Here is a 72089-nt window from a genome sequence, read left to right as displayed (position 1 = left end):
AGATTATGGGTATGTCCACACGCCCCATTACCCCCCAGGTCATTTTTGAGCAGTCCACCATTGGGCTGGCTAAGAAGATTGTGTCAGACAGTATAGGTTACTGCCGTCAGGTAGGAGGTACGGGACTCATGCGTTCAACTACAATAGGTACAAGTACTCCTTTGTCCCTATGTCAATTACACTCCTCAATGATGTCCTTGCGGTGGGCAGATGGCGGGGCAGAAGGTTTTGACTTTGAGGTGTGCTAAGGTGTTGGTCTTATTGCACTATATGCTGAATGAGGTGTGTTACGACCCCCTGTCTAGGGTAGGGGAGGTGACATAATAATGGAGGACAAAGTCGCTTTCAAAAATGAATTGATTTTATTCTCCTTTTTTTGTGCAGAGATTTCAAACTCTTTTTGTCTTTTTTGTATAGGTGCAGAAACTTCAGGGTGCCGGTTTACATTTGCAAAGACTTCTACCTAATAAATAAAATTACCCCCTAACCTAAACCTAACAAAAGAAAAATATACAATACTAAACTTACTTTCCTAACTAAAGAATCAACAGAAACAAGGAAGTGGTTAAACCAAATAAAAAGACCAAACACCCCTACAAGGCAAGTGAACAGATTAATACAATAATGAATGAAATAGGCAAATATATACAAAGTAACTAACTCAATAATACGGGTCAGAAAACAAGGTCAAACAAAGTAACTGAAGGACAAAGGAACGAACAAACAAACAGGCTACATGGGTTCGGGGAGACAGAGGGATTGAATCTCTGCTTGCTCTTTCAAATGAGAGCGACCAGTCCCCATGACAGTCAGGGCAGAATGAGCTTTTGTAGGTGAGCTTCAGAGAACAGCCAACCCTGGCTTGGGCGGAGACAAAGGGACGACGAATGGGAGCAGGGGAACAGGGCCAGAGGCTGGACCTGTCAATCTGGACAGCTGGAAGTCAATCACTCACTCATACCAGCACCACACCCAGACTCAGACTCACAGCTTCCACCACCACTCATGACCTTATATGGAACATAGAAAAACAATATAAAACAAGCCACAAATAATCCCACAATATTCCAAAGCATCATAATTACCTAAATAAACCAAATACAAATATATAATAATAAATACAAATACGGCTGGCCGTAACACCCCCCTCCCTAAAGAAAACTTCCCCCCCCAAAAGTTATCTCCAGAAGGGGCTAAACGAAAGACACATAATGCACAGCCGAACTCCCCATCCTAAGTTTCAAAATGAGGTCCCTCAACCTCCAAAGTGTGAATATGCTCAAATCAGTGATTGGAATTTACTGCAAAACACATGAGGTACACCTCGCTGTTTTCTGTAACGTGGAGGGTGTATTACACAGCCCGAGTGGCACAAACGCATAAAACACCATCAGAATAATAAAAACAGGACTACAAATGTATGCGAGTTATTCTGTCCTCACACTTGCGTGTCTGTGCAAAGGCTAGACAGATAGCGTACAAACTCCCAAGGCAATTTCTTTAGAAGAGTCTTTACTGTAGTTTTGCATTGGGTTCACATTGATTTTGTAAGACTGTAAAACATAAAAATAAACAAAGACATGGGTTTCAGAAAAGCATTCAAATCACAAACAAATACACTGTTATTATTTGCAACTGAAATACACATACACATAATATTCGAATTTACTTACAGACATATCTACTCCAAGACACACAAAAGTTGGAGAGCTGTGGAGAACACACTGCTGCATGCATGCTTCTCAAAAGACCATGTAGGAATGAACTACTTGCTTTGGACTGTACCATGTCAAGGAAATAATTAACACAAAGTAACCACAGGGTGGCGAAACTGGAATGTACCATTTAAGAGGGGTTGACATAACATAAAGCAACCACAGGGTGGCGTGTCACAATAACAATTAAAGAGGTCAGGGGACAGCACACTCCCTGCCTGGTATAATAACTTGTATACCACTAATACTCTGTCTACAATAAAGCATAGAATATTACTTTTCACCTGAAAAGAGAACAATCACTTCCGACACAGGCCTAAGGTATACTTTGGCAGTCCCTTGTTTAACAATTTTTACTTCAACCTTGCGAATTCTCTTGTCATTGCTGGGGATAGCCTTGACGATAAGCCCAACTGGCCACTCGTTGCGCTTCACCTGACAGTCTTTGAGAAGGACAACATCTCCTTCCTGAATGTTGGGTTTGTCATCCTTCCATTTCCTGCGTGTTTGGAGTGTTGACAGATACTCCTGCTTCCAGCGCTTCCAAAAAGTGTCTGCGAGACTCTGAACCTGCCTCCACTGACATTTGTAAAGGTCCTTCAGGTCAAAGTCTCCAGGCGGTGCTGAAGTTGGGATAGCTTTCTGAGTCAGGAGCATCGCTGGTGTGAGAATTTCTGGCATGTCAGGATCAGTTGAAACAGAAACCAATGGCCTGGCATTCATGATGCCCATGACTTCAGCCATTAGTGTGGTAAGTACCTCATGTGATAAGCGAGTGTTTCCGTTTTTGAGCAGCATTGCATCAAGAATGCGTCTCGCTACTCCAATTAGTCTCTCCCACGCTCCTCCCATGTGGGATGAATGAGGTGCATTGAAAATCCATTTACAGCCCTGGTCCAGCAAATAGTTCTGTATTTCTGGATCATCTGAGTTGATTTTCAGTTCTCTGCAGGCTCCTATGAAATTTGTTCCTCTGTCAGACCGGAGCAGCCTGACAGGCCCACGGATGGACAGGAACCTCCTTAGTGCGTTAATAAAGCTTGAGGTTGACATGGATTCAAGGACCTCTAGATGAACTGCTCTAGTGCTCAAGCAGGTAAATATCACAGCCCACCTTTTGCTCTCTGCACTGTTTCCTCTTGTCCGGCGTGAAATGATGTTCCATGGCCCAAAGACATCTAGGCCTACATTAGTGAATGGGGGACTCACCGTTAGTCTGTCTGCAGGGAGGTCTGACATTTTTTGTTCCGATAACCTCCCTCTCAGCTTTCTACAAGTAACACATCTGTGCAGGATGCTGCAAAGAAGCCTTTTGCACCCTACAATCCATAGCCCAGCTGTGCGCAAAGCGCCCTCAGTAAAGTGACGCCCTTGATGAGCCACCTTCTCATGATAGTGTCTAACTAAGAGAGTGGCTATGTGATGATTGGCTGGAATGATCAGGGGATGTGACTCTTCTTTTGTCAGGTCTGCATTTGACAAGCGGCCACCTACTCTAATCAGGCCTTTTTCATCAATAATAGGGTTCAGATTCTTGATAGGGCTTTGTTTTGAGATTTCTGTTCTCTTTGACATAGATATGAGTTCATCTTTAAAAGATTCTTGCTGCACACACCTGATTATGAACCTCTCAGCTTGAGAGAATTCTGAGGAACTGCACAGCTTCTTACTGTGATGCCAGCCTTTACAAGAGTCTGTGTGTGTGTTGCTGGAGAATGATTTGGCAATGTGGGTGAGAGTAGCCATACCTCTCACTAGTGACTTCCAGGTGGAGAACCTGTTAAATCTGTGTGACCCCAGCTGCTGTTCAGTGACCTTAGTACCAAGGGCTGTCACTTCAGGCCTGATCTCGTCATCACAATCTGGGCCAATGAGGTTGAAGGATTCTGTCTCTATGTTTTCCTCTGCATCAGTCTGGTACAGGAATGCCGGGCCTGAGAACCAGTTAGTCTGCTGTAGAAGAGCTGCTGGGACTGGTCTCGTACCGTGGTCTGCTGGATTTTGACTTGTAGCTATATAATGCCACTGGTTAGGGTGAGTAGATTTTCGAATTCGTGTCACTCTATTTGAAACATATACATAGAATCTACGAGAGGCATTGTGAATGTAGCCAAGCACAATTTTGCTGTCAGTGTAGTACCTAACTGCATGAAGATCAATGTCCGTCTCCTCAGTAATCATCTCTGCCAGCTCGACTGCTAAGACTGCTGCACACAGCTCTAAGCGTGGCACTGTGTGGGCAGGGCGTGGAGCTAGTTTTGATTTGCCCATGATGAAGCCTACATGACAGTGGCCATCGCTGTCTATAACCCTAAGATAGGCTACAGCTGATATTGCTGTAGTAGAGGCATCAGAACATATGCATACCTCCCTGTGCTGAGTAGATGAGAGTGAGACTGGCACATAGGGTCTGGGGATATTGAGTTGCTCAAGATCAATCAGCTGGTCGGTCCATGCCTTCCACTGAGCTTTTCTATCTACTGGGAGTGGAGTATCCCAGTCTAACTGTTCTGAGGACAGCTCTCTGACTAAGGCCTTACCCTGCACAGTTATGGGGGATACAAATCCTAGGGGGTCGTAAATACTATTTACTGTGGATAAGATGCCTCTGCGTGTAAATGGCTTTACATCTCGGGACACTTTAAACGTGAAACTATCGGTTTGTAAGTTCCAACTCACCCCAAGACTCCGCTGCAGGGGCAGAGGGTCCACGCCTATCTCCAGGTCCTTTAGATCTTTCGCTCTGTCATCTTTGGGGAATGCTTCCATGACTGAGCTACTGTTGGATGCGAATTTGTGTAGCTTGAGATTGCTGGCTGCTAACATCTCTTTAGTCCTCTGCAAGAGGCTGATTGCTTCCGCTTCTGTAGGAACAGAAGCAAGTCCATCATCCACGTAAAAGTTTCTTGTGACATACTGTTTTGCGTCTGCTCCATGTTCAGCCTCACCCTGCTCAGCTGCACGTCTAAGTCCATAGGTGGCTACAGCTGGGGAGGGACTGTTACCAAACACATGCACTTTCATTCTGTACTCCACTATTTCCTTGGTGATGTCATTATCTTTGTACCACAGGAATCTTAAATAGTTTCGGTGGTCTTCCCTTACTACGAAGCAATAAAACATTTGCTGAACATCAGCAGTGACTGCAACCTGCTCTTTGCGGAAACGTATAAGGACACCTAGGAGTGTATTGTTTAAATCGGGTCCACTGAGGAGTGTGTCATTCAGGGAGATGCCTTCATACTGAGCGCTTGAGTCAAATACTACTCTAATCTGCCCTGGTTTCTGTGGGTGATAGACACCGAAAATGGGCAGATACCAGCACTCTTCACCTGGTTTCAATGGTGGAGCTGGTTCTGCTTGGTCATTCTCAAACATTTTTTGCATGAAACTGACAAAATGTTCTCTCGTGTCAGGTTTTCTTTCTAGTGAACGTTGCAGAGTGGAGAGACGTTTTAATGCCTGCTTTCTGTTGTTCGGTAACTGACGACGAGGTGAGCGAAATGGCAATGGTGCCACCCAGTGGTTCGCATCATCCATGTACACTTCTCTGTCCATTATGTCCAGGAACATGCTATCCTCCACGGACAGAGCAGGTTTGTCGTCATCTGGAGTCCTAACAAACACACCATCTCCCAAGCTGTCTGTGCTAGGGGTTACAGTCTCTAGACAGCACTGAGGCGTTTTGTGCGGCTGTTGTGTGTCAGGAGTGAATCTCTCCTTCACTTGAATCCTGTTCCTGCAAGGACTGAGCAGAGATGTGCGTCCGTTGTGTAGCACATTTGTTTTGAAGATGCTCACATCTGATGGCTTGTGAGCTCCTCCCAAGCATACTTCTCCCACTATAACCCAACCCAAATCTAGCCGTTGTGCATAAGGCGTGTTGTGGGGCCCATTAAACTGCTCACGTACCTTGTGTACACTTAAAATATCTCTACCTAAGAGAAGGATGATTTGGGCTCTTGGGTCTAGTGCTGGGATCTGGTTTGCTACTTTTTTCAGATGGGGGAAATATTGGGCAATGTCAGGTGTTGGAATTTCTGATCTGTCTTCCGGCATCATGTCGCATTCAATTAGAGTGGGAAGTTTTACCTGTGTTTTCCCATCAATGGACTGGACAGTGAAATCGGATACTCTCCTCCCTGTTGTCTCCATAATGCCTGAGCATGTTCTCAGAGTGTAAGGGGCTGAGTCACCGCTAATGCCAAAAAGATCAAAGAATTCAGATTTCACTAATGACCGATTACTTTGGTCATCCAACACAGCATACATTTTCCTTGCTTTGTCAGGGTGACCGGAGGGAAAAACAGACACTAAACAGATTTTGGAGCATGATCTAGGTTTTGACGCTACTCCACATATCTCTGTGCACTTTGATGTGACCACAGCAGACGAGGCAGTCTCCTCTGACTCCCCGCCTTGATCTCTCACAGTTGTAAGTGCCTCTGCTATCCAGGGAGCTGGACCAGGATGCAGCGCTGAGGTGTGTCTATCACTGTTGCATTCTTTGCATTTGAGATTGACATTACAGTCTTTTGCAATGTGCTTAGTGGAAGCACAACATTTAAAGCAAATCCGCTTTTCTTTCAGATAAGCCTTACGCTCGTCTATGTGCTTACGTCTGAAGTCCCGGCACTTGGACAGTGGATGTGGCTTGTTGTGGATTGGACACTGAGTGTCTGGTTCCTCAGTTTTCTTTTCAGGGCCTTTGGTCTGAGAGTCTGCTGTTGTAGCTGAGACTTCAGTCTTTTTAGCTGACACAGATGTTTTGGATACATTCCTTAATCCTGGCTTGTCTGTTTTTGTAGGGCTCTGGTGACTAGTTGTAGAGAACACAAAGCTAGGATCATTCCTAATCCTTGCTTGGTCGACAATGAATTTGGTAAAGAAGCTAAATGGTGGATAGGAGACTCTGTGGTCCTCCTTATACTTAAAGCCACAGGAGATCCATCTATCTTGCAACCGAAATGAAAGCTTGTCCATGATTGGATTTATTCCACGGGGTGTGTTAAGATATGATAACCCTGTCAAGTAACCACCTGACATAGCTGCGTCAATTTCCAATAGGATGTCGCCAAGTTCTCTTAACTTTATGTTGTCCCTGTCTGAGAGTCTAGGGAAGTCATCTAGTTTTTTCAGCAGGGCATTCTCTATCACCTCTGAGCACCCATAACTTTCCTCTAATCTCTTCCAAATCATCTTGACCCCAGCGCTTGGATTGTTAATATGCACTGACCTGAGTCTTTTGGCCAACTGAGATGACTCTGGGCCGAGCCATTTTGTGAGCAGATCTAGCTCCTCTCTGTCTGTTAAATTGAGGTCTCTCATAACACTTTGGAAGGAGAACTTCCACGCCCAGTAATTCTCAGGACAATCATCAAATGTCAGTAACCCAGAACTAACGACCTCTCTACGTATCATGTGTTTTGCTAGGTCATCTGTCTCTGGAGGATTGAAATGAGAGTCTCTGAAAGAGTAGTTTTGTGCTCTGTGCTTTTGAGCACTTTCTGGCACTGAATATGCTCCTTCCTCTTTTATGTACACTCTAGGCCTAGGGGCATTGTTTGTGTTGACATGAGAGGGGAGAATGTTTGTGTTATGAGAGCGAGGGGCATACTGTGAAACTGGGGTGGAACGTAGGGGCATAGAGTCTGGTACTGCTTGCTGAGCATCAAGTGCTATAGACTGATTTTGATCATATTGTGTCATGTCTTGGGCCACTACGTGGTTCTGTACATACTCACTGGTTCTTTGCAATGGATCTTGAGTGGCCAATTCTGTTAAGTCTCTATTGGGCTCGCCTTCCAGTTCAACTGCAGCCTCGTAGACCTCTGCCTCTGCTGAAGCTGCAACTGCTGCTCTCTGTATATGCAAGACATGTAGGTTGGCTTCTACCTCTGCTATGCGTCGTGCCTTTTCAGCTTCCACCTCTGCTCTCCTACGAGTTGCCTCAGCTTCAAGATCTGCTTTCTCTCTCATCATGTTTGCCTCCCGTTCTGCGTAGGAGACCTCTGCCCGTGCTGCCTCTGCCTTTGCTCTGGCTTTGGTGGCTGCAGCACTGGCTGCTGATCTGATGGAGCGCCCTGAAGTCTTGCTGGAGTGCGCTGAAACCTTGCTGGAATGCACTGAAGCCTTGCTGGAATGCACTGAAGCCTTGCTGGAATGCACTGAAGCCTTGCTGGAGTGCGCTGAGGCCTTGCTGGAGTGCTTTGAATCTTTGGAGCCAGAAGCTTGTGACCTGGTCACAAAACTCTCCTCCATATTCTCTGCAGTCTTCTCCATACTGGCTACTAGATTGATTGCAGCTTGGTATCTTCTGGTTAATTGAGCATGCAGAGTGTCAATCTGTAGACAGCTCCCATTTGTTTGATCGTTGAGTGGATGTCTTCTTACTATTCTGTCCTCACACTTGCGTGTCTGTGCAAAGGCTAGACAGATAGCGTACAAACTCCCAAGGCAATTTCTTTAGAAGAGTCTTTACTGTAGTTTTGCATTGGGTTCACATTGATTTTGTAAGACTGTAAAACATAAAAATAAACAAAGACATGGGTTTCAGAAAAGCATTCAAATCACAAACAAATACACTGTTATTATTTGCAACTGAAATACACATACACATAATATTCGAATTTACTTACAGACATATCTACTCCAAGACACACAAAAGTTGGAGAGCTGTGGAGAACACACTGCTGCATGCATGCTTCTCAAAAGACCATGTAGGAATGAACTACTTGCTTTGGACTGTACCATGTCAAGGAAATAATTAACACAAAGTAACCACAGGGTGGCGAAACTGGAATGTACCATTTAAGAGGGGTTGACATAACATAAAGCAACCACAGGGTGGCGTGTCACAATAACAATTAAAGAGGTCAGGGGACAGCACACGAGTGTTAAAAGGTTTTTTTTTTTTTACTCTTCTTTTCGTTGTAGAGTGGGACATGCCGAAATGAGGTGACCCTTTTCATGACAATAGAAACAATCACGAGTCTCCGAACCGGAGACAACGTTAGAACCAGAACGAGGTGGGCTTTTTTTGACACAGAAATTCTTTGATTCCCCCCACTCTGCCGTCCGTAGAATTGCGGCGTGCAGAGGGAGCAGAAAACACAGATCGGTGTGTCAAAACAAACTCATCGGCACACACCGCAGCTTTAACCACATTATCTACCCTCTGCTCGTTTAAGTAGACAACAATACGCTCAGGTAGACAGGATTTAAATTCCTCTAATAATACTGATGTATATTCCTGGTCGAAAGAGTGGCTGTATTTGTCTCCTGGAGAAGGGTTCAATAATGGAGGATCCGGTCCAAGGTATTTCAGTTAGGTTTCATTTTATTCCACCCAACAGGCAAGCTGCCAGGTTAGGTCAGATTAGCAGAGCCCCATTTTCATACAAGCATGTCATTTTATACTCGGTCTACCTTCTGCTCACAAGGGGAGGGGTCAGGTAGCTAAGCCCAGCCCCTAATCCCCGTGGGCCTATCACACATCGAATACATGAATACTTGAGGAGTCGTGGCCGAACCCCCACAGACATCCTGTTAAACACATTAGCATTGTCCTTACAGTGTGCCAACTTGTCTTATTTCCAATTATCAAACTTTACTATTACACAAAGGCTGGTTTAGTCATTCTTGTTCAACATCTCTTAAGCTTTAGAATAAGACCACACACTTTATACTTTCATGTTTGCCAACAGCAGTTTAAGAATACAATGAGTCAAATAGAACCCAGCAGTCCCTCTAAGACTGACCACTTCCCTTAACTGATGTTTCTCTTTGTTAACAACACAGGTCATAGTTATTAAGACTTTAATTATTTCAACTACTCATTTAAAAGGCTTTTAGTATTGTGTACATAGTCCTACTCAACTTGACAGTGTTAAAGCCAAACTTTCTTCTGTAGACTTGCTGTCCTTTGCCTAACCACTACGCATTCCCTGTCTGTAGCCCACACCCAGGAAGGAACAAAGGGATTATAATTAGTTCAAGACAGGGGTAGCATCACCTGGACTCCAGGGGGGCTAGCTTCAAACAATCTGTATACACTAGGACAATAGTATTATAATTAACCACTTGGTAACAAAAGGTTTTGGCTCAGCGACTTGTTTTGGTTCTCACTTAAAGCGGGTAGCTTCTGCTCCAGGACAAAGACCAAGATCTTATAGGGTTGACTGATCAACACATCAATAGCAAAGACAGGCATCTGGTATTCGAATCTAAGGGGGTTTGCTATGTAACATTATGCTCCAAACCTGGGTAATTTTCCACAAGCTCAGATCCGCCTAATTCTGTATCTCAGTTATGGAATATGATTAATTATATGGAACTTATGTTTGAAGGGATACTTCAATCCCCTCTTGGTAGACTTAATAATGTCTACCATAAAGAAACTTTCAAACATTGGAAATAATAAAATACTGTTAAAACACTCTGGGTTAAAATCTCCTCCAGCCATCTGTCGAACCTGAAAAGAATCGCCATTAGTAGCCTATTTACGTAGCCAACTGAAACCGGAAAACAATCATCATTTGGTTACTGTTCAAAACCCATCATATAACATACTTTGACAACGATTGTCCTTTGGTGTCCACGCGCACAGAATGTTCTCTGTTCTTTCTTTTTTCGCCTGAGCTAAAAAACGCTGGTCTGTCTTCGTCTTGAGTGTCCAAGTTCTACTGGGGAATATTCAGTCCTTAAATCATAAGCTGTTCACAGCTTGGGACATGAGACAGAGGAAAGTGTGATGGGGGATCGGTGAAGGGTGGGGGCATGATGTCATTTTCGATGACACCTACAGGGCATCTCTCTCCACTGAGAGAGTGTATTGCAACTTTGTTGAATCTGGAAGGCCTGGACCTGGATTCCGGACCATGGCAGTATATCTGTGATACCACACCATCCAACCATCTGCTTGATGTAGGGGCTCCATGGTTTCCCGTCCTGTAGTGGTGTCGTTCACCGCTCCTCATCTGCTCGATGCCGCTCGACCTGGGACACCCACTCGTCGGCTGTTATCCGGGACCAGTAGACCTCCTGACCCCTGTAGAGATGAGTAGACAGACAGCCTTCCATGGACCCTCCTCTCTGAAGAGGGATGAGTTGTTGACGGTTCACCCCGGCTCCTGGTCCGTTGAGCTGCATCTGCTGGTTTCCTGCCCCGGACACGCCTCCAGGTCTAGAGTGGGACTTTTTGAGGGACCTGGCGTGGCATGGTCTGGGGCGTGCCGTTGTAGAACTCTGCTGTCCACTCAGCCTGATGTCCCCTCTGGAATGTCAGCCAAATTCCTCCCACACCATCAGTGTCTTCAACTTTCTCCATCTTTCTCCAACGCCATCAGTTCCTGACATGAAAATATTTGGAAACAACTTTCCCTACACTTTCCCTAGGAAATTAGACATCCTTCTACAAATATCACATTTTAGCTATGGTTTAGTCAATTTATTCCTACATAAATTACTCTGGCTCAATCTCTTTTTGTTATATTTTACAAAACCATGATTCTCATTTGTTACTCATGGACCAGACCGTTTTAGCATTTTCCTAATAGTACCATTTTCCACAGTTTTAGCAACTTTTTAACTCTATTTTCCTACCAATACTTCAAAATGTGTTCTATAGTAATCTCTGTATAAACATCACCCCTCTTGGTTCTAAGTTTAGTAATATCAGAATTTTTACTCTCAATATTTTCAAAATGTTTACACGGCTTATGGCCTACTCAAATCTATTCTACTTAAGTACAGATTTTACAAAGATCAGTGCTGGTGATTTGTCGTCACAAGGGTGCAGAGCCGTTTAAACAAATGGAACGGAGACCTCCCTAACTGTCTATCAAGTATTAGCTAATCTTTCTACCTTTCCTGTGGCCGGCACCCCGGGCCTGAGGGGTGCTAAACACTCCCCTACCCCAGGGTTCCACCGCTATTCAACTCCAATGGGAGTATATCTAAAAGATATTCACCCCCTGACATTCTAACAATGCCAGCAGCTTAGGTCCGTTCCAGGAAAAGACTGTCCACCACTGGTGACTCCCATCCACCAACACTTACCTCGAAACTGCACAATGTGGTCAAATCTCCCTCTTTCTCAGCTTCTGACTCCTAACAGAGACAAGAACAAAGGGACATGGTAATTTTCAAGAAAGGCACATAACATCTCCCATATGGTGCTTTGGTATTATAAATGTTTATCTGTTCCTCAAACAAAAGAGAGGTACAGCCTATGTTTAGCCCCAGTGGTGAACCACTGAATTAGGTATTTTATTTCACTATCGAAACGATCCGTGAAAGTTAAAAGAATAGTGATTCAGACCAGGAACTATTTACAAGCTGTCCCTTAATTGAGGCAAAGTTTACAGTTTCATTTTAGCACAAAAGAGAAAAGACTGTGTTTTTAAGAAAAACATGAAAGAAAGGGTGTAATACCCTCACTTAACCATCAGAATTAATCAATGGTTCTGTCCTAAGATCTCCTAAAAATAAACCAAATGGAATTAATTTCAACAAAATATGGATCACAAAATCTCCCTGGAGCATATTGCTGAAAGGCTTTTTAGAATGAGCCTGTAAACCCTTGCATCCAGAAAGCTTGTGAAACTTCTACTTAATTATTTCTCCATTTTAACCTTCTATTATAACCACAACCTTATTTTTAAAATCAGTTTCCTCTGCGCTTCATTCATGGGTCAGTTCAACGAAATAATGTGTCTATCAGTTAAAGCACGTTTGTGTCGCGAACACTCCGTTCTTCAATTTCTAGGCACTTTTTAACCGATCCAAACATGGTCATGTCATGCTATTCCCCGCTGTGATCAAACTCAGCCCTTTCCAAAAAGATTACTGCATTCTGTTTCTGGCCAGAGTAACAGAATTTTTTCCAGGCGTGCACTCCCAGAATTGCAATCTCTCAGAAAAAAGGCCTCGACTTCACACCACAAAGGACAACATATCACAATCATTTTTTAAGGATCAGCCAAATAATTAAACCGCCATGAATAAAGCATATCCCCAATTTAACCTTTGTTCCCAACATTATATTTTCCTATATTCACTTCTTACTGTATCATTCCAATTTTCTTCTTCCTAAATTCACTCTTTACTGTCATATTCCAATTTATCTTTTTCTTAACTTCACTTTTTACTGTCTTCATTTGTAGATTCATATCCCTCCCCTCTTTACAACACTATTAGCAAAAATGTGTTGTAACTAATAGCACCTAAAAATCAACACTGGGGTCAAGCTATTTCACGCACAAAAGCACCGAAAAACTCCCAAACTCCAGCCAAAAATAAAAATAAAAAATAAAATCCCATCCACAAGACACAAAATGCACAATACTCACAAACAATACATGCACATATTCACTCACAACTCACTTCACCTTTCCACTCACCTACTCACACACAACTCATACACAGAAAACACGGCTTAATCACACACATCCACACACAGGAGAAACTCCCAAGGTAGCATTATCACGAAAAGTGATAATTAAGATAGCAGTACACAGCCGAAAAGCCACAATACCACACGTCGCCTCCAGAACCACAGTGTACTCACACACAAAGTACAAATGACCAGACGCTCCCAGCCTCCACCGTGCGCAGCCTCTGGTCATCCCAATCTCCACCCCACACTACTGCAATGCCAGAAAGCAGCCTTACCACGAAAGTGGTAATTTAAGAAAGTATCACACACTCACAACAAAGAGTCATCACAAGAAAGCAACTTTACCACGAAAGTGATCTCTTAAGAGAGTAGCACACAGCCGAAGAGCCCTGACGCCACAAGTGGACCATAAAGCCCATCCATAAGTCATTTGTGGCACCACCACAAATATCACCGATTTAAAATCCATACTGAAACTAACCGCCTGCAGCATGAAGGACGAAAACCGGCCCGCCGCGTCTGCCAGCAAACCGGAAAAGCCCAAAGAAATGACCAAATAAGGACCCACGCACTATTTGCAAGAGTCGCAGAACGATCACCAAGGAAAGCCGCATTACAAACGTAACACCTAAAAGAAGTTCAACACAAGAAAACACCTTCTGACAATCACCAGATATCCAAATGCTCAGGGAAAAAAATTCCTCGAATAAAACACATCCAAAACAACATTACCAACCAACTCCGCCAAAAACATTAACTGTATACTTTCAATACAAACAATAAAGTAACAGCCAGCACTTTCTTCAAGGGAAAAATCCGGGTATAACGAGTCGTCTATGACACTCGCGGTTTTCAACCTTCGAATAATTACTTCAAAGAAAGTACTATTTGTTACCTCAAGCCCCATTTCATCACATTTCCTCAAGACCAAACTTTTTATCGCCTTATTATAGTTTGTCAGAGACACTACATAATCACCTCTAAGAAATAGGGATTTTTACGGGCTAAGCCGCTCTAGGTGCTTCGCGCGCCTGTGTCCGAAAGCACCTGTACAAATGCCTCCAGCTGATAACAGGTCCCTATATATAAAAAAAATAGCAGCATTTCTTAGCCACCAAACACAGTAAAAAGGTGCTGACTTATGCCCTCACGCCCGGGTCCAGGCGACCAATCAACTCAGTGCGTCGTCAATAAACGCATATCTTGGGCACACACCATTTGTCAAAACACCGGTCAGAGGTATCGGAAAGGGTTTGGAGCAGAGGCCCGGCTCCTGAATCCTAGAATCACCCACAGTCTCACTATAATATCACGGTACGCTAAGTCATATAACACAAAAGATCCATGATCTCCTGTGCGCATAACCCGCGCGCCCTGTTACTATATATATTTACCGCCTTACCAATGTAAAACAATTATCTCAAGACCAAACTTTTTATCGCCTTATTATAGTTTGTCAGAGACACTACAAAATCCATTTACATTGTTTTATGAAATGCCAATACCCCATGCACAGTCAAAAACCAACCAAACAGGCATCATTACGAAACTGCCTCCCGAGTGGAGGCTTGTATTGGACTGCGCAAAAGGAACTGACACTCCAAAAAAAAAAAAATAGAAAAAAAAAAAAAAAATCCCTACGAAGTTGTATGAGATTTCGACGCCTCAAGCACAGTCAAAAAAGCAACCAACCAGGCATCATTGCGAAACTGCCTCCCGAGTGGAGGCCTGTTGGACTGCGGAAAAGGAATGGAAGCCCCAAACATTAAAAAATAATAGAATCTCTACAAAGTTGTATGAAATTTCGACGCCTCAAGCACAGTCAAACAAGCAACCAACCAGGCATCATTGCGAAACTGCCTCCCGAGTGGAGGCTTGCTGGACTGCGGAAAAGGCATGGAAACCCCAAACATAAAAAAAAAAAAACCCCAATGTTATTGCACGGTCACTTATTATGTCCAAAATCAAATAAATAGGCTCGTTTAGCCGCAGTTTAATGATCTTGGATGATGGAGTTGCAAACATCCCGAGGAAAGGTCCCAAAACCCAGTAAAGTAAGCTTGCTTTTTGACTACTTGCCTTTTGCTCCTAAGTCAGTAAATTTTGGAACATTTCCAGAGGCGTTAACTATTGTAAGGTCACTTATAATTTCCAAAATCAAATAAATAGGCTCGTTTAGCCGCAGTTTAAATGATCTTAAATGATGGAGTTGCATGAAGGCCTATTACATTGTTATAATAGGTATGAATGAATAGCTCCCAGGCCTTTAACGGTCCTACAAGCTATTTAGTGTCACAAAACACTTACCTTAACCTGGATTCCCCAAAAACCACCCCCGCCAGGAAACCAGCCCATCACTTCCGAAACCAAAAACAACAAACAAGGTCCTTTCGCATATTCTTCCCCCCAAAAAGAAGGAAAAAATAGTAAAACGACTGCCGACAACCGCCATTCTGATGTATATTCCTGGTCGAAAGAGTGGCTGTATTTGTCTCCTGGAGAAGGGTTCAATAATGGAGGATCCGGTCCAAGGTATTTCAGTTAGGTTTCATTTTATTCCACCCAACAGGCAAGCTGCCAGGTTAGGTCAGATTAGCAGAGCGCCATTTTCATACAAGCATGTCATTTTATACTCGGTCTACCTTCTGCTCACAAGGGGAGGGGTCAGGTAGCTAAGCCCAGCCCCTAATCCCCGTGGGCCTATCACACATCGAATACATGAATACTTGAGGAGTCGTGGCCGAACCCCCACAGACATCCTGTTAAACACATTAGCATTGTCCTTACAGTGTGCCAACTTGTCTTATTTCCAATTATCAAACTTTACTATTACACAAAGGCTGGTTTAGTCATTCTTGTTCAACATCTCTTAAGCTTTAGAATAAGACCACACACTTTATACTTTCATGTTTGCCAACAGCAGTTTAAGAATACAATGAGTCAAATAGAACCCAGCAGTCCCTCTAAGACTGACCACTTCCCTTAACTGATGTTTCTCTTTGTTAACAACACAGGTCATAGTTATTAAGACTTTAATTATTTCAACTACTCATTTAAAAGGCTTTTAGTATTGTGTACATAGTCCTACTCAACTTGACAGTGTTAAAGCCAAACTTTCTTCTGTAGACTTGCTGTCCTTTGCCTAACCACTACGCATTCCCTGTCTGTAGCCCACACCCAGGAAGGAACAAAGGGATTATAATTAGTTCAAGACAGGGGTAGCATCACCTGGACTCCAGGGGGGCTAGCTTCAAACAATCTGTATACACTAGGACAATAGTATTATAATTAACCACTTGGTAACAAAAGGTTTTGGCTCAGCGACTTGTTTTGGTTCTCACTTAAAGCGGGTAGCTTCTGCTCCAGGACAAAGACCAGGATCTTATAGGGTTGACTGATCAACACATCAATAGCAAAGACAGGCATCTGGTATTCGAATCTAAGGGGGTTTGCTATGTAACATTATGCTCCAAACCTGGGTAATTTTCCACAAGCTCAGATCCGCCTAATTCTGTATCTCAGTTATGGAATATGATTAATTATATGGAACTTATGTTTGAAGGGATACTTCAATACCAAATCACGAAGCTGGTGAATAGTCAATACTTTGTTCGAAGTGCACCATTTGTCAAACAAAACACTTTTCTCCCTGGCAAATTCCACATGTGTTTGGTTGGCAGTCTTTTCACAGGACCTAAACCTTTGGCGGTACGCCTCCGGCACTAACTCATATGCCCGTAGTATGGTTTCTTTTACAACTTCATACTTGCGGCTCTCTTCAACAGTTAAGGCTGCACACACATCCCGAGCCTTTCCCACTAATTTGCATTGCAGTAATAGACTCCACATATTCTTAGGCCATTTCACCGTGGTTGCAATGCGCTCAAAAGTGTCAAAGTAAGAATCAAGTTCTGTCTCTTTAAAGTGTGGTACCAGAGGAATATGCTTACTGACGTTGAAATCTGGAGGGCATCCCGAAGTTCCAGAACCACTTGTTCTGAGCTGAGGGGCAGGCGACCTGTCGAGCTCTGCGGCCCTGATGCGGAGTTGCATCAGCTCAACCTCCTTGGTTTTTGTTTCGAGTTCCACCTCTCGGAGGCGGAGGGCCAGCCCTAGACTATGTGAGTCCCCCCCAGCAGTGATGCGAGCTATAAGCGGATCTGTTTCTGAGTCCTGAGGTGAGGCCTTAGCCTCTCCATCCTCAAGCTCAGTGAGCGCAGGGGAGTCTGTGTCAGCAGCCGCCTCTACATTCTCACCCGAACGCCCAGCCATATTCTCCGCCAGCCCGGTGCTTACACTCTTTATGAGCCCTTTTTCAGTAAGTTTTTCCTCTACTAAAGACCTTAGTTCGGCCTTATTGGCACCCGATGGGACAGAAATTTTGAAGACTTTTGCAATCAAATTTAACTCAATTTTAGTGCATTTATCCAATTTTTCTAAAGTGGGAGAAGTTGGGAAAGTGAATGCAACCTCATCTGTTTCTACAGCGGACATTACAATGAATCAAATACTCTACCTAACCTGCCAACCAAAACAAAAATGGAACAAAGCTTAATTGACTACTCACCAGAACCAAAACGAACCGAGCCAAACCCATGCAACCTGTAAAAACGAAAGAATTAAACCGACTCAATACTCAAAAAATTTGGAAGTTTCAGGGGTAAATTTTAAACCGATACCGAGTCCCCAAATTATGTTATAATTTGGATCGCTATTATGCTATAATTTGGACCGGACGAGCCCCCAAATTATGTTACGACACCCTGTCTAGGGTAGGGGAGGTGACATAATAATGGAGGACAAAGTCGCTTTCAAAAATGAATTGATTTTATTCTCCTTTTTTTGTGCAGAGATTTCAAACTCTTTTTGTCTTTTTTGTATAGGTGCAGAAACTTCAGGGTGCCGGTTTACATTTGCAAAGACTTCTACCTAATAAATAAAATTACCCCCTAACCTAAACCTAACAAAAGAAAAATATACAATACTAAACTTACTTTCCTAACTAAAGAATCAACAGAAACAAGGAAGTGGTTAAACCAAATAAAAAGACCAAACACCCCTACAAGGCAAGTGAACAGATTAATACAATAATGAATGAAATAGGCAAATATATACAAAGTAACTAACTCAATAATACGGGTCAGAAAACAAGGTCAAACAAAGTAACTGAAGGACAAAGGAACGAACGAACAAACAAACAGGCTACATGGGTTCGGGGAGACAGAGGGATTGAATCTCTGCTTGCTCTTTCAAATGAGAGCGACCAGTCCCCATGACAGTCAGGGCAGAATGAGCTTTTGTAGGTGAGCTTCAGAGAACAGCCAACCCTGGCTTGGGCGGAGACAAAGGGACGACGAATGGGAGCAGGGGAACAGGGCCAGAGGCTGGACCTGTCAATCTGGACAGCTGGAAGTCAATCACTCACTCACTCATACCAGCACCACACCCAGACTCAGACTCACAGCTTCCACCACCACTCATGACCTTATATGGAACATAGAAAAACAATATAAAACAAGCCACAAATAATCCCACAATATTCCAAAGCATCATAATTACCTAAATAAACCAAATACAAATATATAATAATAAATACAAATACGGCTGGCCGTAACAAGGTGGCTATTATTATTTATTATTATTATTATGGATGGTGATGACTAAGAAAAACGGACTGTACATGTCACTGTGTGTTTATGTTTTTGTCTTTGTCTTTGTCCTGTACTGTATGGTATTGTGTATGCTGCTGGTCTGTGTGTCCAAGACAAATTTCTCCCACGGGAGACAAAATAAAGTAACCTTGAACCTTGAACCTTGAACCTTGAACCTTGAAGTCTAGTGTGAAGTTTCCACAGTCAGTAATGTTTTGGGGTGTCATGTCCTCTGCTGGTGTTGGTCCACTGTTGTGTCCCTGTCATGCATACAATGTAAAGATGATATTTACACTTTGGAAAAATGATTTATGTCAATACATTTAATTAATGTGTGGTGTGCTGCCTTGTCAGTCAGTATTTCATTTTTGTTGTTTAGCACCCCCTGTGTGTTGGTGTGTGTAAATGCATTGAAGTTGTGTAAAGGTCAGGCTGCCCTGTAACATTCTAATTGATGATGTCACCATGACCTAGCAATCATTATGATCAAAGCAGTTCATCAGGTGTGTCTAATAAGTTCAATTAGTGACAGCTGGTTAGTCTGACAGAGTGCAGAGCTGATTAGTTCTACCTGTACCAAGGCCAGAGAAGGATGTGCCTTTTCTTCTCTCTTCTTTATACGTTCAGATCTTTGAAAGCATCGTTGGTAAGAGTTAAAAAGACTTAGACTTTGTTTTCTGCATGTTCTTACAATTAAGATACATTTGTACAAGTTCATGTGGATTTAGTACAGACACTGTATTCATTTAGGTAAAATGTTTGTACCTGCTGATTAAGAATGTGTGCTGATACATTGTATTTTTGCAACATTGCACTTACCTTAGCCATGCTTATGTAACATTTAGAAGCTTTTGTGTAACTTTTGGATTGTTTTGTGTTGTGATATACTCATACTTACCTTGCATTTATGTGATTTATACACATGACTGACATGTGACTGTATGTATGTTTCTTTCTGTCAGTTTTACCCTACTGCCAGTTGCTACAGTAAAGATCCTCAACTGGAACGTCTTTGTCTGTGTGGTAATTGGAGATGGAGTTTATCTGCCTGTCGGTTCACGCAAGGCGTGTGAAGGTTACAGGACATGTGGTGTACATACTTTATATCAATACATTTCACTTTATAAAGACATGACATATTTAGTGCCCATCACACCCCGTTTGACCTTGTGTGTGTTAAAAAAACAACAACAATAATTATTAACTATTTCTATCCATAGGCGATGTTAACTTCTGCCAGTGTTAAAATGCATCATCTATTTACAATAGTGTCACTTTTATGACAATAATAAATCCATATGAAGTTGAACTATTGTCTTGATGTTGTTTTTGCGTACATTCCACAAACCCAAATTACATTGATTTAATCATTTTGTTAATTTCTAATATCAAAATGACTCATTATTTACAGTTTAGTAGATCGTTTATGAACATAGGAGGATACATGAACCTATACCGTTATTATAAATAGTATAGGGTTATTTTGTTGTATGTTTTTATCCCCTTTCCCCCTCCATGCATCATCTCAACCTTACTGCAGCCATTTAAGGACCTGCCCACAATAGCTTCAGTATGCTCTCTGGGTGTACTCATGCAACACATTACGTACCATATTAGCACGACTTGGACATGAGTGACCTTAAGATTATATCCCTTAATGTCAAAGGCATAAATAATGTGGTTAAGCGCCAAAAAATCCTGTCATTTCTGAAAAAAGAAAAGTGTCAAATCGCCTTTTTACAGGAAACCCACCTGTCTCAATTAGAGCATTATGAAATTACGGCTAAACTGGGTAGGCCAGGTACATTACTCTTCATATAATACAAAAAGCCGTGGTGTGGTCATCCTTTTACATAAGTCTCCCATTCACCGTGGATAAGGTTGTCTCTGATGATGAAGGGAGATATGTCTTGCTTTCAGGTTACCTTTACGGTGAACATATCCTCTTGGGTTGTGTATACGCTCCTAATGTCTTTGAGGCCTCCTTTTATTCCAAATTACTGTCTGCAATTTCTTCATTTTCAATGAATTATACCATTATCGGTGGAGACTTTAACTCGGCTCCTAACTCAAATGCCGACATCTCAACTCCACGACCTACTCCATCTCGCAAGAGTGCTAGACTTACAGAATTGTGTAATGATTTGGAACTACTCGATGTTTGGAGAGTACTCAACCCAAGAGTGAGAGACTTCACCTTTTTCTCCCGACCCCACAAAGTGTTTTCCAGAATAGATATTTTTTTTACGTCCAGAATGATATTGGACAGGTCTAAAGAGCACTATTGGCACACAGACGCTCTCCAATCACTGTCCAGTAAGTCTGACTGTTCACCCTCCATATAGGGACCCCGCATGTAGACCCTGGCATCTGAACCCCTCTCTGATGAGCAGCCCCCCATTTCTGGAATATATCACTAAACAATGGAAGTTCTTCTTCTCAGTAAATAAGACCCCCGGGATGAACCCCTCCACATTGTGGGAGGCAGCAAAGGCTTATCTTCGCGGCTCTATAATCTCGTATACATCGGCCCAACGGAAAGAGGCGCTCAGAAACCAATTGGAACTTGAAAAATTGATTGCAAAATTAGAAACAGAATTCAAGTTCACCCTCTAATAATGTGGGGAAACAGTTAGATGCCGCCCGTTCAGCTCTAGATCAAATACTGACAAGGGAAGCCAATCCCTTTGTGGACAAGGGAGTCCACAATCTTTTCTGCAAAGCATCGGCTCTATGAATCAGGAAATAAACCCGGCAGGCTCCTGGCTCGCCTTGCTAAAGGTAAACACAACTCTAATATAATATCCTCCCTTAAAGATGACAATGATATCAGCCATCATACTTCTAAGGATATAAATAGAGTTATGAAATCTTTCGACCAAAATTTATATTCATCGGAGTGCGGGACCTCGGATCAGCAAAGGAAAGACTTTCTCGATATAACGAAAAACATCACATGGATGCACCTGGGACGTATCATCAGTGTTGTAGCCTGGGGTCATAGGATGTTTCGGGTCTCGCAACATACACCCTCACCCAGGTGACCCAGCCAGGGTTGATCAAGCCCCGACTTAAGTCCCAGGTAGCTACCCACGGTCAGTCCTAAATAGGGAAAGACAGGGCCACTCAATACGCTTGTCCGAAACTACTCTGCCAGGAATGGGGGAGAGCGGAGGCTCTGGCACGTGGAGGGGCTAGGCTCTGTGGATGGCCTCCTGGCCGGGCTCCTCCTCCGTCTCACCAGGTCCAGGACCTGAGCGTTGCACCAGACTCCCCCGCTCCAAACATTTCATTCTGGTGTGATGGTGTCTTGGCCCGTGGTGGTACTGCAGGCTCCCTTTGCGTCTTGCTTGAATGGTCCTCCTAAAGGCCTCACCGTGGATTTGTTGGGCTTCTTCCTCACGGAAGACACAGACTGGGGCGCCAACGTTCCCTATACTGTCAGAGAGACATAGAGAATCCATTTGTAAAGCTATTACAGAGGTACTCGAAGCGATAAAAACCCTTAAAGGGGCAAGGCCCCTGGCCCAGACGGTTACGGACCAGAATTTTACAAAAAAATGAGCAAGATCATAGTAGGCCCTCTGAGAGAGATGTATGCTGACTCATTTCAGAGGGGCTGTCTCCCCCAAACCCTGAACCTAGCTAATATCTCTCTCATCCTTAAAAAGGAGAAACCAGCTGATATGTGTGGTTCCTATAGGCCCATTAGCTTAATAGCAGTGGATAGTAAAATACTCTCTAAATTGCTTGCAAGGAGGATTGAGGGACTGATGCCTCTTATAATAAATCCAGATCAGTCTGGTTTTATACAAGGCCGACACTCAGTTACTAATGTAAGGCGGTTGTTGAATGTTACACAGCACTCTTATCAGATGAAACGTAAAGCACTAGCAGTGTTGCTTGATGCCCAGAAAGCATTTGATAGAGTTGAAACACCTGTTTGATGTTATGGAGAGGTATGGACTTGGAGGGAATTTCCTTAAGTGGATACAAACTATCTACCACTCACCTGTCGCTCGTGTCCTTACCAATGGTACTTGCTCCGAGCCTTTTCCCTTGGCTAGAGGCACAAGGCAAGGGGACCCCATAAGTCCATTACTATTCGCCGTCGCGCTCGAACCGCTCGCCGAGGCTATACGGTCCCATCACGATGTGGAGGGGGTCTCATTTATGAATGGGGGTACCCCCCATAAAATAGCTTTATACGCAGATGACATTATACTGTTTTTGTCCTCTCCGAAGAGGTCGGTGCCAACTGTCCTCTCAATCATAAAAGACTTTGCCGCTATCTCGGGCTATAAAATTAACCAAAGTAAATCTGAAGCTATGCCGTTAGGTACTCTGACCAAGTCAGACATCCCAATTAACTTTCCCTTTAAATGGACCACCTCTGGATTTACGTATCTTGGCGTCAAACTTTCCCCCAACTTAAAGGATCTGGCACGCCTGAACCTGGCCCCGGTCATTAGGGAAGTTAAGAGGGACTTGGAACGGTGGCATGACCTCCCATTATCATTCCTGGGACGGACAGGTTTAATAAAAATGAATACTCTTCTCCGCCTTTTATACCCTTTACAGATGCTTCCCTTATGGGGATCAAAAAAATATGTCAGAGATCTGGAGAAGGCTTTCTCTAAGTTTATCTGGCATGGAAAAAGACCTAGGCAAAAGTTTAAAATCTTGCAGTTACCAACGAGCAGAGCTGGCCTGGCCATGCCAAATATACTTTTCTATAACTGGGCCTGTCATGCTCGTTTCATTTGGGAATGGCTCCAAGCCTATTTACACAATAAGAGCTGTGTGGACTCGTGGGGCTGCTCACCAAATTCAATATGGGCCCTTGTAACTGGTAATAAAGATAAAATTCATAGAGAGATACGAGGAAACCCAATTATCTATACTTCTATCAGAATATGGCGACAGATTAACACCTATGTAGGTAGAGGAGACCTAAGGTCACTGCTAACACCCATTTCTAGTAATCATGAATTTGGCCCAGGATTTAGCTCGGCAATCTTCAAGACCTGGCATTCTCGAGGGCTTAGAGTACTGGGTGATTTATTCAAAGATGGTGTTTTGATGTCGTTTCAGCAGCTACAGACGCAATTCAATCTCCCAAGGGATTTGTTTTTTGTTTTTTTGCAAATACGTCACTATATTAATACATTACGTTTGCCCCCACAACCTGGATCCCTATATCGCAAAGTGGAGGACCTCCTATGCAAACGTAGTGATGTATCACATTTCATCTCATCCTTCTATTCCTTGTTGTACTCGCTGGACTCCCTGGAGGTACAATCCATCCGCAAGTGGGAGAGCGATTTTAACAATGAATATATCGAGGACGACTGGCAAGAGGCCATTGATTCTGTTAAAAATGTGTTCACCTGTAATAGACTAAGAGAAACACAATATAAAAATGTTTCACAGACTGCACATCACACCTGTGTTACTAAACAAAATGGACCGTTCAAGATCTCCTCTGTGCTCTAAATGTCACACAGATCTTGGAACCTACTACCACTACTTTTGGGAATGTAAGTGGATATCCAGGTTTTGGGGCTCCACGTGGCACGGGAGTTAAGCGATATCTTTAAGGTTAAATAAAGAAGGATCCGGGAGCTTTCATTCTGGGACTCCCTTCCAAAGAGATGAATCTGACACCCTCACAATTTAAGTTATTTGACAAATTCTTATTATTAGCTCGTAAATGCATTTTAATCAATTGGATTAAGGATAAGCCCCCCACCATACAACTTTGGTATAAAGAGATCTTTGGTGTACTCCCCCACGAAAGACTGTGTGCAGTACACAGAGGCAATGAAGCCTCGTTTCTGAAGTTGTGGGCCCCACTAATAGACTACTTCCCCGCCGAAATCTCTCTGATCCTTCTAAAAGGTCAATGCACTGTGGGCCTGAACCCTCCCCTTAGATAGGACTTTGATGATTATGCCGATGGATCAATGTGACCATGAGCTATATGGAGTGTGGTGACCTGTCTTAAGTGCCTGGCTATGCTTTTTTTAGTTTTTCGCTCTATTTGTCTTTATACTGATGGTGTTGATGAACAATGGAACTGGAGAACCCCCCCTCTACTTGTTTGACCATGTTTGTCTTGTTTTGTTAAGAGTATGTCTATGTCAGTTGCTGTATGTGGAAAATTTTAAAAATTCAATAAAAATATTAAAAGATAAATAAATTAAAAAAAGTATAATAATAGATCATGATAGCCTGGTTCCAGCCGAATCTGCCTTTGCAAAATCGCATCGCACTTTAGCCCTCGGCAGATTAGGTCTGGCCCCCCTCCATAGAGATTCCATTTCTCTCCCTCCGCAGTGGTGTGGAGCCAACCAGGGCCCAGTATCCAAATGTGGGCGGGCTTATCACCTTATTTGGAGCAATGACGTACAAGGAAGCACTGCTCTTGATTAGTTCGTGAACAAGGAAGCACTGCTCTGATTGGTTTAGGTCTAACCAATAGAGTCCGTTTGGATCTTTTTGTAACCGCCCCTTGGAATTTTTTTTATCGTTGATAGGGACCAGACTAATATCCACGCAGTGTGTCGTGTGATATTGTCTGGCCACGCGAGGCTAAGATCATGATATATATATACACACACATGTATAGGTTGTAGTTCTGTCTCACACCATCTCAGTGGATAAGCATATTTTTCTTGCTTTTTTAAATATAATTTAGAGAAGCCAATTATTTTTAACCCGCTTTTTCTCCCCAATTTAGTCCTTGTGCCAATTGATTCCTCCCCACACACATTTCTGTGTTGTCACTGCTGTTGTATCCTACTGGCTCACCTACCAGTGAGGAGCCCCCACCGGGAGGACATAGAGCCTTCGTCCTACTCCTCCCGCCCAACACTCCCTGCTGACAGTTGCTGCCCCAGCCCGCAGGAGTACATGACGAGGGGGAGGGTGACCAATATCACCCTTCCCGCCCAGGGGCGGATTAATTAACCCTTCATGGTGCCTGGTGCTTGTACCCGGTTTGGTGCCCCCCGGCACCGTTTTGTCAACGGGGGGGTGCAGCGCGGAAAAAGAGAGGACGCTCTACATTTCTGCGTTTTTGTTTGTTCATTGAATATTCTGGCTGGTAGCTTTGTAACGGTAAACTTAATGTTGAGTCCAGTAGACGCTGCAATTGTATTTGTAAGTATTTATTTGGAGTTATTAGGAGAATGTAAAAAACAAATGTATTAGATAGATGTTTCTGTTATCGGTGTTAGGCTAAAGGAGATCCACGTCCTGTTCTGCTGAGGAAAGTCTGATGATATGCATTGGCCATCCAAAGACACATTTTGTGTTATTTGTCTGTTTCCTACAGAATAAACTGTCAAACGTGGTCCCTGCTCTCATCATTGCTTAATAAGTGATATACGCTACATATTCAGTCTAACATCTACCTATGTATATACATTTACACGTGACGTACATAGTGTCAGTCTAATGGCCTGTATTGCATGTTCACCTAATGCAAGGGTTCCCAAACTTTTCAGGCCGTGACCCCCCCAAAATAATCATATTTGAACTGGGGACCACACACCCTGACAAGCACTTGGAATTGTAGGCATTACATTTAGTTTGACTCGCTTCCACAGATAAATATTGTGAAAATAGCCGAACTACAAGCGCACAACGCCTCGCACACTGCAAGGCGTTGTGAGCTTGTAGATCGGCTATTTGCACAATGTTTGCCTCTTTCTTACGCAATATTTGACAATTTAGTGTAAAAAAGGCCTTATAAGTCATTAAATTGTAACTTTAGAAATGTGCAGATAGCAGATACCCTGTATACATGTTTACTGTATGTTGGTTTGTTAACTGTGAGAAAACAATGTTGCATATTAAGCTAATCATCTAGGGACCCCCAAAATAATTTTGGGAATCAGACCTATATTATGCAGCCGATACACACAGCAATAACCTAAGCTCCTTTCACTGTGGATTATTGTCGCTTGAGTTGACTATTTCCTCAACCTGCGCATATCACTCAATTCATTAGGATGCATTAAGATCTCCCCCAGCAAATCGAACCTTAGTTCTTCTAACCGTCCTGGGATCATATCGTCCCTGTCGATTGGAAACCTGTCCAAAAACAGCAAAAGTAGCAGATCTACAAGTTCAAGCTTGCGGATCTGCTACTTTTGATGCTTTTGTGTGACACTGTAGTAGTAGGGCGTTAATTTACAAAAAAAAAACACTACGTTAAAATATGGAGATAAGAGGTTTCGGTCCGACAGCAACGATATCCCCCTGTGCGTATATAAACTTGATTCATAATGCACTGGTAGAATTCTGTCCATAATAAGAAAGGAATATTTATTAAGAGAAAGTATCAAACAGAAACCTCACATATGCAGACAGTACACACAATATCAGGAATCATTCAAATAACAGTTTTTTTTTAAAGAGGACATACCTATGCAAATTATGGCAATTTATTTTGGATAATTATTCATCATTGTGCAGGGTCACAATCCTCTTTATTTACATACACATAGCTCTATGTTTTGTCAGTCTTAACTGTACAAATCACCACCAGTAGTAGTTGAAATAAAAAGATACATTTCCAAGTCTATCTATAATTTCAAACAGGCCCCCTCTACCAGAGTAGAACGTCTGGGACTTGTACTAAAGCGCCATCTGCAGGCCACCCTCTTTATTACAACGGACTGATGGAAACTAAAGTGCAGTGGTTCTCTCAAACATTTTTCAAGGACCCCCCCCCCATAAATTTGGGTGTACAAATGGAACCAAATTGACCCTTAAGGTGGTTCAATTTGTACACTCTCAGAGTTACAGATCTGTAAGGGTCCATTTGGAACCCCCTCAAGGAACCTCGAGGGTCCCTGGACCCCACTTTGAGAAACCACTGCTAAAGGGAGAAGTAAAGGACATTAAGGGCTGGGCAATACATTGATATTATCATTTTAGCTACAGTGACGTTATGCCCTAGTAAGTGCGAATAGGGAAAAGGAATTAACGCCACGTGTGTTGACGTCACTTCTTGCGTGTATTTGGCTACTTTTTGTGGCCCCGGCGCTTGAAAAACAAACATTTGGAACAACAAACATGTCCCGTCTTCATTTGTCATGTTGCCGCTCCCTGCACTATACTTAAGCAAGTGTTGTCTTTTCTTTCGTCTGAAATGACGTAAATGCATCTAGATCAGCTATTTTAGCTATTCTAAAAAAAGAAGAAAAAAAAAACTTGAAAAAACAAATAACATTATAACACAGTAGCATCGTCACAATATCAATATCGAAGTATTTTGGTCAAAAAATATAGAGATATTTGATTTTGTCCATATCACCCAGCCCTAAAGGACACACTCGACCAAACCGTAACAACACTGGTCATAACATGCGGTATTGTATGTCCCAAACCTTCTACCCTTCTTATCTATGCTTATTTACTCGTATTATTATCTGTTATAGAGCATGGATACAAGTCGACAGGTCATAATCATACAGGAGGGAAATACTAAACCCCCTCCTCTCCCATAAGTCATAAGTTATAGGGGCCTGCTGAGTGTTTTGTGCGGAGAAGACGGTGAAGTGAAGCGAAGGACGGTCTAGCTGTCGTCGCCTTGTAGCATCTTCTCGATCTCCTGGTCCCACTGGTCGTCCTTGTTGTCCGACTCCGTCACCACCTCGTACTCCTGGAGCTCCTGCTGGAGCTCCTTCTCCCAGTCGGCCGGTTCCTCTGAGAGGGGAGAGAGAAGCAGTGTTGCTAGATTTTGAGAGAGAAACAAAGCAACCAGGTCTACGAAAACAAGCCCAAAAGAAGTGACTTCACCACATGAGCGCGCGCACACACACAGCTATTTGCAAATCAATTAATCGATGAATCGATCAATAAGGTTATGAACTAAACCAGGGGTTTTCAACCGGTGGTCTGCGGACCACTGGTGGTCCGCGGAGGTATTGCAGGTGGTCCCTGGCCATGCATTAAAAAAATGTTTTTTTAAATTACAGGAGTTCTTACTGTATGGTGTGTGTGTGATATGAAATGTGAGCTTACCATAATCACAGTAATCCTTAATCATATTCCATCATATTCAAACAAAATCACTGTATTTTATTAGATATTATATTGATATTATTGCTATTTTCTCCAGCTCCCTGCGGTGCATGAACCCCCCACCACTATTGTGTGGGGTGGGTCTATGATGGACCCACCACGCACAATAGTGGTGGTCCCCAGGTTGCTCTTAGTCAGTCCCTGGGTCAAAATCAGTTGAAAACCCCTGAACTAAACGATAAAGAATGAATCTATAATTTGCATCCCTACATGAGTGAAACCATATGTAGTGTAACAGTACTGTTATATGAGCTGTGATGTTCAACAGCGTCAGCAAGCACCCTACAGCCTTAGGAAAGTAAGGACTCTGACCATCAGGAGTGGGGGGGCTGCTCTCCTTCTTGTCCAGCACCAGCTGTTCCATCTCCTTCCTGAAGTCGTCCTGGTCGATGGACGTCGAGTCAAAAGCGTCGCTCACAAATTCGGACACGCCGGGGCTGGTGGACATCTCCTCGTCTTCCTCCTGAGGTGGCTGAGAGGACGACAACAACTTAAAGGTTCTATGACATTCATTTTCACTTTTTTTTTTTTTTATGTTTTTTGGGGGGGTTTTATGACCTCAATTACACCAAAAAAATCTGAACGTTGAACATTCAGTGGATTTTCTGTGGTCTGGGGTTTTCTGAATAATTAGGCTGAAAACTAATCTGTGCTTGGCCCTTGGAGTGTGAAGTCATAGGCCATTAATCCCGCCCACTCTCCTCCTCGCCCCTCCCCTCCCCTATCCTTTCCTTAGTGGAGCAGAGGCGATGATTGACAGGCAAAATCCCTCAACAGCGACACCCGCAGGCAAAGATTTCTATTTTCATTGCAGTTGAAAAGGCTTTAGAAATGTGAGAGAAAAACACCTGCCATGGATCACTGGAGTGGAATTTTTTTTTAAACTTTTTACACACGTTTGAAGGACCATGACAACGACTTTTAATGTGTTGTAAAACTGAATGTCATGAAACCTTTAATGCTGGAAATCCAACTAATGTGAAAAAAAATTGTTTTGTTATGTTATAATTGTGTGATGTTATAATTATGTAATGTTATGGTGTGTTATAATTTGGCATTCCCCTACCTAAACAAATATGTTGTATACATTTTGGAAATTGTGTTTGAACAGGCACATCTGCCCCACTCCCAACATTTCCCATATTCAAGGCTGTGACGTCAGGGGTGGAAGTAGTATTACCTTGCTGCTGCTTATAATTGCACCAGTCCAAAAATACAAGGATTGTGTGCAGGGCCAGCGACCCTGCCACGTAAAAACAGATCCTGCCACAGAAATCCTAACCAATGAACCAGATGCTGGGAGGGACAGCAATGGGGTTCATTGGTGAATACCTTATGTGCTATCCAGCACGAAGAGGATTAAGTACGGTAAGTAAGTAGGAAAGTCTTCCAACGCATTGGAAATATATCTGGTTTTGAATGCTAGACAACTACAACTATGTACATTTACAGTCCAATATTGTACCAACTACAGTGGCAGTCAATGCAGTATACAACTAGAAACTTCCTCGACTCGTGATATGCGATGCCGCCTGTACGGTCACCTTTACAGAACTTTTCTCATTTTAAGTCATTTCAACATAAATATGCATTGAAAAATAAAAAAATTAAAAAACAACTGATACTGTTGTCTAGATATTCTGTAGTACAAGGGTTCACAAACATTTCAGGCCTCGACCCCCCAAAATAATCATATTTGAACTGGGGACCCCCCACCCTGACAAGCACTTGGAATTGTAGGCATTACATTTAGTTTGACTCGGCTCCACAGATAAATATTATGAAAATAGCTGAACTACAAGCTCACAATGCCTCGCACTGCGAGGCATTGTGAGCTTGTAGATCGGCTATTTTCACAATGTTTGCCTCTTTCTTATGTAATATTTGACAATTTGGCCAATTTGGTAAAAAAAAAAAGCCCTTAAAAGTCATTAAATTGTCACTTTATAAGTGTGCAGATACCTTGTATAAACTGTTTACTGTTGAGTGAGAAAACAATGTTGCACTTTAAGCTAATCATCTGGGGACCCCCCAAAATAAATTGGGGGCCCCCCTGGAGGTCCCGACCCACATGTTGAGAACCACTGATGTAGATGATCCACAATGTCAAGCCTCTTCTCTAGTTGCATGCTGCACTGCGTAAGTAATCAGTCAACAGTATATTCCTATAAGTAATGAATTGGATAATTCATCAGTCATATGTCCAACATGTAAATGCAAAGGTTACTCTTACCTTCTGCATGTCACTGATGGAAACAGGTGGGGTTTTTGGTCTGACGTTTTCTGCATGATAAAACAGACTGCTGTTAGTTTCATAGGTCAGCCTATAGTTTGAAGCAGCGGAAGTGTTTGTCTAATGCAAAATAATAATTATAATAATAATAATAATAATACCCCCATCTGAAACTGTTTTGTGCCAGAGACCCCCAGATTTGTTTTATTATTCAAACACGTTCAAGCAAAAATGTTTCAAAAGTAGCAGATGTACAAGCTCACAGCGCGTCACTGCGCTGTGAGCTTGTAGATCTGCTATTTTTGAGAACCACCAATGTCCTAAATCCTAGGAGTTTTCTGAAAAACCTATGTTGCTATGTACATATAGCTAAAATCTAAAATGACACAGATGCTTTCCCAGCTTTAATGGGTTAATCCATTGCATTGAAACGCAGACCTGGGAGAGGGACGTCCTGTTCTCTGTCCTGTCCATCGTTGTGCAGCTGCTGCTGTGCGGCCAGAGCCGTGAGCTGGGCCGACTGTTTGATCAGAGACACCCGGTAGAAATAGTTCCTCCAGAACACATCCTCCTTCACACTGTAGCACACACACACACACACACACATAGACACATGAGAGAGCATACATTATGTGTTTGTATACAGTGCACACGCACACGCACACGCACACACACACACACAAATTACTTTTCTTCTCCCAATTTAGACTTTATGTCAATTAACCCACCTCTCCATACTTTTCTGTGTTGCCATTGCTATTGTACCCTACTGGCTCACCTGCCAGTGAGGCGTGTTTAACACCCCCCCCCCCCCCCCTGCGACAAGCACCGCTCCCAACCCGTAGGAGCTGCTGGCACAGAGACAAAGATCAGCCTCCCCGCCAGGCCTCCCTCCTCTCGACGCGGCAAATTATGTGCATTATAACCGGATAAACCACAATGGATTTGAACATCTAGACTTGGCGATGGTGGACAGGTGCAGGCCCCCCTGTGCCAACCCGAGCGCCCAAGCAAATTTATTTTAACCCTTTAAGGCCGGGAAGGGAACGCATGTGTGTCATTTTAAGATGTCTTTGGCTATTCAAAAATAGCAGATATACAAGCTCATAGCGTGGCACCGAGTGCCGCGCTATGAGCTTGTAGATCTGCTATTTTTAGAAAAATAGTGAAAATTTGAGCAAATCTTTTATATACATTTTTAACTCAAATCTTTGCTTCTGGGGGTCCCTGGAACAAAATAGTTTTAGATGGGAGGGGGTCCGCGGACAAATACATATTATTTTGGGTGTCCTTGACATGAAAAAAGTTTGAAAACCATTGATAATATACCAACATATGTAAAAAGAACTTGAGGAAAAAAAACCTGTTAGGATTTAGAAAACATTTGTAAAATCCCCAGAAGCAAAGATTTGGGTTAAAAACGTTCTCTTTAAAAAAGTATGTATATATTCAAACACATTGACACATTTTCACGATAAAAAAAAAAAGATTGCAGATCTACAAGCTCGTAGCGCGGCACTCGGTGCCGCGCTACGAGCTTGTATATCTGCTATTTTTATATAGCCAAAGAAATCTTAAAAATGACACAGATGCGTTCCCGGTCTTAATGGGTTAAGGCACTTCATGGCCTGGCTCCTAATTACATTTTAGAGTTATTAGCCGCTTATAAGCCTGATGTGTGCAGCCTGAGGTCCTCAGGCAGAGAAACCTGCTGGTTGTTCCTGAGTCCAGGCTAAAGACAAATGGTGACCCGTGCCTTTTGCTGTCAGGGCTTCTCCACTCTGGAACGACCTGCCTGAGGACCTGGGCCTGATAAATCACTTGTCTTTTAAAATCCCTTCGTAAAAACATCCTTTTATCCAAAGGCCTTTCCATAATTACAATTTAGAACTTTAATTGTGTTTGATTCCCTTAAAGCTGAAATCCAGGACATATTGTAATGAATAAAATGATCAATCTGAATGGTAGACAGGTAGAGTATGTTATATAATACAACTAGCACTGAAGGTAGTCTCCCTACTCTTCCACTGAGGAATTTCAATCCTGGGGTCAGACTCAGGAAGGTCACCAACTGGCTGACAATGTTGACAATTATTTCTTTATTTATTTACTTTTTTTTGTTGCTTTAATATCACATAGAATGTTAGCACAATTTTGCGGAACACGTCCCAAAAACCTTTTGCTGCTTGTACTTAGTAAGTTAGTGACCTTCTTGATTCTCGACTAAGTCAGTAAATATATTTGATGTTGGACACTAGATGTCAAGACAACATTTCAAGCATTGTTTTTTTATTAATGTGTGCCATTTTTTTTATTGTAATATCATTTAACTATTTTAATGTTAAGTAGTACATTAAAATCATACGTTTTACTCTCTATGTCTGTGTATGTCTCACACACACACACACACACACACACACACACACACACACACACACACACACACACACACACACACACACACACACACACACACACACACACACACACACACACACACACACACACACACACACACACACACACACACACACACACACACACACACACAGGACTGACTGTTTGGGAACGAGGTCGAAGCGCATGCGGTTGAGCAGTTCGTCCTCCTCCAGCATCACTGCAGCCAGAGGATACATCTGCTCCAGGTCAAAGTGGAACTGGACCCCTGCAGGAGGGTCACGCAGGAAGTTCCTCCTGTCCTAAAATTCAACACAACAACACAACAACAAGCATGCAGTATTATGCAAAAGGTTTACATAATTGTTATGGGTTGCAATTCCTTTATCCTTTTTTGGTAAATAATCATTATTTCGAAAGATTTTCTAAAAAGAAAAAATCTAACATTTTACATGAATTTCATAAATAAAATACACTAAGTTCTAAGAAGTAGTGAAAATAGCCGATCTACAAGCTCATAGCTGAGCTTGTAGATCGGCTAGATCGACCTAGTTTGGGCCCGGGGGAGATAAAACATTTCAAAAAGTTTGGGAACCACTGCTTCATACACAGTTTCACAGGCACAGCAGTGGGACATGTTGACACAATCATACTGCATATGAAACACTCACAGCAGACAGAGCCAGGATCTGTTGTTGAATGGTCTCCTCCTCATTGTAACCAACCCAGGGAGGTACTGCCGAGTCTACACACACACACACACACACACACACACACACACACACACACACACACACACACACACACACACACACACACACACACACACACACACACACACACACACACACACACACACACACACACACACACACACACACACACACACACACACACACACACACACACACACAGTATTAGGTTTCTGCAGGTCATAGAGAAATGCCCTTTGGGGAGTAAGGAATAAAGAGCTAGTTGTGGCCACACCAGATAATGTCAGAGCTGAATAGGCTCTGTGCATAATAACTGTAGTTCTCTGTTCTGGGTCAGTTTCTCATAGCTTCATTTGATTGGCTCAGCAGCAGGTTTGAACCGGAAACACATTATGAAGAAGGTGTTGTGTGTTTCCAGTTCAAATCTGCTGCTGAGCCAATCAAATGAAGCTATGGGAAACTTGACCCAGAACAGGAAATGTTTATGCCATCTTCTAGAAAAGAGTACCAAAGTTATGGTTGATATAGAAATATAGACCATCTCAATTGGAGCAACTAGAGGCGAAACGGTACACAAATCCTACTCCTCTCCTAAGTGGCTGATAGCAGATCTCACGAACGTCCTATGTTTACTGGTGCTATGTTTACTGGTACTGCGAGAGCGTGTTGCTGGGACAGAGAAAGGTCGATAATAAAGTAGATGTTCTCCTGATTTGTCTTTCTGAAAAAAGCCATTTTAGTATGAAAATCTTGGAGAGTTTACGTTCACTCTTCCATTGGAAATAATAGACTCCAACCTGCTTCCGGTATCCTAAAAAGGCATCCGCCTACTTCACGCAGATACGGAAAGGAAACGGAGATGACATGTCTTTCTTCTTTTTTAGTCTTGGAAAGAACAGTTATGCAAATCTATTCCTTCAAATGACAGTGATGATTCCATTCAAATTAACAGAATGTGTGAGACGTAGCTGTCCTAAATGCTCACTGTCATAAAGCTCAAAACGTGTGGCATTGCGGCGTGTTGTGAGCTTGCAGACCAGCTATTTTTAGCTGTTTTTGAAAATGCAGATTTTTTTGTGAGAAAGATTTGTGAGGTGTTCACCGAGCTATAAACACATCACAACGCAACGTGTTTTTATTTATTTTTGATGACCTAATAAGAACCAAATAAGGGTATCTGGGGGCAAGTGGTTAAGCGACCAGAAGAACACAAAAGGATTAGGACATTTTGTCCTGTCTGCTTCCATTCTTACCTGATTTCTTAGATTTCTTTTCCTGGACAAACTTCTCTTGTTCCTTTTGGAAATCTCCCAGGAAAGTCTGGTCACACACACACAAACACACACACACACACACACACACACACAATTTACAATCACAGGATCACAGGTAAACCAATAACCTAGCATCAGTTTAAACAATAAACTATCAAAAACAAATAATCTGTACATTGAAACTATATGACACCAGGTAAACATTGAACCTAGCATCTGTTTAAATAACATGCTATATAATTTACATTCTTAACATTGTGGTCGAGAAAAACCTAAGAAACAAAAACATGAGAAAGAATGACCACGGTATGTTTGCACGGTAGTCATGTCTTGAGGAAGGGGTAATGAGAGAGCGAGAGTGCTAGGGCGTGAGGTGGAGTCTGAAGAGGTGAGTCTTCAGATTACGCCAGGAAAATTGGGAGAGAGAGTCTTCAGTTATGACTGCAATGAGGAATTTGTTCCTCAGTTTGGGGGCCAGGAGGGAGAAGAGTCTGGGACGTGATGAACATCCCGGGTGTTTTAGGGACGGTGCAGACAGCTTCCCCGTGTTAGCTGATCTGAGTGAGCGGGAGGGGTTGTAGGGTTGGATCAGGCACGCACACGCACACACACACACACACACACACACACACACACACACACACACACACACACACACGTCACAGGGGGGGGTGTAAGTGGGACTGAGTTACTAGGGCCCAAAAAAATATATATATATATATTATTTTTTTTTGGTCTTTTTTAAAGAAAATAAATCATAGGGGGGCCCACAGTGAATCTTTGTTCCCAGGGCCCAGAATTTGGTGCTACGCCCCTGCACACACACACAAACAAACTAAAGGAATATAAATCATGTTAATGGACTGCAACTGAAAACTAAGCGCAGCGTTTACCAAGCTGTAGCCTTTACTCAAGGTGTTTTCATTTAAACACCTTTGAGTAAATTGCAATACTTGCACGACATCAACAAGATCCTCCACTAGAGGGCACTGGCTGTGCCAAAGTTACTCTACAAAATGTAGCCAGAATGCTGTTTTAAAGGAGAGATCCGCCCATTTTAAGTGTTATCTTTGATGTGTCGCTAATCACTCACCATCATTAAAAGGGACGTTGAGTTATTTCAGAGAGTCCCGTGTCGTCCAGTCTGTCGACCCCCTCCGTTGGCATAATGGGAGCCCGTGTAAGAGTGAAAATCGTCTATTATAACCGATACAAAGTTCGTTTTTTCTCTACTACTGCTCATCGTGGAGTGTCATGATACTCAAACGTGCACTGAATGTCGCGAGCGAGCTATCGTTCGTGCAGAACGACATGATGCTGGTTGCTTATTTCTTCCACAGACGCCAGGTTCTGTGGAAGAAACAAGCAACCAGCGTCATCAAGTTCTGCACAAACGGAAGCTCGCTCGCTATAATAGACGATTTTCACTCTTACACAGGCTCCCATTATGCCAACGGAGGGGGTCGACAGACTGAACGACACGGGACTCTCTGAAATAACTCAACGTCCCTTTCAATGATGGTGAGTGATTAGCGACACATCAAAGATAACACTTAAAATGTCCGGATCTCTCCTTTAAAGTTGAACCAAGCCCCCAGGTAAGTAAATAATAACCCATAGGGCAGGGGCCAATGTCCTGTTTCTGTAGCGTGAGGCGGCTTGATGTACAAGTTCATCCTCCGGGAATGAGAGGGCCAGCTCTGTGTCCTGCTAGCTTGTGTGGCTTGACCAATAGGCTCGATAAGCTCGCTCATTGGAGATAGTTTGGGATGCACATGCTCTATTGCAGGGGTCTTCAGCGCTTTCAGCCCAACGGAGATCTGCTATTTTTGGCTTAAGTTCTCTTCAGAATAGGCATAAGGGGTTCAAAAAATCCAATCACACAAAGACTTGCCGGCCCCCCAGTAGTAACTCTGAGGACCCCCTAGGGGTCCCGGACCCCCTGTTGAAGACCCATGCTCTATTGTCATCAAGTTGATGACCAAACCCGGAAGGAGGTTCTAGTACTTCCGGGGGAGTAATATGCACTGGGTGAGCAACTTTCATTGCAATGAAGTGGGCAAGGATTTTCACTCTCCAGATATTATAGAGCTCTATGAATTGAACATCAGAGAGTGCTGTGCTTTGAAAAAGGTTACATCTTCCGTTAAAAAATGGCAGATGAAAAAGTCATTAGAAGCCTATGCCTGCATTTTTATTGGTATTATAAATCCATTAAATATATCTCACTGTGATTATGTTCACACTGGTGTGCCTTTGATTATATTATATTCAAAACTAGTTGCTAAAGAGAACATTTTGCATCATATTTTGCAGTGTAGCTCTCTTTTAAATGTGATTATTATTTCTGCAATAATGTCTACAATGTTTTAAATTGTGTACACACGCACACGGACACACAAGCTATGCTCACAATTGATGTGCTACCGACAACGCCCCCCCCCCTCCCCCCCAAGGACTACATATGTACATTAGCTCTGGTGAAATCATATTAATTGTGCAATGTCCCTGTTCAATAACAAATACAGAAAGATATCACCTCCACATCTACGTGGAGGTGCCTTGAGGTTGTAAACAACCTCAAGGCACCTTCAGTCACATTCTGTTCCACTGGCATCACGTTCCACATGTTGCCAGACAAGTCTTTGAAGTATAACTTGAACTTCATAAGGAATGCGAACACTTAAACTCAAACAATAGTCTCTTACAGGGTGCAAAGAGTTCACAACAACACAAAAAGATCACCAGCACTCACTTACAGCCCTTTTAGGTTCCTTTATAAGCAGGCACGGGCAGCAAAAAACAAACGGCCTGAAGGCTCCGGCCTGAAATGAGTGCTGGTGATCTTTCTGTTGTTTTGGAAGTAGGGCTGCCTGCAACTATCGATTATTTTCTTTATAATCTAGCACCTTTTTTTCCAGCAGTTTTTTTTATTATTCCAGTAGTGTCGTGCAAAAATTGTTAAAATAGCATATCTACAACCTCACAACGTGTCACGATGCAATGCGTTGTGAGCTTGTAGATCTGCTATTTAAAATAAATAAATGAATACAATCCGCCTCAAAATACATGCTCAAAATAGGGACTGATTTTTTATTATAAATTATTCATCAATTAATTTATCGGTTAAAAAGTGATTAGTTCGATTAACTGCCGCACCCCTAATTAGAAGTCAGTTTAAGATGAAGAGTAATCATGCCTTGTCGATGATGCCGTCGATCTTTCCTTCCTCCACACTCTTCTTGATGGTCTGAGCAGTCCCAGCCACAGACTCAGAGATCTTCTTGGAGGCAGAGGAGGCGAAAGTGAAGATGTAGTCTGCAAAACGGAAGAGTTATAGTGTTCATGTCATCTATTCATCTATTAGTCCAAATCAGAATCAGGCTTGATTGTCACATGATCACAGGTTTACAGAGGAGTAAAGAAGTAACACAGGCTCCTTCATTTATAGTTTACAGGAAAGGGGAGAAAGAACAGAGAAAGAAAAGTCCAGTGGTTTTCAAACGTGTTGTGCCCAAGGCACAGTGATGGGTGAGTGAAAATCTCAAGGCATGTCTAGAGCTATTTTTGAAATTCTTAATGTAATAAAACCTAAATACTTAGTTGACAGAGTCCCCCACAAGTCTACACTAGACCCCTTCCTGTTTTCCCCCTTCTACAATTTTTTTGCTGAATATTTGCCTCCAGACTAGGGATGCTAGGGTTCATGTGGTTAAAATTAGATGTATGTTGCAACATACGTGTAATGTGTGTTTGTCACAAAACCGTGAGGCACACTTGGACCTGTCTCACGGCACACCAGTGTGCCTCAACACACCGTTTGGGAACAACTGGCAGCATGAATACCCCATGTGTATATGCAATCATTTAGTTTAATCTATAGATAGGGCTGGGCCATGACAAAATCTATTGGTGCTTTGGTGCTTCCACAAAATAAATATAATTATTTACACATCAGATTTTTACTAAATAATAATATATAAATAATACCCATTATAAATAATACCTATATAAGTGAGTAAAGGTAAATAATAGAACCTACCACAGAGCAGTGTGGTAGGTTCATAACAATTACATCACTATACTGTAATTTAGCCTTTAAAACCAGGAAAAGATTACTTATGCCAATAAAATAAAAGGATTGTATTATAATATATTGCCCAACGAGCCATCCATTTGCTGCAGTGTAGGAGAAAACATCATCATCATCATCATCATAGATTTAACACCTTTAAACACACACCAACACACATTTAGTGACAGATTATGCCAAATTCAATCCTTCTAGGTAAAATCTGTATAAATGTTCAGTTGGTTCTGCATTGCTATAGGACAGATTGATTTTTTTTTTCATTTTTTACTATTCTACATACTGTAGGTCCAAGTTCATATCCAGTTGCAGTGTGAATAATCAGCACACAGTAAAACAAAATCCTCTGTGTGAATTTAACTGAGAGCGTACAGAGTTGTAAAAATAGGTTTCGTGGGGATGGATGATAAATAATGCCAAATAAAACAATTCTAGTTTTAATTTATAGACATTTCCAGAGTAGTTGTGCTGCTGTAGGACGTTAGGAACAGACTGGGACCAATTTTACTTGAAAAAAACATTCTATTAATATACTGTAGGTCCAAGTTCATATCCTGTTGCAATGTTTGTGAAAACACACTAGAATCCTGAGTGTACTGTACAATACTGTCTTTGAATGCCTTGTCCATTAATAGACTGACCCTCTCAAATAAAGACATCAAGTCAAAGTGTGCAAAATCTGCAAATGGAACCAAGTTGACCCACAAGGGTCCATTTGGTTCCATTTGTACACTCTCAGGGAGTTTCTGAAAACAGTCCTTTCTTCTGTTAGGAATGATCTGATGGCAGATTAGATAGAAAGAGGTTTCCTTGGGATCTGATTGTGGATCAGTTATACAATTTGGTTTCTTACCACTCAGTCCTTTCTCCAGTCTGGGATCAGACTCTGGATCAGTTATAAAAAGGGGGTTTCTTAAATCCTAGATCAATTATAAAAGAGGGTTTCTTAAAACCTAGTTATAAAAGGGGGTTTCTTAAAACCTAGATCAGTTATAAAAAGGGGGTTCTTAAAACCTAGATCAGTATAGAAGGGGGTTTCTTAAAACCTAGATCAGTTATAAATGAGGGTTTCTTAAAACCTAGATATAAAAGGTTGGTTTCTTAAAACCTAGATATAAAAGGTGGGTTTCTTAAAACCTAGATATAAAAGGGGGGTTTCTTAAAACCTATATCAGTTAGAAAAGGGGATTGTTATAACCTAGATCAGTTATAAAAGGGGTTTATTAAAAGCTAGATCAGTTATAAAAAGGGGGTTCTTAAAAACCTAGATCAGTTATAAAGAGGGTTTCTTAAAACCTAGATATAAAAGGGGGGTTTCTTAAAACCTAGATCAGTTATAAAAGGGGATTGTTATAACCTAGATCAGTTATAAAAGGGGTTTATTAAAAGCTAGATCAGTTATAAAAAGGGGGTTCTTAAAACCTAGATCAGTTATAGAAGGGGGTTTACTAAAACCTAGATCAGTTATAGAAGGGGGTTTCTTAAAACCTAGATCAGTTATAGAAGGGGGTTTACTAAAACCTAGATCAGTTATAGAAGGGGGTTTCTTAAAACCTAGATCAGTTATAGAAGGGGGTTTCTTAAAACCTAGATCAGTTATAGAAGGGGGTTTCTTAAAACCTAGATCAGTTATAGAAGGGGGTTTCTTAAAACCTAGATCAGTTATAGAAGGGGGTTTACTAAAACCTAGATCAGTTATAGAAGGGGGTTTACTAAAACCTAGATCAGTTATAAAGGGGGTTTATTAAAACCTAGATCAGTTATAAAGGGGGTTTATTAAAACCTAGATCAGTTATAAAAGGGGTTTATTAAAACTTAGATCAGTTATAAAGGGGGTTTACTAAAACCTAGATCAGTTATAAAAGGGGGTTTATTAAAACCTAGATCAGTTATAAAAGGGGTTTCTTAAAACCTAGATCAGTTATAAAGGGGGTTTATTAAAACCTAGATCAGTTATAAAGGGGGTTTATTAAAACCTAGATCAGTTATAAAAGGGGTTTATTAAAACCTAGATCAGTTATAAAGGGGGTTTATTAAAACCTAGATCAGTTATAGAGGGGGTCTCTCACCACTCAGTCCTTTCTCCTGTGTGCTAGGATCTGACTCTGGATCAGCTGCCTGCTGTTTGTTTACTTCATTCTGTGTCTGAACAATCTTCTCCTCCTCTGTTTGTTCTCCTTCTTCTTCTTCTTCCACAGGAGACACGGAGCTGTCAATCTCTGCTGTCTTGTTGTTGTCCAGGCCCAGCCACGCCCCCCAGCCCTTCAACATCCTGACCTGTTGTTTTTATATATTTAGATGAAAATGTAATTTATAAAAAGAGCTAAAAAAAAAGGATCCGTCCGCAACTCGATGTTTTCTCCAGATGTGACGTAACCAGGAAGTCACCGTCAGTGTTGACAGGTTTTGTGAGAGAACTAAGCAATCGGGTCCATGAAAACAAGCCCAAAACAAGCCACATGAGCACATTGGCTATTTAAAAATAGCAGATCTACAAGCTCACAACGCGTTGCCATGCGACGCGTTGTGAGCTTGTGATCTGCTATTTTCAAAAACTCTTGCAATAAGAGTTATTAAGGGATATTTGGAATATTTTTTTGAAACATTCTAACAACACAATACACAAATGATCGCTGGCACAAAACATTCCCATGAAAATATTAGAGAACTACTGGTTTAAATAATAATTTACCATTTTTGAAACAAGCCTAAATAAGCAACTACACTTTAGAAACAAGGCCAAAAAGCCTCAACGCACAACTACCAATATTTACAAGCAACTTTACAGAAAAATAAGCCCAAAGTCGCTTATAATAACTAGACATGGCAACACTGTTCTTCTTCTCTCATTCTCTCATTACCTACAGTATGATGTCCTGCTCTTATGAGTTATCATTGCCATCTAGTGTTGGTTTGGATGTAATGCTCTCCTCTGCCTGTCATCTGAATTATGTAAATATGACTGACTGACTGACAGTGTGTGTGTGTGTGTGTGTGTGTGTGTGTGTGTGTGTGTGTGTGTGTGTGTGTGTGTGTGTGTGTGTGTGTGTGTGTGTGTGTGTGTGTGTGTGTGTGTGTGTGTGTGTGTGTGTGTGTGTGTGTGTGTGTGTGCATGAGAGAGAGAGAGAGAGAGAGAGAGAGAGAGAGAGAGAGAGAGAAAGAGAGAAAGACAGAGAAAGACAGAGAGATATTATTATTATTATTATTATTAGTAGTAAAAATATATAATAATAATAATAATAATTGTTTAATTATATATTACTTACAAAATAAAAAATACATTGTGTGCGTGCTGTTTCCAGTTCCCATCCACTAGATGGCAGTGATGAGCTACATTTGTTTTTGTTTCGCTGCTTTCATGAAGACCATGAAGCAAAGAAGAAGCCAGAACCAGGGTTGCCATGTCCTTTTATTGTAAGCGACTTTGGACTTGTTTTTCTGTAAGGCTGCTTGTAAATAATTGGTAGTTGCAGGTTGCGGGTTTTGTGGGCTTGTTTCTAAAGTGCAGTTGTTTAAGTAGGCTCGCTTCCTTTTTTTAAAATGTATTATTTAAACCAGTGGTTCTCAAATATTTTCATGAAAAAGTTGATTCAGGGATCATTTCGTGTTGTTAGTTTCCAAAATATTCCAAATATTCTACATTTTATTGCAAGAGTTTTTGAAAATGCGACGCATTGTGAGCTTGTAGATCTGCTATTTTCAAATAGCCGATAAAGTGCTCATGTGGCCTAAGTTGCTTCCTTTGGGCTTGTTTTTCTAGACCTCGTTGCTTATTTCTCTCACAAAACCTGGCAACGCTTCCATTAAAGCAGAGAAGAAGACAGAAGCAGGCAGCTTTACACACTCAGGGTAACAGACATTTATTCATCTATAATAACATTATAATAGATTGATCTGAGTCTAAGTGTTAGTTTAATTAGGGTTTAATGTATGGTTCATGACATGATGTTATAATGGTGTTTGGCTGAGTTTCTGACTGATCTGAGCAGTAATAATAAAGCTGTTGTTTGCTAGATATAATGAGGCTAAAAACATGAATAGTTGAGCTTTGAAACATGGTTTATACTCTGTAGTATGACATGGGGTGTAAAGTAACTAAGTACATTTACTCTGAAGTAGTGTACTTGTAATTGTACAGGAGTATTTCCAATTTTCAGTACTTTTACTTCTACTCCACTATACATTTGTACTCCATTACAATTATTTGAAAACCTTAGTTACTAGTTACTTTGTAGATTTTGATTATTATTATAAACATACTATTTAGTACTATGCCCTATATACATTTTGGCCATTCGAAAAAAAAGCAGATCTACAAGCTCACAATATGTCGCGATGCAACGCATTGTGAGCTTGTAGATCTGCTATTTTCACAAGATTTTAATACATTTGAAAGCTTGTAAAACAGGACAATCTGCATGAGCAGCACTTTCTACTTTTGGTACTTTAAGTACATTTTGATGCCAATACTTTTGTATTTTTACTCAAGTACAGGGTTAGATCAGTACGTGGTTCCCAAACTGGGGACCGGGACCCTAGGGGACCCCTCAAAAATTATTTTGGGGGGATCCCCAGATGATTAGCTTTAATGTGCAACGTTGTTTTCTCACTCAACAGTAAACAAACCAACATACAGTATAAGTGTATACAGAGTATCTGCACATTTCAATTTAAAGACTTTTTAAGACCTTTTTAATACCAAATTGGCCAAATAGTCAAATAAGAAAGAGGAAAACATTGTGAAAGTAGCCGATCTACAAGCTCACAACGCCTCGCACTGCGAATATACCACAGTTTAAATATGATTATTTTGGGGGGTCCCCAGTTCAAATGATTATTTTGGGGGTCCTCAGTTCAAATGATTATTTTGGGGGGTCCCCAGTTCAAATATGATTTTTTGGGGGGTCCCCAGTTTAAATATGATTATTTTGGGGGGTCACAGCCTGAAAAGTTTGAGAACCCTTGAGCGCTGCTAGATGAAGCTTCAGTCCATTCGATTATAAAGTCTTTTGATGATTGTACTGCATGGATGATTGTACCCCAGGGGGGTCCTTGAAGGAGTTCCTAGGGGGTCCCCAGCTAAATGCTTAGCTAGCTATGAACCAAATGGACCCTTTTATAGAGTTGTAGCATTCTCTGGCCTTATATGCAAACGGGGGTCCTTGAAATGAAAACGTCTGAGAAGCAGCGGTCCAGCTGAAGCTGTTTCTTTCTTCTCGTTTCAGGTGAAGAACGATGAAGACCCTGGTGGTGTTTGATTTCGACTACACTGTGGTCAACGACAACAGTGACACCTGGGTGATTAGGTGATTCATCAGCTCATTATAGTTTTGTATCATAATCATAAAGTGATACTGAGTGTGTTTATTAAGCAATATTACACTCGAGGGTGTGCGTCACCTTGACTATTGGCACGCCAGTGATGTGAATAATGCGATTATACAACAGTTACCATCAAATAAAACATATCAAAATGTATCTATTCATATTGCGGGACATTTCTCTCTCAAAATAACAACCTTTCTGTGTTATCTCTGTTATCCTGGAAATACATGTGGTCCGTCTGACAGACAGACAGAGTCCCTGTTTACTCAGCCACACTAGACAACTTTTCTCACACTGGACACATAGAGAAACAAAACTCTACTGTTGTAGCGCGGCACTCGGTGCCGCACTATGAGCTTGTATATCTGATATTTTTCAATAGCCAAAGAAATCTAAAAGGAGACAGATGTGTTCCCGGTCTTAAAGGGTTAATACAATATTAGTGAGAATACATACACATACATACAGTTTTAAACGTATATGTTTTTGGAGAACACCTGGTTTACTGTATTCAATCGTGCTCAAGTTGATCCTGAACTTCAGTGGATCTCAAAGTTGTGTCCAGGCCCTCCAGGGACCAAATGGACCCTTACAGGTCTGTAACTCTTGAGAGTGTACATTTGTATATTCTCAGAGTCATGGGGGTCTTTGAAATGAAAAGGTTTGAGGAACCACTGCACTACTTTGTTACTGAAGACATTGTCCATTAGTTTCTAACGTTATACTCGGCTTGCTGTTTCCTTGTTGTAACGTAGTCCTATTTGTTTCCTCTCACTAGATGTCTCCCAGATCAATCCCTTCCTGATTCACTGACGAAATCCTATCAAAAAGGCCAGTGGACAGCATACATGGGCAGAGTAATGTCCTACATAGGTGAGCATTTTGTGATGCTGTTTTAGGCTAGGTAGGCTCTTTTCAAATCTGAAGGTGGCATACCTTTTTCCTGTTTTTTTTTATTGTTTTCCAATAGCTTTGTTTAATTGGCTCGGCAGCAGATTAGATTCAGAAACACATGGAAGGTGTCATTATGTGTTTCCTGTTTCAGCCTGGGCATAACTATAGTGTAACTGTCACACACATGAATGAATGAGTCTTATGAATTTATGATCTTGTACTCTAGCTGCAGCCATTTTCACCAAAGAGATGTGGTGTAGAGGGAAAAAAGGAGGAGGCCAAGTACAGACCCCTGGGGGACCCCGATCAACAAAGTATAAGAGGGGTTGACCCAATAAAACCGGGAAAGCATCTGTGTCATTTTAGGTTTTTAGCTAGACTGAAAGAACGAGCCCAATCGATGGTCTTGAAGGGCGGATCCAAACCCAGCCGCAGGGATTCCTGCGGCGCTTCCTATTGCTTCACCAATCTATGTCCCCGCCCCCCCCCCCCCCCCCCCACGAATAATACGTTTTTTTTAAAAACCTTATAAAGTCAATGCAAGCTTACATGGAGCGAAAAAGCTAAGCTAAAAAGTGTCTTTTAATTATTCGGAACGAGTCCGAATTTTGCGTATATTCGCATATTCGCCGGTGTGTAACCGCCTTTAGGGTTTAGAACAGTGCTTCTAAAAAATAGCAGATGTACACGCTCACAGTGCAGTGCGTCAGTTCGTGCCGCACTGCAAGCTTGTACATCTGCTATTTTTTAAAACATTTTTGATTTTTTAAAAAAATTATTTTGGATTTTTTGTACACAAATCTTCTCTTCTGGGGGTCCCTGGCACAAAACATTTTCAGATGGGGGGGTCCGTGGCCAAATACATAATTTTGGGGGTCCTTGGCACGAAAAAGTGTGAGAACTACTGGTTTAGAAGGCATTTGTAGAATGGGCCTCAGGTCTTAATGGGTTAATAAAGGATGATCCGTATCCTATCCTGTCTCATCCATGCAGGAGACCAGGCCGTCAGTGAGGCCAGCGTCCGCAGTGTGATGGAGACCATCCCGTTCACCGATGGAATGACCGAGCTGTTGACCTTCATATCGGAGCACAAGAGCACCATCGACTGCATCGTCATCTCAGACTCCAACACCATCTTCATTGACTGGATCCTCCAGGTAGGCCTGTCACCATTATGACATTTCACTTGACGATTAATTGTTAATTTTGCGATTAGCGATTTAATTGCGTGTCTACTGTTTCTGCTTGGCTTTTAGGGTTCGTAAACAAAAGGTGCCACAGTGCAGATATATAATATATATATAATAAATAACTTTTTACTTGAATAGTTGAAATAGCCGGAAATAGACAATTTACAAGCTTTTTTGATCGGCTATTTCCAATATTTATAATTAAATATGTTGGTAGTCTCTCAAGCCAGACAACTCAAAATAACATTTTAAAATCGCTTAAACATATTTTAGAATTCCCATTTCTGCTAAGCAGACATATCTGGGGTATCTGCTTTATTTTCTACCGGTGATCACGATGTAACGCGTTTTGTAGATCTGCTATTTCCACATTTTTTTTTAACGTTTGAAAATATATTAAAAAAGAATCTACATGGAAATGATTATGACGATTATGCAAAACAAATAGTGATTATTTCAAATAACTGCGATCAGGCGATTAAGTAAATAACTGTGACAACCCTAATACCTCCAGGCGGCGGGCGTCCAGGCGGCAGTCGACCGCGTCTTCACCAACCCGGCGCGGTTCGACGAGCGCGGCTACATGGAGGTGCAGCGCCACCACCTGCACGACTGCACCCGCTGCCCCGTCAACCTCTGCAAGAGGAAGGTCCTGGAGGTGTACCTGTCGGAGCAGGCGGAGCGCGGCGTCGACTACCGCCGCATGTTCTACGTGGGCGACGGCGGCAACGACCTCTGCCCGACGTCCTGCCTCCGGGGAAGCGACGTGGTGATGCCCCGGAAGGGCTTCACCCTGGAGAAGCTGCTGGGCAAGCTGAAAGACAACGACAACAACGTCCTGTCCCTGAAGGCCAGGGTGGTCACCTGGAGCAGCGGCTCCGAGATTCTACACGAACTGAAGACGAGCGTCGGCGCGTAGTTTTTTTTTGGAACCGGTGGTTTTCAAATGTGAAAACAGCAGATCTACAAGCTCACAATCATCATTGTGAGCATCGTGAGCTTGTAGATTTGTATTATTATTTTTGTATTTGTGAAAAATGAAATAATTGTTGACTATAATGAATAGCACAACATAGGGACCAGGTTCAAAGATGTTAAAATGTATTTTTTTTAGGGTGTAGTATTTGTCTGGGAAACGAGTGTGCACAAAGTAGGCTTACCGATATTGTAAATTAAAGGCAAGAATGCATAACTTTTTGTATGGTTGTATACAGTATAGTGTAATAATAATGTGGTTGTCACACCTCATAGACTCACGCCACACCGTTTGGGAACCACTGGTTTGGACAAAACGTTGTGACGAGTTTGTGTTGGACACTACTTGACTTTGACTTTGCAGTCATAACACAAATAACATGTTCATTTTCATTGTGTGCACTTTTACCCAATCAGGTATACATTTGTTTTAAGTAAATCTGTCAAAATGGCTTGTTTGTCTCTAAGAAATTCCTTTTGTTTCATAGACTATTATTCAAAAATACATACTGTCATGAATTCACAGAATGCAGAATATCAAAGAACTGATTGGATTCAGGTGAGCAGGCAGGGAGGTTGGAGATTCCAGACTTCAGTTAACCCTTTAAGACCTGAGGCCGATTAAAAAAATGTCTTCCAAATCCTAACAGTTTTCTGAAAAACGTACGTTGCTCAAACCTTTTCATGTCAAGGACCCCCAAAATCATGCATTTGGCCGCCGACCTCCATCTCAAAATATTTAGTTCCAGGGACCCCCAGAAGCAAAGATTTGAGTTAAAAGTGTTCGCTTTAAATATATATCTATATAATATCTATATATCTATATATCTATATCTATATCTATCTCTATCTCTATCTATATCTATATCTATATTTATATCTATTCAAAGATTTGCAAAAATATATATATTTCAAAAATCGCAGATCTACAAGCTCATAGCGCGGCACGAAGTGACACGCTATGAGCTTGTGTATCTGCTATTTGTGAATAGCCAAAGTATAAAATAATGGTTAAAGTGGTTAAAATCGAAAATGACACAGATGCTTTAATGGTTTAAATGTTCAAAAGCACTTCACTACTACGGCTGATCCATGAAATATGTGTCGGTAGTCTCTCAAGCCAGACAACATTTTAAAATCTCTTTAACATATATTTTAGAATTTCCATTTCTGCTAAGCATAAATAGCTGGGGTATATCTGCTTTATTTTCTAATTTTTTTTTCAGCACTTCTGATGTAGACTGCTAGGCGGAAGCATTTGAAAACTGTGAGCCAAGAGTCTGTCTCGAGAACTATATTTGGGCATCATACCAGGATACAAAACGAGTCTCTTGTACTGTACGCAGCGTTCATACATCCCAGGACTTCTGGTCCAGTCCCCAGCGTGACCACTGTGTCCCTAAGAGAATTGAGTTCCTCTCCTACTATGAGGCCTTGGGTATCTCCTTCAGGGCCGGTGCTAGGCAATTTGGCGCCCTCGGCAATATTTTTCCTGGCGCCCCCCCCCCCAAGTGGTCCTGGGTACGCACCCGGGCCGGGACCATAGTCTGAATCGGAACATCCTCATTGTTTTGATGTCATGAGTCCTTGCACATTGTTTTATGTATTTATATTTGTATTGTGTGCATTCAAAAATAATACCATCTTTCAATATAAAAAGGGGGGGAAATCATAATGGATTACTCCTGTCACCCAAACATGTGATTTTGAGGGCCCCATGTTATAGGTATTGCACACCAGAAATGTAGTCCATTGCATGACTTACACTAATGGAGGCAAGATGTTATAATAACTTGGCCCATGGCATTACTCATGTCATGATTTTTCAAGGTTTTAAGCACAATCGAATAGCTTCACCATGTCCACAGAAAGCAGTTTATGAGCATTATTAGATTATTGTGTCATCTGCGTTATTAGATTATTGTGTCATCTGCGGTATTGTCACGGTGCGAGGCAGAGAGGTGTAGGACCCAAGCGCAGACAGTGAGCGGAGACAGAGCGATTCAGATGCAGGGGGGTTTATTAACTAAACAGGGTATACAAGGCAACACTATAGGTAACAGACAGAACACTGTAACAACATTAATGAACCAACACATGCTGGAAACAGAGGGGCATATAAATAGACAGGGACTAACTAGGCACAAGTGAGAACAAAGGACAATTAACACATGATTGGCTGTAACAGAACAAGACACAGGTGAACTATAATGGCAAAGACATACTAGTGAGACAAGACAGGAAGCAACAACTAGGGCAGACAGGAAACACTACAAAATAAAGGTACAAGGAGAACAGGGAACAATACAACAGAAAGAGTGGCCAAAAAGGTCCAAAAGGGTCCAATACCATATAAGGTCAGACAATGGCTAAATAATAAAGTCACAGTCCACGGTCCGAGGAGCGGACCGTGACAGTTATTAGCACAAATAGCCTACAGCTAAAACAATGGAAAACAAGGACTTCTCATGGTAACGATTCAAAGTCAGGTTGTACAGTAAATGACCGGCCTGTCAGACACAGCCAGGGAGATCCAACGTGACATTGATGAGCGGTGCTCCTCTCCAAAAGTTGAACAATTTTCGGCTTGAAGGTGCCCGCGACAACTGTGTGTCACGGGTTCGAATCCCGATCCCGACGACATTCGCTGCGTGTCACTCCCCGTCTCTCTCTCCCCATTTCCTGTCTATCTGCTACTACCATATACTATCAATAAAGGCAGAAAAAGCTAAAATATATATATCTTTAAAAAAATGCATGGCAGAAAGGTGTTGGCAGCTCAAATTGTTCTGTGGACATATATGGCTCCTAAAGCTGTATTTGTTGTCATTTGAAGTCAGAGGTTGGTAGACGTCGGGACCTCCTGGAATGGTAGAGCACCACTCCACACACCAGGACACAGCCAACAATGAAGACCAGGTTGTTAATTAGACCAGAACCTAAACCTAAACAGTCAAGAAAAAAAAAGGAAAAAACAATGAATATAAATATTAAATACAATCACACACAGTATTGATGTTTACATTAGACACACACACACACACACACACACACACACACACACACACACACACACACATATATATATATCATATATATATGAAATTGTGTCTTGCCTCGGCTGTCAGTTCTGATCAGGTGCAAAGGTCCCTGGGAAATGGAGTGCATGGCAGCCTGAGCGTTAGCATGTCTCTTTTCACGATGCTGGCTGCTCCCTGAGACACAACCTTGAGAGCATCTGGATCCAGGAATCTCCGTCCGACACAGCATGACTGAGCAGCTGATGTAGACCTGTGTGGACACGGAGGAGGATGATGCATTTGTTTCCATACAATCTGGTTCCGATTCAGGTAAGGTTCTAAGAACCTAAGTTGTGCCATGCTCACCGAGGTGGCACTAAACCATACGTGGGCAAATGGCGGCCCGGGGGCCACATGCGGCCCTCACCTTCACTTAATGCGGCCCTCACCTTCACTTAATGCGGCCCGCAGGTTAATATCGGAATACTGATATATCATTGATTTCAGCTGTTACAATTCCAAACATGACCCGCTTGAATTACTTCAGTCTATATTAGTAGTAGCTTAATGACTAGTATTACAATTCTATTGGCTTTTTTATTGGCTTTTTTTTTGTATTTAAGTTCATAAAGTTAACATAAGTATAACTAAATGCATTTGAAATTAAATAAAAATGTAACTTTTCAGGATTCCAATACAAAAATAGCACAAGAAAAAAAAATGGCATAGAATCGCCCGACAGTATATCCAATGTGGCCCTCTGTAGTGAGTGTGGAAATATAGTGGCCCTCCCTCTCCATCATCAAAGTTGCCCACCCCTGCACTAAACCTTCAGTTCAGGGAATCCAGAACTCAGAACCTATACTTTCAAAACTTTCAAATTGTTTTCTAAAGTAGCGAAAACAGCTCATCTTTGGTCAGATGTACGATGCATTGTGAGCTTGTAGATCAGCATTTTTTAGTATAACAGTATTATGGTTAATATATGTTTTGCAATGATAAACTAAATCCTAAAAGTAACTACAACTAGCAACTACAGCTGTCAAATAATTGTAGTGGAGTAAAATGCACACTGTTTGCATAAAGCATCAAAACAATTTAAATGCTCTTGTAAAGTAAAAGCCCACTTAATTAGGCTACAGACTAAATGCAGTTTAGCTATTTTCCACCCGCGATAACATAAAGATTGCGTCATGATTACTTCACCTCCTCATGGCCTCCGAAGGAGTCAGAAGCCTCCACTCCAAATCTGAACTGAGACTTCTTGGGGCTGCTGTAGATCTGCACAGTCTCGTTTGTCACACACCTGATATTGACATAATACAATCATTACTAGAAGAACAAGTGTTATTGATAGTATTGGATATCATTGTTGTTGGAAACCTTGTATCTCCATATTTGAACATTTTGTGTTTCTTTGTGAATGAATGACCTACTTTGTCATATGGTAGTGTTGTGATGCAACACATGGGGAGATTGTAGATTTGTAGACTATTGTAATGATTTTGGGACGGGGGGCGGGGGGATTTTTTTAAAGATTTTCGTTGGTTAAAGTGATTAAGAGTGTCTGTGGCTTACTGGCTTTTATAAATATTTATCCAATGAAAAGTATTAACACGAGCTTGTGACTAAATAATAACTACATTGGAAAACAGGTTATTTTTGTCCTAAATCTCTGCCCCAAATTTTACAAATTTTTCACATGGGCCTGTTATAGCGCCACCATGAGGCCGATTTCTGACCTGGCTCAGAGGAGCACTTTCTCTAGTTTTCTCTGGAAATTACAGTAACAGGTTTGGACATGCAACGTTTCTGACAGACAGTGAAATACTGAGCAGATTTTGATTTAGTTTTAGTCATAGTGAATAAAATTCTATTTATTTTTAGTAATATTTTAGTCATCTGAAACGTTTTAGTTTCAGTCTAGTTTTAGTTGACCAAATATGATAAGATTTCAGTCAACTAAATTCACATTTGATTTAGTCGCCTAGAATGTACTTTTGGCGGGCCTTGATGGCGTCGTAAAACCTGATTTATACTTAGCCGACTGCCAAAAATAGCAGATCTACAAGCTCACAACACGTCTGCAGCTTGTAGATTGGCTATTTTACGAGTGTGACACCCGCGCGCAACCAAGTATAAACTGCCTTTTTCGTCTGGTTGTTGTTTGTTGGCAAAATCATCTTAGCTTAGTCAGTGAAAAAAGTAGTCGACGAAGCATTTTCGTCATTGTTTTAATCCACGAAATTCCTTACCCGTTTTCAATGATGGTGTGGCCGTTTTCAATGTCATCATAGGGCGTGGCCTTGCAGGACTCCACAAAGAGCTCAGTACCGGGGACGGGAGGTTTGGTCTCAATCTGCATGTAGATCTTCTCCTTGAGGGACACGGTCACTGGATATGTGCTGGAATGCTTCTGCTTTCTGAAAGTACCAACCAATCCAATTCGTTCTTACATCATTTAAATGATATTAATTTAATAGAATTTAATAATCGAGCCACATTTTTGGACATCATTATAGGGGGAAAGTATTTTAAAAAATTGCTAAATGTTTTGAAAATAACTGATCTACAAGCTCACAGCGCATTGCATCGTGGCATGTTGTGAGCTTGTAGATCAGAATTGTCCACTATTTTTTTGCACGACACCACCGTATAAATGATTAAAATAACGTTTCAGTGTAATCGACCGAAATAATCGCCAAGAAAACAATCGAAGGTTTTTCAGCTCTACCTGAATCGCTCACTCTCAAAGAATTCAAAGTGCAGATTGAAGGCACCATAAGCCTTCTCAGTAACTGCACATGGGCTTTTGTTCTTGAACGTCCCTGCCTTCAGAGAGGTCCGTCTGGGATAGACACATGAGAATGCCACCTGGACGTCACACGTCCCGCTGACGTCTTCTTCACTGCCGTCAGCAGACGTGATCACATTGCTGAAGACGAGGCTCTCTTTATCCTCCTGAAAGTACAAGTTAAAAAATGTCAACGGCTGCCACGATCATGATACAAATACTGAAGTTTATATGATCTTGTTGTTTCCCCCCAGTTTCGGGACGCTTAAGGTGAAAAATGCGTTTTATCACGCAGCCACTACTCAGTGGAATGCCCTCCCTTCAGTCCCTAAATTCTCTTGCAAGATTTAAGAATGACCTCAAATAGCTAGATCCCTGCCCAGTAACACAAGCCAGACTGTCGTCTCCCACAGTTTTCAAGTGCTTCCGTCATACAGTCTGGAGCAGCGGAAGCTCTGAAAATGATCGAGCGATAAAGCGGAATGCGACGCCTCCTCACGTCTCCTTCCGTTTCGTCTTTACAGTCACACAAATGTATCCGAATATGAATCAAAATCATCTAAGCATATAAAGCTGGCTTGTGATCAAGATATTTAAAAACATGAACTGAAATGACAAACAGATGACAGTTTCCCTCCAGGAGGTGTAGTTGAAGACTCTATATAGCATTTCGAAGATTGTGGAGTAGTTGTCTGGCTACGCGAGACTAACACAGAACTATCTCTGAATATATCTTTGGCAGAAAGAGTAAACTATATGAAGATGAATGTCCTGCCCAGCTTTGTGTACTTGTTCCAAGTGTTGCCTATTTTTATTCCTGTATCTTTTATATATTCCCTATATTTAGACAAATTAATTTTGTCATTTATATAGGGAGGTAAAGATCTGAAAAGTGCAAAGTACAAAGACCCAGAGCTGATGGTGGATTTAATTACAAATAACTTGCCTATCTCCCCGAACCGCTATTCTTCCAACGCCATCGTTGTGAACACTCTGTTGTGAACACTCTGTTGTGAACCTCTTTTGGCCTTCAAGAATTATCTCACTACAGCCCTATATGCAACAACCACCTGTTTGCTCCTGCAAGGACAGATCCAACTTACTCTGCATGGCACAGGTCAGATTAGGGGACCTTTATATTAATGTAATTTTTGCTCATTTCAGGGAACTGGCAGTCAACTTCAACCTTCAAAACTCACATCTGTTCAGGTATTTTCAGATCAGTCACTTCGCCAAATTACGCAACTCGTCTTTCCCTAACATGATCCCCCCCAAATCAGGAATTGAATCTATATTGGATGTTCTTTATAGTGTGTTATGATTATTGTTAAAAAGCATTATGAATATTCATGAATCAAGAGTGCTTAACAGATTATAATGGATTACAGACCCGGGCTTCGTGGAAAGTGTCATAATTTGTTTATGTTTTACATCAAGTCTGAATGGCAAAGTTTCAATTTAAGTCAAGTCTTGCTCATTAATTATGTCTAGTGTAAGTCACTTTGAAAAATCTGATGACTTGCAAGTCTCGAGTCCGCAGCTCTGGTAGCTGTATGTTATTCTAATAGAAATTAACCTTCAAACTATGTCTGATATTAGAAACTAACTGTAGGTACCCCGATTAGTATAATAATAATTATTATTATTATTTGTTACATCATACCTCTAGCATGGTGCCGCAGGTGTTGAGTGGCATGACAACGACCAGATGCGTGTGATTGGAGTGAGTTGTCAGGTTGCAAGCTGGATCGTTGAAGGCTTTCAGACGTAACTTGTCCTCATTGCGTCGGATGAGGTCGTTCTTCTCCACCACCACTGTCATTGTGCTCTCACTGCAGTGAACAGTGGTCTCTGAATAGAGAAAACATTTACTTCATGGACAGAAATGGATATTTTTATTTTTTTCTTCAGAGAAAAATAAATTAAAAAAACGTACTAGGTGGGTCTGGGACTTGGGTGGGTCCGGCAGAATCACAGATGAGAGTCTGCAGCCTGTCCTTCACTCCCTGCAGAGCCTGGTAGCTATCAAGTTCGATGATAAACTGTTCATGGCTGGCGATGGACTTAAGTTGATCAAAATCATAGTCCCCCATTCCGATGGCAACCATAACGACTCCCTGGCTCCTCAAGGCCAGGGACGGCACCACAATGTCATCTTCTGAGGCCCCGTCTGTGATCACCACAGCCACCTGAGGTACCCCCTCGTCAGCACGGCTTCCAGCCTCCTTCGTGAAGTAACGAGTCTGGAGGAACGTGATGGCCTTGCCCGTGTAGGTGGCTCCGCCTCGGTAGGGGAGTCTGTCCACTTGCTCTTGTAGAGACCTTTTGTCTGTGTGATCCTTCAGTAGTAACTCCTGATATATCACATGACTGTATTGTGCCAGGCCAACACGTACTTTATCTGAACCAATATCCAGGGCTTCAATGAAACTGTGGAGGAACCGCTTGATCTTCCAGAAATCGTTTGTGCTCATGCCCGTGGAGCTATCCACTAAGAAGACGATGTCGACCCTGATGTCTGGGGCACATGCTGCAGAGCAGGGACAAAAAAATAGCATGTTTCAATAGGGGCCCTCAGGGATGTCATTGGACTCTGATCAACAGCAAACTCAGGGCCCACAAACTTTGGAAGGCAGTCATAGCCAATTGGAAAGGGAAATGAAATATCAAACTTATACATCTTGATCACATGACCCCAGATAATGTTTACCGGTTTGTGTGAGTTTTGGACTAAATCTGTAGTAGTAGTAGCAAAATGTGTGTTTTGAAGAAAACACAGAATGACAGAAAATATAATCTGGCAAAAATGGACGGGGCCTATACTGAGAGTGAGAATCCAAGGAATCCAGGGTGAAAACAATGTTCTTATTGTAGGCCTACAAGCTACGGTTCAAGACTTATTGGCCAAAACATTAAGTGGGCTGTTATAGCGCCACCATGAGGCCAATATGAAAAATATAGGTTGGAGGTTCTTCCTTGGCCTACTGAGTGTGCAAGCAAAGTTTCACAGCAATGGCCTAGTGTTATGGCAATCGGACACTGTATTCGTGATTTGAGGCAATTTGTACAAAATGGGCCACTCCTGCAAACTTTGGAAGCCAATCTTAGCCAATCAGGATGGAATATGAAAAATCTGACAAATCTGTCTTGCTCACATGACCATAGAGATGATGTGTACAAATTTGCGTGATGTTCGGACAAAATATAATAGCCTGAGGTGCGGCTCTGGCCTCCAGGGAGTGTGCTTGCACAATTTCACAGCGATCGGTCCAACTGTGCCGGAGATTAGCTGCTCACAGGCAGACGGATGCACACACAGACAGACACACACACACACACACACACACACACACACACACACACACACACACACACACACACACACACACACACACACACACACACACACACACACACACACACAAGGACACACAAACGGACGGACAGGTTCGGCCTGGTGGAGACAAAAATTTACTTTATGTTTTTCTAGAGCCACAGTTTGTGCACCAGTGCTTTAGCAGCCACTGAAGCCTGCCTCTTTGATGGACTCACCTGGTGTAGTAACAGGTGTAGTGGGAGCTGTTGTTTTTATCTCTGTGGTTGGTCCTGTATAGCAGAGATACGAGTTTCACAACATTAGTATACACTTGGACTAATGTTGACATATAGAATGGAATAATACAATATAATAAAATATGAAATAATACAAAGCACGGAAAGAGTTAATTCATGTAGCCCAACATGAAAAACCTTGTTCTTTTTAAAACACGTCTTGATCACATGACTATAGAGATCATGTGTACTGATTTGCGTGAAATTTTGATCAAATCGGAAGGAGTAATATAATAAAATTGTTTTACATAAGTCGGCCTCCTGGTGGCGCTATAAAAGGCAGATGTGAAAAATGCAGGGCAGGGGTTTTTCCTTGACCTCTAGGGAGTGCGCTTACAAAGTTTTACACAGATCGGTGCAGTTATAGGTAAAAACACGAATCGGGCTGTTATAGCGCCACCATGAGGCTGATTTGTAAATGTTCAAGTGGCATTTCTTCCTCGGCATAGTGGGAATCGGCGTGCAAAATATCACGGAAATTGCACGCTGTGTTCATGATTTGAGGCATTTTGTTCAAAACGGAGCAGTCCTGGAAACTTTGGAGGCCATTTTTAGCCAATCAGGATGGAATATGAAAAATCTTAAAAACCTGTTTCATTTAATGACTATAGAGATGATGTGTACAAATTTGCGTGATGTTCGGACAAAATATAATAGGCTGAGGTGCGGCTCTGGCCTCCAGGGAGTGTGCTTGCACAATTTCACAGCGATCGGTCCAACGGTGCCGGAGATTAGATGCTCACAGGCAGACGGACGCACACAGACACACACACACACACACACAAACACACAAGGACACACGAACGGACGGACGGGAGCGAAAACATAGTCTCGGCCCGCCTTCGGCCTGGCGGAGACAAACACTTACTTTATGTTTTTCTAGAGCCACAGTTTGTGCACCAGTGCTTTAGCAGCCACTGAAGCCTGCATCTTTGATGGACTCACCTGGTGTAGTAACAGGTGTAGTGGGAGCTGTTGTTTGTATCTCTGTGGTTGGTCCTGTATAGCAGAGATATGAATTTCACAACATTAGTATACACTTGGACTAATGTTGACATATAGAATGGAATAATACAATATAATAAAATATGAAATAATACAAAGCACGGAAGGAGTTAATTCATGTAGCCCAACATGAAAAACCTTGTTCTTTTTAAAACATAATTAGCATTTTCTTTTTTCTTGTTTCATTTTCCATGAAAGTATAGAATAGGGGAGGGGGGGCGGGTTGTCTTTGACAAATAGGGTTTGAACTTTTTATTACACTTACAGTAGACCTGAGGGTTTGATCTTTATTATACTCAAGCACAATTACGATATTGTCAAGCACTGGTGCTGTACATTTGATCTCTGCTGAAGAACACCTGCACATGCAAATGTACTTCAGTACAGTTCAAATCAATGATTGGCGAAAATATTTCACGTAAACAGCTTAGTGAATCAGGCACAATAACTTACCAGGTATGTGTGGGTCTGGGACAGGAGTAGATGCCGAAACAGAGGTACACACAGTGTGCAGCAGACTGTCAGCCTTCACTCCCTGCAGAGCCTGGTAGCTATAAAGTTTGATAAGAAAAAGTTCATGAGGCTGGTTGACGATTGACTTGAGTTGATCCTCATCATAGTCGCTCACTCCGATGGCAAACACAATGACTCCCTGGCTCCTCAAGGCCATGGACGGCATCACAACGTCATCTTCTGAGGCCCCGTCTGTGATCACCACAGCCACCTGAGGTACCCCCTCGTCAGCACGGCTTCCAGCCTCCTTCGTGAAGTAACGACTCTGGAGGAACGTGATGCCCTTGCCCATGTAGGTGCCTCCACCTCGGTAGGGGAGGCTGTCCACTTGCTTGAGTAGAGATCTTTTGTCCGTGTGATCCTTCAGTAGGAACTCCTGATGTGTCACATCACCGCATTGTGCCAGGCCAACACGTACTTTACCTGAACCAACATCCATTTCTTCGATGAAGCCGTGGAGGAACTGCCGGATTTTTTTGAAGCTTCTTACGCCGATGCTCGTGGATCCATCCACTAAGAAAACGATATCGGCCCTGGAGTATTTGGCACATGCTGCAGTGCAGGGACAAGAACATTTGTCAACACAGGTTTGATTTAGATCTACTTTCTTGGATGGTCACTTCACTTGACCGTTAATTAGAGAATGTATCATCTGTGCAATGAGCAATCAATGCATGGAGGTGCGTCCCTGATCAGAAACAAACCTCTTTGTAAAGGGCTAGTGTGGGAGTAGAAAGAATAATTAATCTACAATCCTCTGAGGTTGTCAGCTATTTTCACTTGAAGTAATGAGTAACATGCCTATGTAAATTTCAGTAACTGTTATGGTGTTTCACCACTAATTACTGCAAAAAAGTAGTCACAACACTTTACTCAAGTAACTTATACAATTTTGAATGGAATACTGTATATATATATATATATATATATATATTTATGAATGCCTTTTATTCATAAAAAAGAAAACACATGATTGAACCATTTCAAGGTTAATTAACTGCAATCCACCATAGTGAATAAATTGCCTTAATTTAAAATTTAAATTTAAATTTCATAACTTTTAGGTTGTTCCACACGGCCTCGCAAAGATATGCATTCCTTTCTTTTTTTTATAAAGCTACAAAAGAGGGCTTCTTGGATGCCGGACTGTAATTAAAAGGAAACTCAGTTGAAAAGAAAAAATGTAAATCATCAAACTTAACTTAAACTTAACAAACTTAACGTGTCTTTTTTTCTAGAGCCACAGCTGTGCACCAATGCTTTAGCAGCCACTGTAGCCAGCATCTTTTATGAACTCACCTGGTGTAGTACCTGGTGTAGTAACAGGTGCAGTGGGAGTTGTATCTGGGGTTGTTTCTGCATAGCAAAGATATGAGTTTCACAACATTATACACTTGGACTGAAGTTGACAGATAAAATATCACAGAATGTGAGAAGTTCATAAATATGAGCGATAACAGTAAGGTGCCGCTCTGAAGGCACTAACTAGATGTTGAATGTTCATGTGCCAGTGGGCCACAATGGTAACAAGCCTTTGGCTTTGTTTTTTTGATTAATCCATTTGGCTGTTGTATCGTACTGCTGTACTTTTAAAATGTCAACAAAACATTAATTAACATTAACCATCAATCAATCAATGCAATAGCAGCCACTGTAGCATGCATCTGTGAAGAATTCATCTTGTGTAACATATGTTGTTGACTTTTAACATGTGATTTAAATTTGGGTTGATTAGATTTTTTTTGGGGGGGGGGGGGTAGAGCTACAGTAGACCTAAAGCTTTGATCTTTATTATACTCAACAATATCGTCAATCACTGGTGCTGTACAATTGATCTTTGTTGAAGAACACCTGCACATGCAAATGTATTCAGTACAGGCAAAACAGTTCAAACAAGAAACGTGTGCTCCTCAGAGCACAGGTCTCCGCCAGGCCGGGTTGCCTACCCAGGGCCCTTTGGAAGCCAGTCATAGCCAATTGGGGAATGGGGTCTGACTCATACATCTTGATCACATGACCCTAGTGTGTGTTGAAGAAACACATATGGCAGATAATGTAATCTGGCACAGATAAATAGCGAATCCAGGGGGGCAGGGTGTCCCCAGTGTCATGGCTGGCTCAAATCCATGACAAATAAGGGAAGGAACATCAGGTGTAAAATCAATAACAAATGTATGTATTAAATGTATTAAAGAATTAACCTAACATAATCAACTACGGTATAAATGGATGGCATAACTGAACAGATGAGATAAGGATACTGTGAGGTGTGCAGTCAGTAAATCAGTGGTGTCTGAATGTGTATACTATGGATGTGTGGAACATGGTGTAGTGCAGGTGTGTGGATGGAAAGCCGAGCCTATAAGAAAAAGAATATGGAGCACTGAGGGGAGAGTGCTGGCAGGTCTGTCGTCTCTGAGTCTCTCTTAAAGGTAGATTTTTTTTTTACCATTTTATCATGAGTAATAGTAAGGACCAATTATATGAAGATATAACTTGAGAGTTCACAACGTGTCGCAACGCGTTGTGAGCTTGTAGATCGGCTATTTTCAAATAGCCTATGTATAAAATAGGGCTAAAGTGGTTAATGTATGTTCTATAATGTAATAATTTATATCTGCAAAAGTGCAAAGTAACCAGTAACTAAAGTTTTCAAATGATTGTAGTGGAATACAATATTTTCCTCTGAGATGTAGTGGAGTAGAAGTAAAAGTATTGAAAAAATACTCCAGTAAAGTGAAAATACCTCAAAAATTGTACTTAAGTACAGTACTTGAGTAAATGTACTTAGTTACTGTACTTCACACCACTGGCCACGGGGCACCCACTTTGAGAAACTCTGCCCTGGGTGCTAGTTAGTTATTGCTCCACACTCCCTAGGAAGCAGGGAGGGAGGGGCGGGCTTATATGTCCTCCAATTGTCATCCCCCCCCCCCCCCTCTTACACACACACACACACACACACACACACACAGTTGCTTACAAGCTCTGCAATGTTTGGAAGTAAAAGAGCAAAATAAACAACTCATAATGCAACGTTATTCCAGAGAGTTGTCAGTGTTTACCAGAGTGGTGAAAGCTGCTAAAACACAAGTGTGACAAGACTGGAAACAGGAGTGCATTTTTCCATCTGACCAAACTGAGGTGAGTTTCTGCAGGTGACTTAGCTTAGCTAATTAGCTTAGCATTAAAGGAATCGATGGAATTGTGTGTTTAATTTCACTTTTATTTTATTTGGTAAAGCAACAACTAGTCAGGACGAAGCATTGTTGTGTTGTGTGATGTGATGTGAAGTGAAGTGAATATGTTGTATTGTTGAGCTGTGTTTGATTGTGATGCTAAGACCGACTATGCAGGCCTAGTCAGTGATGTAAAGTAACTAAGTACATGTACTCAAGTACTGTACAATTTTGAGGAGCTTTTACTTTACTGGAGTATTTTAAATTTTCAATACTTTTACTTCTACTCCACTACATCCCAGACACAAACATTTTACTCCACTACAATTATTTGAAAACTTTGGTTACTAGTTACTTTGTAGATTTGGATTATTATTACAAAACATACCACTTCAGCCCTATAGCCGGTTAGATTATTTGAAAATAGCCGATCTACAAACTCACAACGTGTCACATCGTAACGCTTTGTGCATAATGAGTACTTTTACTTTTGGTACTTTAAGTATATTTTGATGCCAATACTTTTGCACTTTTACTGAAGAAAATTTTGAATACCAGACTTGTACTTGTAATAGAGTATTTCAAAATGGCTGTATTGATATTTTTAAGATTTTGAGTGCTTTTTGCACCACTGGGCCTAGTAAATCACTTTACACATTCATCAGGATCCTGGATGGCTTGGTTCCAGGCTTAAATCTCCATGGGAAAAATCAGTGGGTTTTCTATCTGTGGCACCACAACATGGCCGCCACTGCTATGCCCTATAGGCTAAGTGTAAACAGGGTATTGGCACATTTATAAAGTTACAATTTAATGACTTTTGGCCAAATGGTCAAATATTACGTAAGAAAGAGGCAAACATTGTGAAAATAGCCGATCTACAAGCTTTACGTATACTAGGCTGTATGTTGTGACAGGATACAGTATACGTATACTAGGCTGTATGTTGTGACAGGATACAGTATATACATATACTAGGCTGTATGTTGTGACAGCATACAGTATACGTATATGTGGCTCTCGGTTACTTGAATTAATCTATCTTTCTTTCTTTATTTATTTCTTTATTTTTTTATTTCAGATACTCAAGGCTGGCAGAGGTGTTGCAGGGGACACCCCCCTCCCCCCTCCTCTTCATTAAGCGTGGACTATGAAGACAGGCCATCAGTGGAAGAGGGTAGCAAGAACTGGGCTTCACTACTACAACTATGAGGTCTAGATGACTCTAATGTAGTCTCTTTTAAAAATGTATAAACACACACACACACAAACACACCTCACACACACACCCACCCACGCATACACACACACACACACACACACATACATATGACGATGCAGATGACATCTGCATCATAAATGCCCAGAAGACTGAGGTTCTCACCTACAGTGTCAGTGTGTAACACCCTCCCAGACCATCCACCTCTAATAAAGTACTGGTGAAGCTAACCAGAGAGATGTAAAGTACTGGTGAAGCCAACCAGAGAGATGTAAAGTACTGGTGAAGCAAACCAGAGAGATGTAAAGTACTGGTGAAGCTAACCAGAGAGATGTAAAGTACTGGTGAAGCTATAACCAGATGTATGGAGGATGGAGATGACGGGAGACGCCCGCCGGAAGGCTCATCCGAGGATGCCCTGCCCTAGAGATCAAGATCTGGAGATCTCTCTCTATCTATGGGTTTGTCTGCGTGGGGGATTCCTCCGAAGACTTGGTCCGCACGGTCGAACGGCCGAAGACCTCGTCCTTCTCGGGGGTTTCCCCTGAAGACGGCTGATGAAGACGACTCAAAGTAGGAACCTCCTTTAGGGCTGTCACGATTATGACATTTTACTTGACTTTTTAATTGTCTCTCAAATAATTGTGATTAACTAGGCTGAATTAATTAACCCATTTAGACCTGGCACGCATCTGTCATATTTTTAGATTTCTTTGGCTTTTCAAAAATAGCAGATATATAAGCTCATAGTGCGGCACCGAGTGCCGCGCTATGAGCTTGTAGATCTGCTATTTTAGAATACATACATATACATATAATTTTGTGGTCCTTGACATGAAAACCACTGATATTATAGCAACAATTTTTTTCTTAGAATTTTTGCTAGGATTTAGAAGAAAAATGTAGAATCCCCCAGAAGCAAAGATTTGAGTTAAAAATGTTTGCTTTAAAAATATATGTAGATATGTAGATTTGCAAAAACAAACATATGAAAATTTTTCAACATGGAAATTATTATGTTGATTAATCCGAAAAAAGTATTGCGATTATCTCAAATACTTGCGATCAGGTGATTATGTAATAAAGTGACATACCTAATGTTTCCTTTTCCTTTGCTGGATGCTGCTGCTGCAGCAGCTGCAGTTTGTGTTGTATGATGTTTTTGTTGTTTATGCTGTTCGTGTCATGTGCTGATGTGGTTCAAGATGTACAGTAGCTCTGTTGCTGTCATGTTGGGGCCCGGTGTGGCAGTGAAACATGTTAGTGTGATGTTGGGGCCCGGTGTGGCAGTGCAACATGTTAGTGTGATGTTGGGGCCCGGTGTGGCAGTGCAACATGTTAGTGTGATGTTGGGGCCCGGTGTGGCAGTGCAACATGTTGCTGTGATGTTGGGGCCCGGTGTGGCAGTGCAACATGTTCAGTGACTGTTGGTTTGTGGCTCTGGAATTGAAGGCTAATGTGAATCTACACTTGTGTGTGTGTGTGTGTGTGTGTGTGTGTGTGTGTGTGTGTGTGTGTGTGTGTGTGTGTGTGTGCGTTAGAGAAAATGTGCATTAAACATGTTTTAGACGTAATCCTGTAAATCCAGGCCATTTGAAAAGGTAACTTTTTGGTAGGTACCAAAAGGTCACTTTCTGGTGTAAAGTGTTTGTGGGGGGGGGGGGGGGGACCAAGTTTCCTACCCCACCTCAGCAGCTGCCAGACTAGTGGTGCACCTCCTACTGGCTCCAATACAGTATATTGCACTAAGTGCAATACAGTATAAAAACTAGAAAAAGTGCTCCTCGGAGCACAGGTCTCCGCCAGGTCAGGTATGTTATTGTGGCCTCGATCCTGGTGGTGCTATAATAGGCCATTGTGAAAAGGGTGCCATTTCTTCTTAGGCCTTTCAATCGGACACTGCATTCATGATTTGAGGCATTTTCTTCCAAAAATGTGCTTTGCAAAATTAGACCTGCTGGTGGCGCTATAACAGGCCAATGTTAAAAGGGTGGCATTTGTTCCTAACATAGTGTGAATGTGCGTGCAAAGTTTGACCGCAATCGGACACTGCGGGCCCTATTCCAGGTGAAATTTGAACAAACCACTAATTACGGATTTCGGACTAGGCAAGAGGCGTTTCCCGCAAAATTCGGTATTCTGTGGCACCCCTCTCACCCGCCAAACACCTGAGCTACCCCTTACATTATGCATAGGTGTGGTTTGGGCGTTACAATGATAAAACCAATCACCGTGCCAGAAGCCATTGCCTTTAAGAGAAGACTGCGCTAGCCGTCATCCCCGATCCAATATATGCTCTAGCCTATCTCCCTGTCTGCACTGTTGCCTGGTCTGATTATTATAAGCTGCATTGGGCTTGTTTTCCTTCTTTTCTTTTCTTTTATCCAAATACATTTTTATATTAATTTGTAGCCTATTGTGTTCACAATAAGCTTGTCATATTAGTCAGATCCGGAACAGTATATGAAAGCCATTTAAAATATTTATACTATTGGTATACACCGGCTGCTCCCAAATAATTAATTACATCATGTTGCGACAACGCTCCTACGTGGTACACAGACAAACAGTAGCACATGGGTATAATAAATTGGACAGTTTTAGGAAAGGTCTATAGCCTATGTACTCACGTTGGCTGTTATTGTTCTATTTCCACCATTCTAATGGATTCCAGGGGTGTGTAAACATCTCTGAAGTAGCTCCATAGTTTCCTCTGAAGTGACGCAGTTAAAGTTAACTTACATCCATATTGTCCCCGTTATCTTTCATCATCCACCTTTGTTCAGTAATCCCGAACAGAGCTAAACTTAAAGTTTACATCAATCAAAGCCTCTCAAACCCAGACACATTGCTGCGATGCGTATGTGCGTCGCCTACCTACCCAAAATAACAGACATACAAGCTATCAACGGCGCTGCGTCATGTCTGTCGACAGCTTACAGATCTGTTATTTTGGACAGCATAAACAATGAGGCGCGCGCGCGCGCCACAGAGTGGCCTAACACTAAACCAAAAACATTACATTACGTGGTCAACAACATACTAGACATGTAACTTGCTTGGAGCTTTTAATGCAGTGGTTCTCAACCTGTGGGTCGAGACCACAATGGAGCACCCAACGCCTGGCAAGCTTGTAGATCTGCTATTTTCACAATATTTATCTGTGGACCGAGTCAAACAAAATGGGGGGGTCCCCAGTTCAAATATGGTTATTTTGGGGGGGTCGATGGCCTGAAAAGATTGAGAACCTTTAATGCAGTAAACATGACAGCGTTTACGTGGGGAATATAATAATAATATAATATATATAATATCGATGGCCAAAATGCAAAACCTCCTATGTGCAAATTTCATGATTTTCGGATTTCACTGTGGATGAGGACTATAGGCTATGCTGCACATGCTCAGTCTGTCTGCAAGATACTCCCGCCCCTCATTTTGTCAGAAAAAGTCATTTGAGTAAAACCTCCTATCTTGTTCAGTGCCAATTAGTGCTAAAATGTTGAAGCGCAAAACCTCTTATCTGCACCAGAACTAGTTGAGCAACAGACAGAGCTGAAACTTGGGAATTCTATGTTATGTAGACCGTCTAAATGTCTTTCAGTTTGTAGTCATCTATTATTTTCAACATAAAAAAGTGTCTTCCCCCCTTACTAGTTAAGTATTTGTTAGTAACTCTGTCAAGTTAATTGCATTGCCTTGTTGATTGCTAATGATTAGTGTCAGGTGGTGACACTTTTATCACACCAAGAGTGTGAGTTGATACAAAAATGTAATGGTAATACTTGATACAGTACTGTAGAATGTCTTGATCTCAAAATGAGCATAAAAAAGCATTATTTAACAAAAATACTGTTTGTTTGTAAGCCTAACTATTTCTAGGTAAAAACCTCCTATGTGCATCTATGTAGATAGGAGGTAATTTTTAGGTATAGATAGGAGGTTTTGGCTTTGAACATTTTGAACTTGTGGTTAGAGGTTAACATTGCTGCTTAAATGTGAACGTCATTGTCGTGATTTTTTATTAATTGCAGATCAAAATCACATGTGAACACCGTGGCAGCCAACAACCCTGTGAAAATAGGTGTCGGTTGGGGGGTATGGGGGTGGGATGGGGTTTGGAGTTATAGGGTGTGGGAGGTGTGAGTGGTGGTTGGGGGGGTATGGGGTGGGGGGTGCATGAGGGTTTGGATGGGTGGAGTTTTGGGGTTGTGGTGTGCTGGTTGGGGGCATGGGGACCGGGGGTTCTGGGAGTGGGGGTAATGGGTTGGGTGGGATTTGGGGGTATGAGGGTATGGGGTGGGATGGGGTTTTGAGTTATGGGGGTTGTGAGGTGTGGGCTGGCATTTGGGGGGTATGGGGTTTGTGGGAGGGGGGGAGTATTGCAGGTGGTGGAGTTGGGGGGTAGAGGGTATGGGGGGGATTATGTTGAGGGGGGCATAGGCCAGTTAGGCCGGATCATACAGGATAGGGTCTTTGTGATGCGAAAGTGTGGTCTAGCCAACACCAACTCAGGACTCCTGAAGTGGGATGGGGTTTTGAGTTAGGGAGGTGGAGAGGTGTGGGCTGGCAGTTGGGGGGGGGGGGTGGTGTGGGAGTGGGGGAGTATTGCAGGTGGTGGAGTTGGGGGGGTAGAGGGTATGGGGGGGATTATGTTGAGGGGGGCATAGGCCAGTTAGGCCGATCATACAGGATAGGGTCTTTGTGATGCGAAAGTGTGGTCTAGCCAACACCAACTCAGGACTCCTGAAGTGGGATGGGGTTTTGAGTTAGGGAGGTGGAGAGGTGTGGGCTGGCAGTTGGGGGGGGGGCTGTGGGAGTGGGGGAGTATTGCAGTAGGTGGAGTTGGGGGGTAGAGGGTATGGGGGGGATTATGTTGAGGGGGGCATAGGCCAGTTAGGCCGATCATACAGGATAGGGTCTTTGTGATGCGAAAGTGTGGTCTAGCCAACACCAACTCAGGACTCCTGAAGTGGGATGGGGTTTTGAGTTAGGGAGGTGGAGAGGTGTGGGCTGGCAGTTGGGGGGGGGGGGGGTGGTGTGGGAGTGGGGGAGTATTGCAGGTGGTGGAGTTGGGGGGGTAGAGGGTATGGGGGGGATTATGTTGAGGGGGGCATAGGCCAGTTAGGCCGATCATACAGGATAGGGTCTTTGTGATGCGAAAGTGTGGTCTAGCCAACACCAACTCAGGACTCCTGAAGTGGGATGGGGTTTTGAGTTAGGGAGGTGGAGAGGTGTGGGCTGGCAGTTGGGGGGGGGGGTTGTGGGAGTGGGGGAGTATTGCAGGTGGTGGAGTTGGGGGTAGAGGGTATGGGGGGGATTATGTTGAGGGGGGCATGGGTCAATTAAGCCGGATCATATAGAATAGGGTCTTTGCGATGCGATGTGTGAGTGTGGTCTAGCCAACACCAACTTGGGACTCCTGAATCGCTGCCCTCCACACTCTCCTATCTAGCATCAGGGTCTTGAGCTCTACAGTATTGTTGGCTAAGCTGTTACGCCAAATTGCATCTATGTAGGTGGTGCACTTCTTGTCTCTCCTGGCTTTGCCCTGGGTTGGCTCTCATAGTGTTAGTTTGCTTGCCACTAGTTATGGGTCCCTGACGCAGTGCCCTGCCTCATCCTTCTCTCTCTGACTTTGTCTGTGACCCATGGTAGGTTCCTGTAGAGGACCACATTTCTGATGTGGTCCGTCCATGTGACTCCTAGTGCCATTCATAGCATTCTTGTGTAGACTCCATCCAAGGCCCTTTCCTGTTGTGCTGTGACGGTCCATGTCTCAGCCCCATGCAGCAGTACTGACTCCACTGTAGCTATACGAACAGCCGCCTCTTGAGGTCTTCTCCCATTTCTGATTTCCACACTCTCCTCATCCCATGCAAGGCATTCCAGTCAAGTGCCCGCCGGACCTTCAGGTCCTGTTCCATTGAAGCAGTCCAGGCCCAGGTTATTAGAAGTCCTGGACTGCCTCGAGTAGCTTGTCTCCATCATCTGAACCATCTTCTCAGGAACTCCATAGGCCCGGGGAATGTTCATCAGATTCCCCCGGTGGATGGTACCAAAAGCCTTTTGGAAGTCATGAAGGTGATCACCACTGAAAGATTCCGCTCCTTACTCCTTCCAGTATCCTCCTCAGCACCAGTATCTGCCCGAGTTTCTCATTACAGGGTCTAAGATGGGTCTAAGACGGTTGAGGATCTTCCTGTTAGCCGTCTTGGCAACTTGTGAGCTCAGGCTAATGCCTTGGTGAGTTCGCCTGACTTTTGTACTGGATTGATGATCATTTTGCTCCACAGCTTCGGCAGCTTGCTAGACGTGTGTGCTTGATAAAATCCAACACCACCTCGTCTATGGGCACATACATCAGAACCTCTGCTGTCACTCCATCTTCCGCGCAGCTCTTGCCTCACTTGATAGTAGCCTTGGCCCTCTGGTACTCATCCATGGTGAACCGTCTGGTTTGGGAAGGTCATGGAAGACAGGAGCATCGGATCATCCTCTTCTTCGGTTGAAGGAGGATTTCCTAGGAGTGTTTTGAAGTGCTGGTACCATGTTTCAACTCGTTCCTCTGCGCTTTCTCCCCAGATCTTGGAAGTCTGAGAAGAGCTTCTGCCAGAAATGTCATTGATGAGCTTCCAGCTCTTGCCATGTTTCTGGTTAACATGCACCTCTTTAATGTCCCTGATCTTTTGGGTCAGCTCCTGTTGTTCCAGTTGCATACACTTGATATAGCTCCTCCTTCCTCCGCTTATATTCCTCCCTCAGACCCTCTCCTTTTTGGTCAGCGACAAAGTCCCTGTGTGCTGCTCTTATCTCCTCCCTGGCTGTGGTGATTCTAGGGTCAAGGCATCCGTCTTTCCTCCTTGCTTATAGGCTCTTTAAGACATTCAATGATCTTACATACTATTCCACTATCCACTCCGGACACAAGGTTGGTGATCCAGTTGTATGAGTTAGGGGAGTTGGAGGGCATGAGGGTTTGGGGGGTGTGTTGTGCTGGTTGGGGGGAATGGGGGTTGTGGGAGTGGGGGGGTATTTCAGGTGGTGGAGTTGAGGGTATAGGGGGGATTATGTCGAGGGGTGCCTGGGCCAGTTGTTTTGTAGTCCACCTAATTGTTGTTGTTTTTGGAAAAAAAAGCATATACAGTCTACTAACCATTTCATCCATTGAAAATGCGCTAGCGTATACCCACGACCACGCACATCTCGTGCAGGGAATGATTATTGTATACCTCAGAAAACAAACCTAGACCACACAACTGATGCAACTGTTTGCAGCTGTAAATGTATGTATTTACAGCCTGTACTATTTATCATTATTTAGTTATGCAATCACTTAACATCACAGTGCAAAAGCTCCTATCTGCAGAATTATCCAGGAAAAGTGGGGAAAAACCTCCTATCTACATTTGCAATATGAGATCAGTGTAATTAACATATAATATTGTAATATAATCCAGAAATCCAGAAACGGTGAATTATGTGATGGGTATCATAAAAAAATTGCATTGTGCAAAAAAGATACAACATTTTGTAGTTTTCTTTTTCATTTTCCCAACAATGTTAATTTTTCAGATAGGAGGTTTTGCATTTTGGCCATCGATATATAATATAATATTCACCCGCAGCATGGGTTTAACGAGACAGCAGCCAAAATGAAAATCACACTAGATGATCCGATCATCTTATAAAAAATGTAAGTGCTTAAGATTTTAGCCCAAACCCAACGGGACCCGACCCGGCCCGTCGGCACCGGCTGGGCCGGGTCGACTTTTTTTTTAATCCAAATAAATTCATATATTAATTAATTTGTAGCGTATTGTGTTCACAATAAGCAACTTGTCATTAGTCAGATCCCCAAGAGTATATGAAAGCCATTTAAAATAGTTATACTCTTGTTGTACTCTTTTAGTGTTATATATGAAGTTTACCACTTTTTGAATGTATTAGTAGAGAGCTGGGTAAGAGGCCTTGTCAGATACAGGGTGACAGAAGGACAGAGGCAGAGGCGGGAAAGTTTGCAGCCTGCTGCAAACTGACACTCTAAATTCTCACCCAGTCCGCTCAGTAACGAAATGTCATACCTGGAGTTGTGAAAGACTCATTGCAAAATACACGGACCACCACAGTAATAAGAACCTAGACACACGAGTTAAGATGCATGACTTGTGACACAGCACAACATAGATTCGGACATTAGGATATCCCATCCTAAAGTCAACAGGTTACTTATAGACAAGAACTGGCAAATGTAAGACAGGGGTTCCCGGTTTGACCAGTCAATGTGACATGGACTTGGAAAGGTCAAAGCTCTCAGATGGGTAAATTGTTTACGAATAACATTAATGAATGTACTTGGATTACACTGTGACGACATTCATCTCATGTATAAAGACACCCTGAATCCTGTGAAATCCTAGGCAGACCTGCAGCGGTCTGCTTCAGCTTGTGTTATTGGCTTATGGATGGCTGACTATGTGAATAAACTAATATGTGATTATATTCGTCGTTGTCTGTCGTAACTTTGAGTAATAAGTTAACACGTTCTATAACCTCTTAAAAGCAGCGTTGTTGGGAAGCCTTTCTGATTCAATAGAAATGATCTACATTAATGGCGTCAATCGAACAGGATAAAGTGCGAGACCAGACTGGATGCCAAAAAACGGAATCTCAGACGCACATTCCCTGAGAAAGAAGGCCTTCTGAACATATAAAGCAGGTAGATTACCTTTTTTTGATAGAAAGATGTATTTTTTTATATATATAAATATATATACATAACAATATGAGGGTA

The 72089-nt window shown here is 42.2% G+C and overlaps 2 protein-coding genes across 2 annotated transcripts; one reads left to right on the top strand and one right to left on the bottom strand.

The window, feature by feature from the left end:
• Positions 1-27067: 27067 nt before the first annotated feature.
• On the bottom strand, positions 27068-41933 carry LOC308090532 (synapse-associated protein 1-like). Its single transcript, XM_080435745.1, has 9 exons — positions 41639-41933; positions 38679-38797; positions 35459-35525; positions 34164-34237; positions 33655-33794; positions 31534-31673; positions 31096-31145; positions 29175-29334; positions 27068-28484 (listed from the first exon to the last, which is right to left on the bottom strand). The coding sequence occupies exons 1-9, from the start codon at positions 41838-41840 to the stop codon at positions 28354-28356; spliced, it is 1083 nt and encodes a 360-aa protein (XP_080291871.1). The 5' UTR covers positions 41841-41933; the 3' UTR covers positions 27068-28353.
• Positions 41934-43366: 1433 nt separating this feature from the next.
• On the top strand, positions 43367-48389 carry LOC308090559 (putative phosphatase phospho2). The gene is made up of 5 exons (XM_080435784.1): positions 43367-43418; positions 44795-44875; positions 45673-45767; positions 46782-46945; positions 47493-48389. Exons 2-5 carry the CDS (start codon positions 44805-44807, stop codon positions 47895-47897), a joined length of 735 nt encoding a protein of 244 aa, XP_080291910.1. The 5' UTR covers positions 43367-43418; positions 44795-44804; the 3' UTR covers positions 47898-48389.
• The last annotated feature ends 23700 nt before the right edge of the window (positions 48390-72089 follow it).

Source organism: Gymnoscopelus braueri, assembly GCF_963280865.1.
Source record: "Gymnoscopelus braueri genome assembly, chromosome: 1".
Taxonomy (NCBI): Eukaryota; Metazoa; Chordata; class Actinopteri; order Myctophiformes; family Myctophidae; genus Gymnoscopelus; species Gymnoscopelus braueri.
This window is presented reverse-complemented; position numbering and strand designations above follow the sequence as displayed.

Bases quoted from the DNA above. Each gene is read 5' to 3' on its own strand.
- LOC308090532 (XM_080435745.1), bottom strand. From the start codon at position 41,840: ATGTTGAAGGGCTGGGGGGCGTGGCTGGGCCTGGACAACAACAAGACA. The intron at 34,238-35,458 runs GTAAGAATGGAA...GTGTGTGTGTAG, and splicing joins AAAGAAATCTAAGAAATCAG to ACTCGGCAGTACCTCCCTGG. The intron at 33,795-34,163 runs GTGAGTGTTTCA...GTTGAATTTTAG, and splicing joins AGATCCTGGCTCTGTCTGCT to GACAGGAGGAACTTCCTGCG.
- LOC308090559 (XM_080435784.1), top strand. From the start codon at position 44,805: ATGAAGACCCTGGTGGTGTTTGATTTCGACTACACTGTGGTCAACGAC. The intron at 45,768-46,781 runs GTGAGCATTTTG...TCATCCATGCAG, and splicing joins CAGAGTAATGTCCTACATAG to GAGACCAGGCCGTCAGTGAG. The intron at 46,946-47,492 runs GTAGGCCTGTCA...TAATACCTCCAG, and splicing joins TCATTGACTGGATCCTCCAG to GCGGCGGGCGTCCAGGCGGC.